At 46.3% G+C, this 70840-nt stretch overlaps 1 protein-coding gene across 1 annotated transcript; it reads right to left on the bottom strand.

Moving 5' to 3' along the window:
* Positions 1-27150: 27150 nt before the first annotated feature.
* Positions 27151-59781, bottom strand: LOC135889206 (fasciculation and elongation protein zeta-1-like). The gene is made up of 8 exons (XM_065417041.1): positions 59641-59781; positions 57867-58035; positions 57600-57602; positions 48018-48289; positions 39006-39086; positions 29967-30040; positions 27689-27795; positions 27151-27227 (listed from the first exon to the last, which is right to left on the bottom strand). Exons 1-8 carry the CDS (start codon positions 59779-59781, stop codon positions 27151-27153), a joined length of 924 nt encoding a protein of 307 aa, XP_065273113.1.
* Between the last annotated feature and the right edge of the window lie 11059 nt (positions 59782-70840).

The raw sequence follows: 70840 nt of genomic DNA, 5'->3' as shown, positions 1-70840 counted from the left end.
CTGGGAAATTCGAGACGTGCGCCTGGAGCTAGAATTCAGGATGTGACGGAGTGTCTGCCGAGACTGATCAAGCCCTCACACTGCTACCTCTTTCTACTTCTCCATGTGGGCAACAATGATACTGCCAAGAATGAGCTTGAGTGGATCACTGCAGACTACGTGGCTCTGCAAAGAAGGATAAAGGAGATTGAGGTGCAAGTCGTGTTCTTGTCCATCCTCCCTGTTGAAGGAAGAGGTCCAGGTAGGGACCATCGAATTGTGGAAGTAAATGCATGGTTACGCAGGTGGTGTCGGAGAGAGGGCTTTGGATTCTTTGACCATGGGATGTTGTTCCAGGAAGAAGGATTGCTAGGAAGAGATGGGATCCACCTAACAAATAGAGGGAAGAGCATCTTTGCAGGCAGGCTTGCTAACCTAGTGAGGAGGGCTTTAAACTAGGTTTGCCGGGGGATGGAGACATAAGCCCTGAGGTAAGTGGGGAAGTGGGATACTGGGAGGAAACACAAGGAGGAGGGTGCAACAGGGGAGGCCTCCTGATTCATACTGAGAAAGTAGGGCAATTGGCTAGTTATCTTAGGTGCCTGTACACGAATGCAAGAAGCCTGGGAAACAAGCAGGAAAAATTGGAAGTCCTGGCACAGTCAAGGAACTATGATGTGATTGGAATAACGGAGACTTGGTGGGGTAACTCACATGACTGGGAAAAGAACAGGAGTACTTGTGGCACCTTAGAGACTAACAAATTTATTAGAGCATAAGCTTTCGTGGGTTACAACCCACTTCACTGTCATGGATGGGTATAAACTGTTCAGGAAGGACAGGTGGGGTAGAAAGGGTGGAGGAGTTGCACTGTATGTAAGAGCAGTATGATTGCTCAGAGCTCCAGTATGAAACTGGAGAAAAGCCTGTTGAGAATCTTTGGGTTAAGTTTAGAGGCAAGAGCAACAAGGGTGGTGTTGTGGTGGGCATCTGCGTTAGACCACCAGACCAGGAGGTGGAGGTAGACGAGGCTTTCTTTGGACAACAAACAGAAGTTTCCAGATCACAGGCCCTGGTTCTCTTGGGAGACTTCAATCTCCCTGACATCTGCTGGGAGAGCAATACAGCAGTGCACAGACAATCCAGGAAAGTTTTGGAGAGTGCAAGTGCTAGAGGAACCAACTAGGACCATGCTCCTCTTGACCTGCTGCTCACAAACAGGGAAGAATTGGTAGGGAAAGTAGAAGTGGGTGGCAACCTGGGCAGCAGTGACCATGAGATAGTCGAGTTCAGGATCCTGACAAAAGGAAGAAAGGAGAGCAGCAGAATATGGACCCTGGACTTCAGAAAAGCAGACTTTGACTCCCTCACGGAACTGATGGGCAGGATCGCCTGGGAGAACAACATGATGGGGAAAGGAGTCCAGGAGAGCTGGCTGTATTTTTAAAAGCCTTATTGAGGATGCAGGATGGTCAGATACATGCTTTTTGCTAACCTGGTGAAAAATCCACAGATTTGGCCAAATTAAAAACCCAGAATGTCATCATTTGCATATGCTCAGTAGCACTTGTACAGACTTGAAGCTAAAACTTGAAAAATTCATCTACTCTGAGCATGGTGCCCAGCTTCACAGAGCCTGCCTACCACAAAGGCTCCATCTGCACTTCAGATTGGTTCCCAGACATGATGATCCTCCAGTGTCACTCTGAAGCAGACAGGACACACAAAAATGTTCTTCCTCTACTCTCCATTGCCCCAGGTTTCGTTCTGAAGGTTTAGAGTTCAAACCCTGCTGACATGTGCAATGGCTGTTGCTGTTGCATATGACAGAATTGGTTTAAAAAAAATGTTATTTAGGTTGTGAAGTCAAGCACTTAAGCGTTAGAAAATGCTATATCAAAGAGTCTCCATGCAACTTTAATTTGTCTCCCACGTGCATATGCATTATGATACAGTCATTAATTACAAAGTCACATGTTACTTTTTTCCACAGGATCCCTACCTCATTAATTTCAGAAGATGGACTGCAGCTCTGAGATACTGTTATGAGAACTACAGAGAAGCCCATGAAGAAATAAATAATGGTTATATAAGAACAATAATTCACACACCATCCACTGAAAGTTGCAGGGTTCTGTGGAACAAATAGTTTGTGATCATGTAATTACAGGCTTTATCATTACACTTATGCTCAAGGGGCTGAATTAAGGTTGCACAAGCCTTAATTCTGGCATTTCGTAACTTCAGAGTGCTTGATTTTTAAACTTGATTTCTAGGGATCCCTTGCTCTTAAAATAATACTTACCTCTGTGGCTCTGGGCATTGCTAATGGGCTACAGAGCCTCCCACCTGTTAATCACCACTTTGATTTAGACAAGCTCGGCAAGGACTAAATGTTGTTGCTACCTAATGGATGTTTGATGAACTTATGGGAGGGGAGTCTGATGGGTCTCAGCTCCAGTTCCTTCATCACAAACTCACCACCACTTTGCACTAATTGACAGACTCAGCAGAGGCTAAGAGTTGCATGAGCCAATGAGAGAGACCTACAGTACTCATATTTTGAAAAGGAAGCACCTCACTATTGATCAGGAGTGCTTTATCATGGCCAGTCAGGAAGGGATTCCCTAAGTAGCTGCTAAACCAGAGGAGCAGTTTAGGATGAGCACCTGGTATGTGGTTTAGGGTGAAAGCAGGGCAGATTATGGTACAACAAGCTGATACCTGGCTTCTGGGCATGGTATGATAACAGAATCTAAACTTTCCTTTTTCAAAAAAATTATGTTTCTAATTTTCATGGTTGTGCAGGAGGGGCCTAGGAGGGCCACACCGAGATGTGCCTTGGGTACACACTGGCTACCTGGCCCTGAGGTTGAGTTCCTGTGCATGTTTTCTATAAAGATGTGTACATCCCTAGTGTTTCAGTTAACTGCTTTTAATTTAAATTAACACAAATAAATATGTAAAGTAATACAACAAATTTAAAAAATCCCCAATCCCATTTTCCTATCTGGTTTAATCAGAATATAAAGTTACTTGGTAGCAACTAGATTGCTCTGAATAGATTGCCCTTGCTAACCCACAATGTAGGAGTCGTGTACTGTGCTTGCCAGCCACAATGTAAATGGAAAGCTATAAAGCACACTAACATTCTCTAACACTTGGAACTGAGGGTATAAAATCTTCACCTCTGACCTCAGTTCCGCTTTGTCTCAGCATAAGCTAATTTAAATATTTTGAAGAAGAGGGGCGAATGAAAAGGGCAGTGTGGAAATGCAGCGCCAATATTATGACAGAATATGCCCCCGAGTTCACATTCTATACTCTAATAATTTTTGTACAAGGTATATCTTGCGAGATATTTAAAACTCATAATTTGCTAATCAATAATATCAGGGCAAAATGCACACAGCAGCATTATCTGTGACGTTATAAACATAAAATGAGATCATGACTAAAGTAGGTTTTCCAGAGAAGCTGGGGAGTGGCTAAACCAGTTCCTCAGAGATAAAGTGCAAGATGATGCCTCAGCCAGATGTAAACAAGGCTGAGTGGCCATTCTGTGACAGGAAAGGGGGCGGGACAAAAAAAATCTACATTTAGCAAAGAAACACCATGGAGTTTCATTCCACACAGACTGCCTGTTGCCTTGCTTCCAGCTGGAAATGCTTCTCAAACTGGGGAAGAGGACTGTAAAAAGAAGCAGCACTCCTCTCCTTGCCTCTCTCATTCACTGCACCCGAAGAGACAAAGGAATCAGATGTTGGCCTCTTGGGGAGGGGTCCTGACCTAAAGAGTTTGGTCCATAAGACTGCCAAAAGCATGTGGTGAGAAAACTTTGCTTTGAATCCAAGATAGTTTGTTAAGTTAGGCACTAGTAAGCATTTTATTTTTATTGTTCTTGTAACCACTTCTGCCATTAAACCTCATTACTTGTATTCACTTAAAATCTTTCATTGTTAATAAATTTGTTTTACTGTTTTTTCTAATCCGATGTGTTCAAGTTGAAGTGTCAGGATAACTCCACTTGGGGTAACAAGTTGTGTACATATTATTCCCTTAAAGGAATAAGAGACTCAATATATTTATATAGTCCAGGAGAGGGCTGGGCAGTGCAGGTTGTCATTTCTGGGGGGAAATTTGGGACTGGGAGTGTGTAGGGCTCACCCCGTGGTAGTCTTTAAGGCTGGAGAGAACCAAGGTGTGGCTGGCTGGCTGCAGCACACAGACATGGCTGGGATGACTTACATGCTGGAGGCTGTTTTGAGCAGTCTAGGCTGGAGGCTACAGCAGCAAGGCAGTGTAAAGGGCACCACAGGTTACAGGGCAGGGCTGACACAGCTACTCATTGGTCTGGCTTCCATCCTGGTATGTCACACATGTATACAGAGAAATCCTGTCACTTGTAAGTAAACTTCCTTTCTCCTCTGTGACGTTTACTCTGCAGGTCGCACTGCAGGGACTAGCAAGCAGTGGCAAACCTCGCAGGAGGACTGGAAAGATCTAATTGAACAAAGACTGAAACACTATTTCCCCCAAATTGAGCACGTCGTCAGACATTCTGAATAAAATGTGAATATATCTCTGAAGAGAATGCTGATGTTCTCCAATCATACCTTCCTAAGCAAAATCAGGAACATAATGACAACCAAGCTGCAAGAACATGTACCATTGACATTAGGTTTCAGAGTAGCATCTGTGTTAGTCTGTATCCGCAAAAAGAACAGGAGTACTCGTGGAACCTTAGAGACTAACAAATTTATTAGCAGAATTAAAAGCTGACTATGGCACAGACAGAGTATGGATGGTACTGACAAACTACCTCTTATGACCATGGACAGAAACCAAATCTCAGTAGTAACACTGCACAACCTCTCTGCCACCTTTCACAGGATTGGGCACAATATGCTGGCAACTTGCATACAAGAGCTGGCTGGAGTGGACAGTGCAGCACTATGATGGTTTTATTCATTCCAGGATTCAGGAAGGGTCAGGGGCCAGCTGCTTCTTAGGCCTCAAAGCCCTCCTATAGAGAAAAATTCTGCCTTCCTTCTTCCTTAGTATTTATGGCAGATCTTCAGAAGAGCCTCTCCCCCTTTGTCAGCAATACAGGTTTCATAGCCAGTATGTGCTCTGTTGCCTACAATAGCCCGACGACCCAGATTCACAACTTCTTCTGAACCCAGAAGTGATTAAATAACGTTGATGGGAAGTAATGTACTGAGAACCTAGCCAAGACATGGATTACACCATCCATCAAAGGCAGCTATTCTCAGTTTGTCAAGATAGTACAAAGTCTTGGAGTTCATTCAATACGCTTAGATAGAAACAGTGGCAAGAAATACATTCTTCCATCTCTAGCATGTCAGGACATTATTCCACTTATCTCAGAGAAGGTACTATTCCCAGTGATCCATGAGTTCCTCACCTCCAGGCTGGACTATTGTAACTCACATTATCTGGGGCAGAAGGTGGAGACAACACACAAACTTCAGATTGAGCAGAGTGCAGCAGCTGCCTCATTAGCAGGAAAACCCACCAAGAACACACCACACTGTGTTTCCTAAGTGCCAATTCAAGGAACTGGTTTTAATCTTTAAGATGCTCAAAGCATTGAGGGCTGGCTATAACATCCACTCCATTGAGATAGTTATGCACCTTAGAGATAATGCAGCTAACTGCACCAGGATGAAGCTCATGAGAACTGGAGATCAGGGGTTCATGACTGTTGAGCAACCAGCTAAAAGAGTTAAGAACTGAGTTGCTGGGTTTCAAGACTCACCTCCATGCAATAACCATAGATGAGGAATTAAAATCAACAAAGGTTCAGAGAAAGAGAGAGCAAGACAGAGACAGAGAGAGGAGATGACAGACGTAGGAGAGTTGAAGAGCAGAGTCTACTGTGGGCAACTATGTTAGGGGTGCGCTAATGAAATGTGCTGATGATACAAAGCTGGGAGCATTGTCAATACTGAGGAGGGCTGGAATGTCATACAGAAAGGTCTGGATGATCTTGAAGATGGGAGTGACAAAAATGGGATGAAAGTCAGTTGTTCAAATTGCAAGGCCAGGCACTTAGGGTCTAATAAGAAGAATTTCTGCTACAAGCTGGAGGCTCATCAGTTAGAAATGACAGAGGAGGAAAGATACCTGGATGTGTTGGTCAATCACAAGATGATAATGTGCCCACCAGTTTGATGCACCTACAAAAAAGGCAAATGCGATCCTAGAATGCATCAGGTGAGGCATTTCCAGCAGAGATAAAGATGCACTAACGCCATTGTGCAAGGCACTGCTAAAACTTCATTTGGGCATACTGTGTGCAATTCTGGTCACCTATGTTCAAGAAAGATTAATTCAAACAGGAACCAGAACAGAGCAGAACTACTGGGATTATCAGCGAAGACCTATCTTATGAGAGGAGACTGAAAGAGCTAGCAAAAGGAAGGTTGAGAGGGGATATGATTGCTGTCTATAAGAGGGGTAAATACCAGGGAGGGTGAAGAGCTATTTAAGCTAAAGGACAAAGCTGGCACAAGAATAAATGGGTATAAACTGGACACAAACAAATTCAGGCTGGAAATTAGATAAAGGTTTCTAACCATCTGAGGGGTGAGGTTCTGTAACAACCTCCCAACAGGAGCTGAGGGGGGCAAAAAAAATTAGTTTTAAAAGAAAGCTGGACAAATTTATGAATGTGATTGTATGATGGGGTTGCTTGGGATGGTGGTGGGGATGGCCTCACCTCTGCATGATGTCTTACATTCCTAAAGATCATGCTTCAGGGTTTCATCTGCCCACCAGCAAGAGTCAGGAAAGGATTTCTCCCCCCCCCCCAATGTATTCTGGGACGGTTTTTTATCTCCTTCTTCTGAAGCATCAGGAATGGCCAGGGATAGAGATGTCATATTGGGCAGCGTAGGGCAGGGTTCTGAGGTGGCCCTGTGCTTTATCTCTCTCAAGTGCTTGGCTGGTTGGCTCTTGCTCACATGCTCAGAGTCCAACTTACTGCCATATGTGAGTTGGGAATAAATCTCCCCCCAGGACAGATTGGCAGTAACCATGGGACTTTTTTCACTCTCCTCGGCAGTGTGTGGAAGTGGGTCACTTGCCAGGATTCAAAGAATCATAGAAGACTACCGTTGGAAGAGACCGCAGGAGGTCATCTAGTCTAACCCCCTGCTTAAAGCAGGACCAACACCAACTAAATCATCCCAGACAGGGCTTTGTCAAGCCGGGACTTAAAAACCTCTAAGGATGGAGATTCCACCACTTCCCTAGGTAACCCATTCCAGTGCTTCACCACCCTCCTAGTGAAAGAGTTTTTCCTAATATCCAACCTAGACCTCCCCCACTGCAACTTGAGACCATTGCTCCTTATTCTGTCAGCTGCCACCACTGAGAACAGCCTAGCTCCATCCTCTTTGGAACCCCCCTTCAGGTAGTTGAAGGCTGCTATCAAATCCCCCCGTCTCTCCTCTTCTGCAGACTAAATAAGGCCAGTTCCCTCAGCCTCTCCTCATAAGTCATGTGCCCCAGCCCCCTAATCATCTTTGTTGCCCTCTGCTGGACTCTCTCCAATTTCTCCACATCCTTTCTGTAGTGGGGGGCCCAAAACTAGACACAATACTCCAGATGTGGCCTCACCAGTGCCAAATAGAGGGGAATAATCACTTCCCTCGATCTGTTGACAACGCTCCTACTAATGCAGCTCAATATGCCATTAGCCTTCTTGGCAACAAGGGCACACTGACACATATCCAGCTTCTCATCCACTGTAATCCCCAGGTCCTTTTCTGCAGAACTACCGCTTAGCCAGTCGGTCCCCAGCCTGTAGCAATGCATGAGATTCTTCCATCCTAAATGCAGGACTCTGCATTTGTCCTTGTTGAACCTCATCAGATTTCTTTTGGCCCAAACCTCCAATTTGTCTAGGTCACTCTGGACCCTATCCCTACCCTCCAGCATATCTACCTCTCCCCCAAGTTTAGTGTCATCTGCAAATTTGCTGAGGGTGCAATCCATCCCATCATCCAGATCATGAAAGAAGATGCTGAACAAATCTGACCCCAGGACCGACCGCTGAGGCACTCCACTTCCTACTGGCTGCCAACTAGACATCAAGCCATTGATCACTACCTGTTGAGCCCAAGTATCTAGCTAGCTTTCTAGCCATCTTATAGTCCATTTATCCAATCCATACTCCTTTAAGTTGCTGGCAAGAATACTGTGGGAGACCATATCAAAAGCTTTGCTAAAGTCAAGGTATATCACGTCCACCGCTTTCCCCATAACCACAGAGCCAGTTATCTCGTCATAGAAGGCAATCAGGTTAATCAGGCATGACTTGCCCTGGGTGAATACATGTTGGCTGCTCCTTATCTGGGTGTATCTCATTTAATCATTTTGCCACCATTGCAGGGACTTCAAGCATTGGTGCACCTCAGTCCCTCCTATTCTCTGCTTGTGACACATAATAGTCTAAGCTTTTGTGGGCTTAGACACTTTGAGCTCATTTTCATTGCAAATCCCATACCTGCCACTAGGTCACAAGTGAAAGCCATTGCCATCACTACTAAACTTTTGTGGACATCAAAACAGTCAGTGGACAAACAGTGGCAACACATATCTGTGGCTAGCAGAGGCACAAATGAAAGGTTCTGGGGGTCATGTGCACCTCAGATTTCTCAGGACGCCTCTGGCACAGATGCCTGGCATCTCAGGCAGCTCTGCCCCTGGCAGTGGCACTCTCAATGTGTCTGTGCAGTGCTGGGAGGGAGGACGCAGCAGGGTGGCTGACTGCCAGCTGAGTTTCTCCCCCACTACATGGGGCTACTTCACCTTCCCTGTTGCTGGAGTCCCACACATTGCCTCTGCCTTCACCCCCTGACTCACCTCGGTGGAGGGTCTGCAAAGCAGGCAGCAATGCTGGGACTCCAGCTGCAGGGAAGGCGAGGCAGACCCCCTGTGGTGGGGAAGGAACTCAGCCGGCAGCCAGCCACCCTGTTGCGTCCTCCCTCCCCAGGCTGCAGGGACACAAGGAGAGTGCCACTGCCAGGGAGAGTGCTGCCTCCTCGCTGCTGGGTGCCCGTGCCAGAGGTGTCCCGAGAAATCTGTGGGAGCACATGACCCCGCACCCCCCCATGTCATCTCTGCATACAGTATTACAGACAAGTCCACCATCAACTTCAGCAAGTGATGTGCTCCAGCATCCCAATGTTTTAGACCATTCACAAATAAAAAGATTGATGTAGCCATTGCAGCCACAAAATGGTTGGGGGGGTGGGGAGAAAAGTAGCAGGAAAAGATGGTATCTATCCCGAGTTCCTATATAACCTGGGTCCACTGGCATCGAAATGGATGATGCAGCTTTTCACCAATATCCTGGAGACCAGTGCAATTCCCCATGTGTGGAGAGAAACCAGAGTCACTGCGTTCCTAAAGCCTGGAAAACCTGCAGATCAGCCTTCTAGTTATACCCAATCTCCTGGTTGAGCACTGCCTACAAGGTGATGGCGCGTATGATTCTGAACTGAATTGGGCCCACTGTGAATGCCAGCCTACCCAAGGAGCAATCGGGTTTTTAACCCCACAGAAGTTGCTGCAACCAGGTCCTGGCCGTCACTAAAAACACTGACCAATGAAAACTCAAGACACCGGTTCTGCTTTCATCAATCTGTCAGCGGCATATGACACAGTCTGGAACAATGGTCTGCTACTGAAACTGGCCAAACTGACTCCCTGTGTGTAAATTCTCAGGCTGCTGAACACCATGCTTAGCAGCCGAAGAATGCGCATATACCTTGGAGGTCAAACCAGCAAGCCGTACACAATTAATGGGCTAACACAAGGCTCTCTACATGGTCTGACATGCTTCAATGTCTACATGAGAAGTATGCCTGAAACAATAGTGCAGAAATTTGCATACGATGATGATTTGGCACTCACAATTCAGGCCTGTAGCTTTAAAGAATTTGAAGTGACCCTTACATCTGACCTTAAGATCATGGAGGAATACTTCCAAAAATGGCAGCTGAGACCAAATCTGAGCAAAGGTAGTCTCTACTTTCCACCTTGGCAACAGAATCACACAGAACACTAACTGTCCAGTTTTGTGGTGAAACTGCATTATGAACCAAAGCCAACATACCTGAGTGTCATTCTTGACCATGCACAGACCTTTCATAACCACCTCAAGAAAGCAGCCTCTAAAGCACATACTCACATCAACATTATTCAAAAGCTAGTGGGAACAAACTGAGGATCAACTGTCTCAGTGCTACGAACTTCAGCCTTGGCCCTGGTATACTCAATTGCAAAGTACTGTTCACCAGTGTGGACAAGAAGCTGCCATACCCAGCTTGTGGACAGGCATCTGAATCAGACCATGCAAATCATCATGGGAACTTCAAAATAAACATCTCTACTTTGGCTTTTTGTATTAATGAACATCAAATCTCCAGCTATCTGTCGAGAGACAGCCACAGCACGAGAACTTAAATGTGCCAAAGACTATGCAGAACTTTCCATCTGGCAGGTTATGGATAACATACCCCAACAACACCCGAAATCACAAAAACCACTATGGGCGACATGTGACCTCCTCATGTCTCTGGAGCCGGTTGGAGAAGGGTAAAGTGTCTGGACCTCATCTACCATCCCAAACAAACACACTGTTACTGACCCAACAAGCTGCTCTCATGGTTTTGACCTTCCATGCAGACTTTGGACCACATCAAACTGCATCCAAACAAACCACAGAAGATGCCTCTACTTGATGCACAAGTGAAAAATCAAAGACTCCCTTTTGAGTGACTGTGCTGAGACCATCCAAACCATCGAACACAGCATAATGCAATGCCCCAAATATGTGAATTGGATGATCTCCAAAATGTCACAGAGGAGGCCTTGAAATGGCTTATGGACCTACAATTGCATCTATAGAATGTTACTCTACAGATGCCATATGCATAAGAGAGATTTTGGTGGTTGGGTTTAGTGTGCAGGTGTTGGGTGCCATTGGTGGTCTGTGATATACCAGAGGTCAAACTACATGATCTGGTGGTCCTATCAGGCCTTAAACTCTATGACTTTTATTTAGAAATTTTGGTGCTCAGAGATTATTCTGATTATGCCCTAGAAAATGTAACTTAGAAAGATTATAGAAGGGTTGAATTTGCTTTGATGCCTTTGACATGAAAAAGCCCAGCATTTGCCTTTTTCTCTAAAGGCTACAAGCAATCTTGAGGATCTATGAATTTGCTTGGTGCCATCCAGCAATAGATAATTACAGCTTTTTTAACATCCAGACTGTGCCCTTCCCTGGAAGATCATGGGAAGATAGGGAGAAAAATTGGACTATAATGAATTGTTTAAATGGACACCTTTTGACAAACATTTTTGGATGTGGCTGTCACAATACCTTGTCCTTGTGAGAGACAAAGAGGGTCAGCCGGGAAGGCTTCAATCTTACAGACTGTCCTAGCTGAGGTTTTGGCTTCTAGGAAGAAAATAAGCTTCAGGGAAAGGCAATAGAAAGGGAGTCACCCAGTGATTTGGACTGAGCCTCCATTAGCTTAGTTAGGACAAGTTTAAATTGGTATTTTAGTCACCAAATTGACTGTCCTGGATTATTTCACAATGCCCATGCAGATAATAAGCTCATAGATGCCATAACAAATACATAGCTCCTGAGAGCTGGCCACCCTGTGGATCTGGACTTTGTGTTAGAATTGCAGGTGAAGGCTGATCTCTTGCCAGGGACTGACCATAAACTCCTCCATGTTTAAAATTTTATTGCTACACAGTTTCATAGGTGAAACTGAGAAAATACAGGGGTCCCCCCCCCCCGCCCCAAGATAGTCAGATACAACAGGAAGACCATATTTAAGCAGGTGGGAAGAAAACAAAAGAGAGAAGATCGGGGGGGGGGGGGGGAGAAGGGAAGGAACCTAAATAAATAAATAAACTTTGCCAACTTCCTATTAATTTTCTGTTAAATGAATTTTCTACTTTATGTGCTTCTTTTTTTTTAAATAAAAATAATATGCAAAACACCATGGGTTAGATTCACAAAGGAATTTAGGCATGGCAACATTCTGTGTTTACATGCCTAACTTTTAGGAGCCTAGAAAATCACTGGGATTCACCAAGCCTGAGTTAGGTGCTCAGGGTTCCTATACAATGAATGGAGGGAGATAGGCTCCTCTAAATGGGATTCACACAAAAAACCAGCACACTAGCAGCTCTCTGCCTTAGCTAGCCAATGGTAGATGGCAAGGTGAGGGGTGTGTGCTAAGCCCCACTCCCCTCTCAGGGAGTTTAGAGCTTCCCCCGATTGGGAATCTCAGGGTATGTCTACACTACGAAATTAGGTCGAATTAATAGAAGCCGGTTTTATAGAAATCGGTTGTATGCAGCCGATTGTGTGTGTCCCCACATAAAATGCTCTAAGTGCTCTAGTCGGCGGACCGCGTCCACAGTACCGAGGCTAGCATCGACTTCTGGAGCATTGCACTATGGGTAGCTATCCCACAGTTCCCGCAGTCTCCGCCGCCCATTGGAATTCTGGGTTGAGATCCCAATGCCCGAATGATGCAAAACAGTGTCGCGGGGGGTTCTGGGTACATGTCGTCAGGCCCCTCCCCCTCCGTCAGAGCAACGGCAGACAATAGATTCACGCCTTTTTACCTGGGTTACCTGTGCAGACAACATACCACGGCAAGCATGGAGCCCGCTCAGCTCAGCTCACCGTCACCATATGTCATCTGGGTGCCGGCAGACGTGGGACTGCATTGCTACACAGCAGCAGCAGCTAACTGCCTTTTGGTGGTAGACGGTGCAGCATGACTGGTAGCCTTCATCGGCGATCTGGGTGCTGGCAGCCGTGGGGCTGGAAGCTGTAGGGCTGCATTGCACCAGCCCTTGCCTTTTGCCTTTTGGCAGTAGATAGTTTATTACGACTGGTAACCGTCGTCATCGTACTGCAGTGGCTGTCGATCATGGGCACCTGGGCAGACATGTTCAGTCCAGCAGTGGCTGGAACTCCGTATGTCCCCCAGTCCCCCAACCCCCCAGTCATATTCTGCTGCCTTCACAATGATGATGATGGCTATCAGTCGTAGTATGCCATTTTCTGCCAAGCGCCCTGTTGGATCATCGCACATTAGCAGAGTCTTCCCTGAGCAGCAGATCGTGCAATAGGCCTGAAGGCTACTGCCAAGCGCCCAGTATTTGCTGCCAAGCACCCAGAAGATGCCGAGGGCTATCAGTCATGCTGCACCGTCGTCTTAAGATGTAAAAAATAGATTTGTTCTGTATTCATTTGCTTCCCCCCTCCCTCCGTCAAATAAACGGCCTGCTAAACCCAGGCTTTTGAGTTCAATCTTTGGGGGGGGGGGGCATTCTGTGTGACAGTTGTTTGTGTTTCTCCCTGATGCACAGCCACCTTTGTGGATTTTAATTCCCTGTACCTGTACGCCATGTTGTCACTCGCCCCTCCCTCCCTCCCTCCCCTGGTCCGTCAGATACTAGTTTCGCGCCTTTTTTCAGACCAGACGCCATAGCTAGCACTGGGATCATGGAGCCCGCTCAGATCACCGCGGCAATTATGAGCACCACGCGCATTGTCCTGGAGTATATGCAGAGCCAGGACATGCCAAAGCAAAACCAGGACCAGCCGAGGAGGCGATTGCAGCGCGGCGATGAGAGTGATGATGAAATTGACATGGACATAGACCTCTCACAAGGCACAGGCCCCAGCAATGTGGAAATCATGGTGTTATTGGGGCAGGTTCATGCCGTGGAACGCCGATTCTGGGCCCGGAAAACAAGCACAGACTGGTGGGACCGCATCATGCTGTAGGTGTGGGATGATTCCCAGTGGCTGCGAAACTTTCGCATGCGTAAGGGCACTTTCATGGAACTTTGTGACTTGCTTTCCCCTGCCCTGAAGCGCCAGAATACCAGGACGAGAGCAGCCCTCACAGTTGAGAAGCAAGTGGCGATAGCCCTGTGGAAGCTTGCAACGCCAGACAGCTACCGGTCAGTCGGGAATCAATTTGGAGTGGGCAAATCTACTGTGGGGGCTGCTGTGATCCAAGTTGCCAGGGCAATGAAAGACCTGGTGATATCAAGGGTAGTGACTCTGGGAAACGTGCAGGCCATAGTGGATGGCTTTGCTGCAATGGGATTCCCAAACTGTGGTGGGGCCATAGACGGAACCCATATCCCTATCTTGGCACCGGAGCACCAAGCCACCGAGTACATAAACCGCAAGGGGTACTTTTCAATGCTGCTGCAAGCCCTGGTGGATCACAAGGGACGTTTCACCAACATCAACGTGGGCTGGCCGGGAAGGGTACATGATGCTCGCGTCTTCAGGTACTCTGCTCTGTTTCGAAAGCTGGAGGAAGGGACTTTCTTCCCGGACCAGAAAATAACCGTTGGGGATGTTGAAATGCCTATCGTGATCCTTGGGGACCCAGCCTACCCATTAATGCCATGGCTCATGAAGCCGTACACAGGCAGCCTGGACAGTAGTCAGGACCTGTTCAACTACAGGCTGAGCAAGTGCCAAATGGTGGTGGAATGTGTATTTGGGCGTTTAAAAGCGCGCTGGCGCAGCTTACTGACTCGCTCAGACCTTAGCGAAAAGAATATCCCCATTGTTATTGCTGCTTGCTGTGCGCTCCACAATATCTGTGAGAGTAAGGGGGAGACATTTATGGCGGGGTGGGAGGTTGAGGCAAATCGCCTGGCCGCTGATTACGCGCAGCCAGACACCAGGGCAGTTAGAGGAGCACAGCATGGCGCGGTGCGCATCAGAGAAGCTTTGAAAACGAGTTTTGTGACTGGCCAGGCTACAGTGTGAAACTTCTGTTTGTTTCTCCTTGATGAACCCTCCGCCCCTCCCCCCCCCACCCGGTTAACTCTACTTCCCTGTAAACCAACCACCCCACCTTCCCCTTCCCTCCCCCCTTCGAGCACCACTTGCAGAGGCAATAAAGTCATTGTTACTTCACATTCATGCATTCTTTATTAATTCATCACACAACTAGGGGGATAATTGCAAAGGTAGCCCGGGATGGGTGGGGGAGGAGGGAAGGAAAAGGACAGACTGCAGTTTAAAACTTTAACTCTTATTGAAGGCCAGCCTTCTGATGCTAGGGCAATCATCTGGGGTGGAGTGACTGGGTGGCCGGAGGCCCCCCCACCGTGTTCTTGGGCGTCTGGGTGAGGAGGCTATGGAACTTGGGGAGGAGGGCTGTTGGTTACACAGGGGTTGTAGCGGCGGTCTCTGCTCCTGCTGCCTTTCCTGCAGCTCAACCATACGCTGGAGCATATCAGTTTGATGCTCCAGCAGCCGGAGCATTGACTCTTGCCTTCTGTCTGCAAGCTGACGCCACCTATCATCTTCAGCCCGCAACTTGCTCTGTTCATCCCGCGATTCAGCACGCCACCTCTCCTCTCGTTCATATTGGGCTTTTCTATAATCAGTCATTGACTGCCTCCACGCATTCTGCTGTGCTCTGTCAGCGTGGGAGGACATCTGTAGTTCTGTAAACATGTCATCACGTGTCCTTCGCTTTCTCTTTCTAATCTTCACTAGCCTCTGTGAAGGAGAAACATTTGCAGCTGGTGGAGGAGAAGGGAGAGGTGGTTAAAAAAAGACACATTTTAGAGAACTATGGGTACACTCTTTCACGTTAAATTTTGCTGTTCACATTACACAGCACATGTGCTTTCGTTACAAGGTCGCATTTTTCCTCTTATATTGAGGGCCTGCCGGTTTGGTGTGAGAGATCACTCACGCAGTGCCAGGCCACAGATTTCAGCTTGCAGGCAGCCATGGTAAGACACAGTCCTTTGGCTTTTTTAACCTTCTTAACATGTGGGAATGGTTTCAAACAGTAGTGCTCTCATTTCCCATACCAAGCACCCGTTGGGTTGGCCATTTAAAATGGGTTTGCAATGTAAAAGGAGGGGCTGCGGTTTCAGGGTTAACATGCAGCACAAACCCAACTAATTCCCCTCCCCCACACCCAATTCTCTGGGATGATCACTTCACCCCTCCCCCCACCGCGTGGCTAACAGCGGGGAATATTTCTGTTCAGCAGAGCAGGAACGGGCACCTCTGAATGTCCCCTTAATAAAATTGCCCCATTTCAACCAGGTGAACGTGAATGATATCACTCTCCTGAGGATAACAAAGAGCGATCAGGAATGGATGTTGTCTGCATGCCAGCAAACACTGGGACCATACGCTGCCATGCTTTGTTATGCAATGATTCCAGACTACGTGCTACTGGCCTGGCGTGGTAAAGTGTCCTACCATGGCGGACGGGATAAGGCAGCCCTCCCCAGAAACCTTTTGCAAAGGCTTTGGGAGTACATGAAGGAGAGCTTTCTGGAGATGTCCCTGGAGGATTTCCGCTCCATCCCCATATACGTTAACAGACTTTTCCAGTAGCTGTACTGGCCGCGATTGCCAGGGCAAATTAATCATTAATCATTAAACACGCTTGCTTTTAAACCATGTGTAATATTTACAAAGGTACACTCACCAGAGGTCCCCTGTGTGCCCTCAGGGTCTTCAGTGAGTTCGGGGGTTACTGGTTCCAGGTCCAGGGTGACAAACATATCCTGGCTGTTGGGGAAACCGGTTTCTCCGCTTCCTTGCGGCTGTGAGCTATCTACATTTCCTCCATCCTCCTCTTCCGAACCCTCTTCCCTGTGTGTTTCTCCAGTGAGGGAGTCATAGCACACGGTTGGGGTAGTGGTGGCTGCACCCCCTAGAATGGCATGCAGCTCCGCGTAGAAGCGGCATGTTTGCAGCTCAGCCCCGGACCTTCCGTTTGCTTCTCTGGCTTTGTGGTAGGCTTGCCTTAGCTCCTTAATTTTCACGCGGCACTGCTGTGCGTCCCTGTTATGGCCTCTTTCCTTCATGGCCTTGGAGACCTTTTCTAATATTTTGCCATTTCGTTTACTGCTTCGGAGTTCGGCCAGCACTGATTCATCTCCCCATATGGTGAGCAGATCCCGTACCTCCCATTCTGTCTATGCTGGAGCTCTTTTGCGATCCTGGGACTCCATCACGGTTACCTGTGCTGATGAGCTCTGCGTGGTCACCTGTGCTCTCCACGCTGAGCAAACAGGAAATGAAATTCAAATGTTCGCGGGGCTTTTCCTGTCTACCTGGCCAGTGCATCTGAGTTGAGAGTGCTGTCCAGAGCGGTCACAATGAAGCACTGTGGGATAGCTCCCGGAGGCCAATAACATCGAATTCCATCCACACTACCCCAATTCCGACCCCCTAAGGCCGATTTTATCGCTAATCCCCTCGTCGGAGGTGGAGTAAAGAAACCGGTTTAAAGGGCCCTTTAAGTCTAAAGAAAGGGCTTCGTCGTGTGAACGTGTCCAGGCTTAATTCGATTTAACGTGGCTAAAGTCGACCTAAATTTGTAGTGTAGACCAGGCCTCAGCTACAAAACCTCTCTGGAACTAGGCACCTATGCCAGTTTTTGCAAGAAGCAGGGGTAGGGAAGGATGATGGTGACAACACCCTTCCTCATATTGTTTAGCCCCAGTGGACCCTGAGATGTGGGAGACTTCTGATTCAAGCCACCCTGACCTCCACACTCAAAGTGGAAAAGGGATCTGAACAGGGCTCTACTACTTCGGGACATGCCCTAACCACTGAGCTGTAGGATATTTTCTTTGTGGTCTTCTGTTGAATCACAGAAATGTTGGGCTGAAAGCGACCTTGAGAAGTTGTCTAGTCCAGCCCTCTTTGCTAAGGCAGGACCAAGTAAACCTACATTATCCCTGAGAGGTGTTTCTCCAACCTCTTCTTAAAAACCTCCAGTGATGGGGATTCCATAACTTCTCTGGGAAGCCTATTCCAGAGCTTAACTATCCTTATAGTTAGAAATAGCGTTATAGTTTTCTTAATATCTAATCCAAATCTCCCTTGTTGCAGATTAAGCTGATTACTTCTTGTTTTAGTTTCAGTGAACACGGAGAACAATTGATCACTGTTCTCTTTATAACAGCCCTTAACATGTTTGAAGGCTGTTATCAGTTTCCTCCTCAGTCTTCTTTTCTCAAGACTAAACATATCCAATGTTTTAAATCTTTCCTCATAGATCAGGTTTTTATCCTTTTTTTAGCTCTCCTCTGGACTTTCTCCCCATCTCAAAAAACATACATTAGAATTGAATAAAGTGCAGAGAAGGACAACAAAAATGATAAGGGGTATGGAACAGCTTCCATATGAGGAGAGATTAAAAAGACTGGGACTTTTCAGCTTGGAAAATAAATGACTGAGGGGGGATATGATAGAGGTCTATAAAGTCATGAATAGTGTGGAGAAAGAGAATAAGGAAGTGTTATTTATCCCTTCACATAACATATGACAAATGATTAAAGATCTAGAAAACATGACCTATGAGGGAAGAATGAAAAAATTGGGTTTGTTTAGTCTGGAGAAGAGAAGAATGAGAGGGGACATGATAACCGTTTTCAAGTATATAAAAGGTTGCTGCAAGGAAGAGGGAGAAAAAAAAAGTGTTCTACTTAACTTCTGAGGATAGGACAAGAAGCAATGGGCTTAAACTGCAGCACGGGCACTTTAGGTTGGACATTAGGAAAAACTTTCTGTCAGGGTGGTTAAGCACTGGAATAAATTGCCTAGGAAGGTTGTGGAAACTCCATAATTGGAGATTTTTAAGAGCAGGTTAGACAAACACCTGTCAGTGATGGTTTAGATAATACTTAGTCCTACCATGAGTGCCGGGGACTGAACTAGATGACCTTCAAGGACCCTTCCAGTCCGACAATTCTATGATTCTATGAACCAGGTGCCACCCAATAAAATTAATACTTGGCAGGTTTAAAACTAACATAAAGAAGACTCCTTCACACAACACTCAGACAACCTATGGAACTCATTCCTGGGGGATGCTGTAAAAGCCAAAAGCATAAATGGGTTAAAAAAATTAGGTAAGTTCATGAAGAATAGGTTCATCAGTGGCTATTAGCCAAGATGGTCAGGGACATAACCCCATGCTCTGAGTGTCCATAAACGTCTGTGTAAAGGTGTGAGACTCACCCCTGCGGTACCTCCTGCTGGTCATCTCAGGGAATTAGCTCTTTTCCAGCCTGGGTGCCCTCTGCAGGCCGGTGTCCCGCTTGTAGCTAGCCCTGTGTCCCTCCTGGACCCCAGTGCCCCTTTACCCTGGAGCTGCCCCCTGGCAATACCCCACCAGTCCCTATGGGTCTCCCCCCTGGGAAACCCCCAACCCTCTAATCCCCACCTTGCCTCAGTCTGGGCTACTGCCAGTCATCATCTAGCCCCCTGGGGCAGACTGCAGTGTAAAAGCCACTCATCATAGGCAAGGGGGTTCAGACCTGCTGCCTTCCTCTGCCACCCAGTACCTCTATGGGCCTTGGACCAAGCCCAGCAGCCTGAGGAGTTGCCAGCCTGGATCTCCCCTGCTCCTCTGGCCCTTCCCCAGCCCTGCTCCATTTCCAGTACCCTTTCTGCAGGCAGCTAGGCTCTGCTCTCTCCCAGCCTGGAGAGAGACTTCTCTTTTTGGGCCTCTGGCTCATAGCCTTTTTATACAGGGCAGCTGCAGCCTGATTGGGACGTGGCCCAGCTGCGGCCACTTCCCCAATCAGCCCAGCTTAGCTGCTCTCAACCACAACCTTCTCCCAGGGCTGACTTTAACCCCTTTTCCACTGGAGTGGGGGAGCTGCCCCACTACACTCTGACTGCTAGAAGCTGGGACTAGATGACAGGCGATGGATCACTCGATAAATTGCCATTCTGTTCACTCCCTCTGAAACATCTGGCCCTGCTCCCTGTTGGAAGACGGGATACTGAGCTACATGGACCATTGGTCTGACCCAGTATGTCCATTTTTATGTTCTTACTCCAGAATGATATTGGACATTTCACAAGTTCATCAGCTTGCTGTCTAATACTCTATTTGTGATCTACTATAACCCTCAGATCCTTTTCAGCAATACTACCCACCTAGCCAGTTATTCTCCATTTTGTATATATGCATTTGATTTTTCCTTCTTAGATGTAATACTTTTAACTTATCTTTACTGAATTTCATCTTGTTGATTTCAGGACAATTCTCCAATTTGTCAAGGTTATTTTGAATTCTAATCCTGTCTTTTAAAGTGTTTGAAACCCCTCCCAGCTTTGTGTTATCCACAAATTTTATAAGCGTTCTCTCCACTCTGTTATCCAAGTCATTAATGAAAATATTGAATAGTACCAGATCCAGGACTGACACACTAGATACCTTTTCCCAGTTTGAAAGTGAACCTTTGATAACTACTCTTTGAGTAATGTCTTTCAACAAGCTAACCACTCACTTTCTAGTAATTTCATCTAGATCGCATTTCCCTAGTTTTCTTGTGGGAACGTCATCTCAGACTATATCAAAAGCCTTACTAAAATCAAGATATATCATGTCTATTTCTTCCCCACCCCCATCTACTGGTCAGTAACCCTGTCAAAGAAGGAAATTAGGTTGTTTTGGAATTATTTATTTTTTGACAAATCTATGCTGGCTATTCCTTACACCCCTATTATCCTCTGGGTCAGTGGTTTTCAAACTGAGGCACACGAGCTCTCGTCAGGGGCGTACATGAGAAAAATCCTGTAATGGAGGACAATGCATTTTATTTAATAAGATTTAAAATGTAATCATAGATATATTATGACCCTATCTCAGATTGGGTATTATTATTAAGAAAGAGGTTCACAGCCTAAAAAGTTTGAAAACCCCAGCTCGAGGCGCTTACAAACTGATTGTTTAATACTTTGTCGCAGTATCTTTTCAGGTATCGAAATTAGGCAGACCCATTTATAATTTCCTTAGTCCTCTTTGCTCCCTTTGTTTGTCCTTCTCCAGTCCTCTGGGCCCCATTCACCATGAGTTCTCGAAGATAATCACTAATTGTTCCGATATTGCTTCAGCAAGTCTCTTAAGCATTCTAGGATGAATTTCATCAGGCCCTGTCGACTTGAATACATCTAACTTATCTAAATATTCTTTAACCTGTTCTTTCCCTATTCTGGCATGTGTTCCTTCCCTCTTGTTGTTAATATTAATTGTGTCAAGTATCTGGTCGCAATTAATCTTTTTGTCCATGTTTCCACTTTTTCCTAGGATTCCTTTTTAATTTTCAAGTTATTATTGAGCCATATTGCTTCTTACTGTTCTTTCCGTCTGTCCTTCACCTTGGGATAATTTGCTGTTGTGCCTTTAATATTCCCACATCCAAGGTGAATACCCTAACCACTGGGTATGATGAGGGAGCTCTCTCTCTCTCTCTCTCTCTCTCTCTCTCTCTCTCTCTCTCTCTCTCTCTCTCTCTCTCTCACACACACACACACACACACACACACACAGTCTCTGTCTCACACACACATACACACTCTCTGTGGATCACACACACATACACACCTACACACACACTCACACTGTCTCACACACACACAAACACACACACTGTCTTGTCTCTCATGCACACACACAAATATACACTCTCTGTGTCTTACACATACACACACACACTGTCTCTCACACATACACTGTCTCTGTGTCTCACACACTGCCTTTGCCTCATGCACACTGTCTGTGTCTCACATACATACACTCTGTCTCACACACAGTCTCTGTCTCTCTCTCACACACACACACCACACACTCTCTCTCTCACACACACACTGTCTCTCACACACTGTCTCTGTGTGTCTCTCTCTCTCTCACACACACACACTGTCTCTGCCTCTCTCTCAGACACACATACACACTGTCTCACACACACACAATCTCTCTCTCTCTCTCACACACACACACTGTCTCTGTCTCCCACACACATACATATTCGGTGTCTCGCACACAAAATATAAACACTCTCTGTGTCTCTCTCACACAGTGTCTCTGTGTCTCTCTCACATATACACACACTGTCTCCGTCTCACACATGCACACACTATCTGTGTCTCACAAATATACACACACTCTGTCTCTCTCACACACAGTCTCTGTGTGTATCTCACACACACATACACACTGTCTCTGTGTCTCTCTCTCACACACAGTCTCTATGTGTCTCACTCACACACACTGTCTCTGTCTTACACACACTGTGCCTCACACACACATACAGTCTCTCTCTCTCACACATACACACACACTGTCTGTGTCTCACATATACACAAACACTGTCTCTCTCACACACAGACTCTGTGTGTCTCTCACACACATACACACACTGTCTCTGTGTCTCACACACATGAACACTGTCTGTCTCTCTCATGCACAGATACAGTTTCTGTGTGTGTGTCTCTCTCTCTCTCTTACACACACACACACACACACACACACAGTCTCTGTCACACACACAGTCTCACTAGGGTGACTGGATGTCCTGATTTTATGGGGACAGTCCCGATTTTGGGGACTTTTTCTTATATAGGCACCTATTACCCCTCATCCCTGTCCCGATTTTTTACACTTCCTATCTGGTCACCCTAAGTCTCACACATACACACACAGTCTCACTCTCGCATGCACACAAACACACTGTCTCTGTCTCACATACACAATGTCTCCGTCTGCCTCTCATTCACACACAGTCTCTGCGTCTCTCTCTCTCACACACACACAGTCTCTGTGTCTCTCACACACACAGTCTCTGTGTCTCTCTCATGCACACACATACACACACTGTCTCTGTCTCACACACATACACACACATACATAGTCTGTGTCTCTTCTCACACACACTGTCTCACACACATACACACTATCTGTGTGTGTCTGTCTCTCACACACACCTACTGTCTCTGTCTCTCTCTCACACACTAACTCTGTCTCTGACACACACACACACACACACACACACACTCTTTCACACTCACCTCCCAAAACATACTTGTGTTGTTGTACTTCCTGCAATGCACATATATTCTCTGTAATTTTATTCTTTCAAAGTGCTGTTTGGTCTATGCATTTCATAATTTTATTTCTCTCTTATGCTTAAATTTAATTCTTTGAATAGTGAGTTCTAAAATGGCTAACCTGTCCAAGCTGGAGTAATTATCCCCATGGTAACTTAAAAAAAATATATTATATGTAGGTTTTTTGTTTCTACTGGTGGCACACATCCACACATTACCTCCTTATTGGTGCACATAACAAAATTCATTCCGCACATGGATGAAAACAATTAGAGGGAACATTGCTGGTGACTGGCATGGAGCTGGAGTGTGTTTGCTTAGAGAAAGCTAGGGGACTTTTACTGCAAAAATGTAGGCACCAAGTATGTTTAGGCACTGACAGGGTCCAGCTACAGCTGAGCAGGGCTTTGTGAATCCCAGTGGAGCCTGATCCTGGGATCTAGGCACCTAAAGTAGCAGTTAGGTTCCTAAGTCTCTTTGGGAATGTAGCCCCATATGTGCACAAACTTCTATGCTTTATCACATAGTAGTTGTGCAGGTTTGTACAGTGTTGTAAAGTTCTAGGCCTGTTAACCTCATTACACCATGGAGGGAATGTCCTCCATTTAAAGGTCAAGGTATATAGTTCCCTTAGGGGTTATGTACCTATCTGAATGGTCTACCCTTAGAGGCTAATAGAACCAGTTTGGTTTTGTATGGCTGGGAGGAAAAATACTGTCCTATCAACAATCCTCCAGCTATGTCCTTCATACAGGGACTAAATGTTCTCTTTCTAGCTTTGTCACCACTGGTCATGATGGTATACAGTTAGGGTGACCAGATGTCCCGATTTTATCGGGACTGTCCCGATATTTACTTATTTGTCCCGATATTTTGCCCTCCAATGCACAGGCGGAGGGGGCTCGCGTCCCCCCACCCCAACTCCGCCCCGGCCCCTCCCCGACTCCCCCCTCCCCAAATCCCTGCCCTTGCCCCACCCCCAGCCCTGCCCCCTCACTGCCCCATTGGATCCCTCCCCAAATCCCCATCCTCACCCCACCTCTTCCCCAAGCATGCCGCATTCCTCCTTCTCCCCCCCCCAGGCTTGCGCAATCAGCTGTATGGCAGTGCAAGTGCTGGAGGGAGGGGGAAGAAGCAGGACGCAGCAGGAGGTGGAGCAGAGGTGAGCTGGTGCGGGGGGCCGGGGCGTGCTCAGTCCCCACCAATTTTTCCTATGCTCTGGCGGCTCTTGGTTTTTTTGTTTTTGTTTTGCTTTTGTTTTTGTTTTTTCCTCCGCCGCCGGCTCTTGGGTTTTTTTTTTTTTTTTTTTGCGCCGCCGGCACCCCCACCCCCCACGTCCCGATATTTCACGTCTCTCATCTATATACAGGTCTCTCTCTCCCTCCCTACCTTCCTCCTTCTGATATTTATATATATCAGAGATGATTAATTGTAACAGATGAAGCAGGAAGGAAGATGGCTAGACCACATGTGGCAGAAGTCTCATTCTGACCTTATTCAATTGTAACATATTATATATGTAATATTCCTCAGGATTTATTTTACTGTTAGACATAAAGGAAGAGGAAGAACACATAGCACAGAAGTACAACCTCTATCTTTTTCCAGGGTCTTAAAAAACAAGCACTAATCTAACTACCAAGAAGGAAATAAAACTAAGAATATAATGTATTGTTATTTGCTTTTTCTAACAGTTAGCACTAATCCTACATTGATGCAGGGCACAAGGGGGTGGTTCCTGCCCACAGTGGTTGACAGCAAGAGAGGAACTGAGAGATGATTAAGGGGCAGTGTCTTTCATACCTTTGGTTTTTTATTTGTTTTGGATTATAGGGGCTGTGTGCTCTCCCTAGCAGTTTTTACTGCTATGAATGGGTCTGTGGCTTGCAAAGCATGGCACGTATCTCCTGCAGTGGGGATCTCCAGAGGCAATTTCATGAAAGAATTTTGTGCAAGATAACTACAACAGCTGAACCAATTTTGTTCAAACTTGGCTTGTTTTGTAAATCTCGGTGAGTTCTGAGGAAAAAGCAAAATTGTCCGTTTCCTGGTAGTTTTGAATGTACTGGCATTGAAAGTCTGCATGCACTGCAGTGTTTGTTGTTAAGTTCTTATTTCTCTCACTTTTGAGTGATGAGTGTATATGTGCATAGTTAAAGAGTGGATTGGGTGTGTTTGAGCAAAAGCAGTTTTAACTGTTGAGGTAATGTGAAGCACTTTAGTTGGATCTAATTGTTAGAGGGCTTTTAAAGTCCAACAATCTCACAAAAACATTTAGACCAACATTTTCAAGAGCAGCCAGTAAACTCTGAGTTCCTCAATTTAAATTAAAGGACTGCACAATTTATCCTAATAATCCTGGAATTTTTTATGAACTAAAGAACTTTACAAGTTGTCATTGTTTATGTATTTATTTATTATATTGGAGCACATAGAAGCTGCAACCAAGATCAGAGCCTCATTGTATTAGACAGTGTACAAACAGGGGCCCTTATCTTACAAAGACTTAATACATGCACCTATCTTACAGTGTGTAAAGTGAAGCATATAAGTAAAGATTTGCAGGATCAGGGCCATAGAGTAAGAGACAGTCCCTCCCCCCAAAGAACTCACAATCTAAATAGACAGGGCATACATGGAGTGGGACAAAGAATATAATATGCAAGCAAAGTGAATGGAGGCATAGTTTACAAATGTCATGTTAGTTCCGCAATTATTTCTTTTTATTAATTTTTGGATGTTTTTTCCCCTATCTATATTCAATGAAGGCAGGAAGAGGTTAACTAAAAGGAAAAATAAGGGAAGGGAGAGGAGAGGGGGACATGGAGGATAGCTTGAGTGAGACGGTAGTGAAGAGACTTGAGGGAGATGGAGAGGGATTCCAGAGGGTAGAGCCAGAGCCAATCATTAGAAGAAAGAACATGTCTAATGTAGAAAGCATATTCTCATGACATCATCAATGTCCCATGGTGCCTGCTGCTGAAACTGCTTTTGTAGCTGCTTCAGCTGGCTTGAGTCGCTGTGCCCTGGAGTTTCTCTTTTCCCTGAGCCTACATGAGTAGGGGCCGGATAGGGCCTAGTGTCCCTAGAAGGGTGTTTCCCTTGCATAGTTCTCAGTTCGGCCTCGTCACCTTGCCACATCCACACACTCTGATGCTGCTGAAAATGCTACTGGTAGCTTAGCGGTTTACACTCTTGAATCATTGAGAACTGTCTGGCATTGTTGCTGAAGAGAGGATGGTTATCAGACTGCCACTCCCATCAACCACCTATGAGAACTAGTTTCTAAATGGATACTCAGAAAAAAGGAAGAAAGGGATAAAGTGCAGAGAACCAGAGTTCACTTATTTGATCCTGCTTTCTTTCTATATCCTCTCTCTTTTTCTGATTTTTTCCCATTCTGGAGATCTACCTGGCAGCAGCATCCATACCATCCAAGGATGCTTGAAGAGTGGTTCTGGCCAATAATTGGCCCACTGAGATGATGGACTGCAATTGCTCCCTATGTAATGTATGCATATATAATTTATATTTGGCCAGGCCTGATAGTTCACGATCCTGAATTGCAGGGTTGCTGAAGAGTAGAACTTCCATCCAAAGTGATCCTGTCTCTTTTGGTCTCTGTCATATGGGGTAGACTTGGAAAAGTGTAGTCTATCCTGCTCATTTACTGCATCCACCACCAGGGAGTTAGGAGGAGGGTGTGAGAACAAAGAATCCGAATCCTTAGGGGGAACATAATACTTCTTAGCCACCCATTTACACATTGGTGGAATGGCAGCAGGTATTTGCTTCGCAGTCTTAGCTTGATCCAGGAGTTTCTCACTAATGGGTAACACTGCCCTAGAGGTTGTTACTGACTGCAGGATATCCAACAGTTTGTGCTGTGAGTGAATCCTGAACCTCCTTGAGTGGAATCTGAAGAGTGTCAGCTACCCTATAGAGGTGTTGAAATTTCCAAAAATCATTGGTCATGGAAGGTGGTGAAGGCATAACTGCCTCCTCTGGAGATGAGGATGAAACAGGTGTTTGAGAGGTGACCTCTTTATCTGCCCTGGCCTCCTGCTCCTCAAATGTTTTCCTCAATGGGAAGGCTGTTTGTGGAGGAGAGGACCATATGACTCTGGCCTCCCTATGTGATGGTTGTAATGGACTGGGACATAGGCAGTCTGGCCTACTGGTCATGACTGGGCTGAAGTCTGCTCATCGGGGGTGGTTGTCACTGTGCAGGAGCTGGAGGGATCGCAAGATCCAGGTTCTGTAAGCAAGAGTGAGGGTCAGGCTGGGGTTGAAGACCAGAGATCAGAGGCAGTACCAGGTTAGAACTAAGAGTCAGGAATCAGGGTCAGAGTCAGGCTGGAGTTGAAGATTGAAGATCAAGAGATCACACAGGGTCTGACGTTGCAGCAGGCCGAAGTCTGTGTGATTGCCCAGATGACTTCCTGGGACAACTCCTGGCGTTAAATAGAGAGCTTGGAAATCAGAGGGCTGCAGGATACCATCACTCTGGGTCTCTTGGGCAGCATTTCCTGCCACACCTATCACAGTGCTCCCTGTCTGTGCCTCTGCATGGCCTCCTGGTGTCAGTGTGGGACTACCAGTCATCCCAGGCTCTGCAGATCTTGGTTCTAGTCCTGGGGTTCTTACACTGGTCCCAGTATGTCCATTGCGGGGGACCCACATAGGAGGGGGAGTTGCAGGCAGGGTTGGTTCCATTACCCTTGATGACAAGTGTGATCTTCCCTGTGACTGAACAGATATGTTGGAGAACTCTGAACAGAAATATAAGAGACCAACTGGAAGTCTCCTTCATCCTCCTCAATATCATCCAATGGAGGAGCACCCACAGAAAAGGATGGAGAGTCCTGTTCTACCTGACGATGGGGACCCATGGTACTGACAGACACATGGTACCCACAAGAAGTGAGGATTCCAGTTTTGTCCATTACAGACAGGTCCATAGATTATTAGAACTATTGGACTAGAGTGGAGCACCCATAGGGCAGTACTCAAAGAAGAACACACATTTCCGTTTTCAGTCTCTTTTTACAAGTAAAGGAATGAAGGAGAGCAGCTTGAAAAAATCATATGAAAAAATTTACTTTTCAGAGAAAAATTGAAGCAAAACATTTTTGTCTGAAAACTTGTAGTTTGAAACCGAAAATTTAAATTTGGAAATGCCATCATGGTGTCTCTTGGAGTCTTAATTTTGGGTCCCTCATTCCCTTCTATGGGCCAGGCTACATGATTCACCACAATTTCCCTAGAATTAAGTTTCTAAACTCAAAATATGCTGTGTTCTAAGTGTACTAGAAATAAAATATGGACAATCTACAAAATGGTTGCTATGGGCAATATATATCACATAGAGTTTGATGCCAAATTGTTTACAAATGACGGGTTGATTTTGAGTGTCTGAACTTGGGCAACCAAATTTGGGATACCCCAAATCAGTGGCTGCTTTGACAAATTGGGCCTGAATGATTTGTGGGTTCTCAAATTGACATACTGTGTGATCTTGGACAAGTCATGTCATGTCCCTATGACCATCTGTAAAACATGGGTGGTAATACTTCCCAATCCGTAGATGCTGGAACTTAGGGTGCTGTTAGAGGTGCTGGCTATAAGTGGTTTCCATTATATACAGGGTTTACAGTTTGGTTCAATGGCTCTCAGCACCCTCACTATAAAAATTGTTCCAGCACCTCTGTTGCAAGCCAGAGGTTTCAATCAGTAATGTTTGTAAAGCCCTTGGAAGGGAAGGCAAAGTACAGTATACTACATTATAGAGTGGTCAGATTCACTTTTGTTTTCTGTAACTTTCATTTCCTGTTTTCACTTCATGTGTTAAAGTTTCATCTTTCAGTGATTCTTGTTAATCTTTCTGTCCACTTGGCATCCTATGGCGGAGGGAGGGCACACGTGACAGATATTAATCATGTCGCTAATGCGCTGCTGGAAAGCGCTCAGGGACCATAGTGATGTGGGCGGGACGAGAATCTCTAGTGAACAGAATAGAAAGCCCTTAATTTTTCAGGGGACTGTGAATGTAGGGTTGGTTGTTCTTCAAAGAACACTGAGAGATGTCTTCTATCTCAATAAAAATAATTTCTTAAATATAACGTATGTTTTCAGCACAACCTGATGCAATTTTACACACTAATTAATTATGCAAAAAGGATTTTATCCTTGGTAACCTTTCTGGAAAGTTTTTTGGTACTAGAGACAAGCAGTTTTTGACACTGCTCACAAACTGTCACTTATACAGAAACTGTATAAAACAGCCATTCATAGCACTTCTTTCAGAAGAACAGGAGCCAGTGTTTGCTTCATTTAATACAATACACAGTTGCCATGGAGACACAGAAGGAACCGAAGGAGTTTCCCAGAATGTACCAGGCTTGTCACAACATATCAGCCTTTTATTTTCTGTTCTAAGTTAGAGCTAGGGGCTAAATTCATTAACTAATAGATGTTGGATGTTTATGAAATAGCTTTTAACCTACAAAATGTTCTTGCACATGCTGATTTTCCAGTATAGAAAGCTGGAAGTTAATTGCTAGCAAAAAGAAAAGTCTAATAGTTTGAAATCAGATAAATAAGGAAGAAGAATGTTATTTGTTTGTAGGAATTTGAAAAACACCCGCTCCTTGTGCTATCCTGAAAGAACACAGCCTTTCTTGCCTTTTCTTATTTTGGCTAATGTCTCATTCAGCTCTGCTCTGAACATATAACCCTGCAAATGAAACCCAGTGCATATGATTGTCATGAAATGTATACATTTCTTCAAAGAGAGCCTCAGTCCCACATCTGCTGGGATTTGGGATTTCTAGGTCAGAACCAAGCTCAGTAGAGTCAAAATGATAGAGGGTCTAATATCCTGCTGAATTTCACAAGTCCTTCTACACCCAAATGGCCCTATCACTGACAAACCCTAAAATGATACCCTAAAACGGCATTCTGATATAATATGTATGGCAAACCCAGGAACTTACTGTTTGTCAGCATCTGCAGATCTTCCACAGAGGGAGGCGACCCTTTCTTCTCATATGGAATAACCGTGTTCAAATACTAGAAAGGAATGACATGTACCATTATTCTCTCACCATTGCAGGGCAAGCTAATGTGATGGAAGCATGAAACCAAATTGCTTACAGAATCGTGTGAGATATGAAAGAAACGAAATCAAACAAAAAACTCTACTAAGTAAAGAGGCTAGTGCTCTAGAAAATAATCTTCAATTCAATAATATTATATATTGGTATGACAAACTATGCAATTGGTAATGTTTGTAAAGCCCTTGGAATTCCTTTGATGGGAAGACAAAGTACGGTATACTGCATTATAGAGTGGTCAGATTCACTTTTGTTTTCTGTAACTTTCATTTCCTGTTTTCACTTCATGTGTTAAAGTTTCATCTTTCAGTGATTCTTGTTAATCTTTCTGACCACTTGGCATTCTATGGGGGAGGGAGGGCACACGTGACAGACCGCCTATGCCCCAGTCCATTACAACCAGCATCAATTCATCAGACCACTGGTACAATCAGATTCTGCAGTTTTCCGGCTCAATTTTTAATGGAAAGTCTTTATTTACTTTTGAACATCTAAAGAAACATTTTTCTTGGGGCTTTTCTACACAGGGACATCCAGGAAAATTAATCCAAATTAACTAAAGGTGTGAATTTGAAGTGGATTAGTTAAACATCCTTAAATCCCATATAGATACTATTATTCAGAATTAAAGTGGCTTCAGTTTGGATTAAGTTTCCTGGATGTCCCCATGTAGACAAACTGTTACTCGCATTTATGTTTTGGTGTTGCAGGAGATGGTGTCTCTTAGTTGATTGCACATTTCTTACTGTCTCCGTTTTGTTACTGTAATTTTTTACTGTTATTTTCCACCTCAGGTTTATGGTCACTGATTCGGTAGTTGTTCTGTTTTTATTTTGCACTCATACTGGTGGCTTAGGTTTGAGAGCATCATTGAATTTGGGGTAGGGTTAGTTTGTTCTACAGGTCAGACAGAGTTGTGGGCACATGGAAGTGATCTTACATACAAATGGATTATTTATTTCTTTGAATTTAGTTTTTAATCCTCTAGTGTGGGGCCTGTCACATTTTTTCATGGTGTGAGCTATTTCTTGACAGAAATTGAAAACTCCTCTCACATTCACAAATGCAGAGACCCACCCCATTATGTAACATCTCTGTGAAGGCTACAGTAACTATTTATATGGAAAAGTCATATGAAGAAGGTATGTAGTGCATGTTTAGCTCTCTTCTAATGCAATCTTGCAGAGGGAAACAAGCCAAAAAGCCAGCACTATGTGCCTGATCCTGCACCCAATGAAGTCAATAGATAATCTTCTCCTGACTGTGGTAGAGCAAAATCAAACCCTATGTGACTATCCACCTCCCTCCAGACCACCGCTGGTCCACAGAGCAAAGCTTATGAACTATAGCTTTCTTGGGTTTGGGTGAATAGAGCATTTGTTGTTGTGGTTGTTTTATCTCTCTATTACTCTGGGTGTGTAGAGGGCTCTTTGTACAGGACTGTTACTGTTAGGGCTTATCCAAAGCTCACTGAAGCCAGAGGGAATCTTTCCTTCAACTTAGGCCTGGTCCACACTTAAAAGTTAGGTTGACATAGTTACAGTGCTCAGAGATGTGAAAAAATCACCCCCGCAAGAACTGTAGCTATACCAGTCTAACTCCCAATGTAGACACTGCTATACTGATGAAAGAAAACCCCCTTTTGTCTCTGTAGGAAGCATCTATATTACAGATCCACTGCTAAAGTGCCCACAATGTAGACATAGCTTAGTGTGCTTTGGATCAGACCCATGATGCAGTTGCATCTAAGGGCATGCAATGTAGAGTTTTACTGAAACCTGAGGGACAATCTTTTCAGCCTCAGTTGGATACTTCCAAAAAAATTAGGATCAGCTTACTACAGCAATAAACCACACCATGGTATGCAGTAAATAGTAGGCTACTTGTGTACTAATTATAGGCATTTTGGCTTTGTGCCTAGAATCACCAAAAACCTACTAATGCACATTCTCTATAATTACAATAGCTTCTTAAACTACAGTTAAAATACTTTTAAAAATTGAGTCAGAGTCATGGGAAGATTTCTATTTTCCATCACTAGTTAAAATAGGCCACAGCATAAAGAAAATGTTTAAAAAGTGGGGAAAGGAGTAGGAACAACATTTCTCTACAATTTTGACCAAATTCCCTACAAAAAACCCCCACCACCATTAAGAGAATTTCACAGTGGCACAATTAAGGATTTAAGAATCAAGCAGCATCAAATTAAGGTTACATACATAAGCTTAACTCTGCCCCCTTGTGCATATGTACTACAATACAGCCTGTAATTGCAGGATTATATATTATATTGCAAGTAGCACAATATAATATATTTTTCTATAACCTTACATATATAGATGTTGATTTAGACTTTTAATATACATTTTTCTTATCTCTAGGGTATTTATTCTAAAAATTTTGATAGTGGACCATGTTTTGTACATTTCCTCAAGTACAGCCTTTCTTAGCTTGAATTCAGGAGATAAGGCAACTAATTATGCAGCTAACTTTGTTGCATATTTACATGAGTTATATATGCTAGCACATTTTCACTATCACTTTATGTTGTGGATTCTACAAATGCTATCCATGCATACCTAGTTATAGAAAAAATCCAGAAAAGTAGCTAGCAAAACGATAGTTAAGATTACACGTGTTCCCATTCTACCCCTTGTTTTTCAGTTGCTCATAACTTTTCAAACTTTTTGGGCTGAAGTTTTCCAGTCCTGAAGCATGATTCTTCATTGACCTTGTGTGCACATGGGCAAGGCAACTGCATAATGGGTATAAATATTTTAGTTCTCATCCACTTAGCACTCATTTTGCCTAGCGGAATTGGGCCACTTTTCTTTGCTCAAAGGTGAATATACAGGGAAAGTTTGATGGACGATGGACTTCCATTTTGGGAAATGAAAGATTAGAAAAAATATTTTCTCATTATATAATTTTTTGCCACATTTTTGACAGCTTTTGCACCAAAAAGATGGGATACCGACAATGTCTAGGTAAATGGCAGGTGACCAGCTTGGCTTAACAGTGAAATCCTTGCTGATCTAAAACACACAAAAAAAGCTTACAAGAAGTGGAAGACTGGACAAATGACCAGGGAGAAGTATAAAAATATTGCTCAGGCAAGCAGGAGTGAAATCAGGAAGGCCAAATCACACTTGGAGTTGCAGCTAGCAAGAGATGTTAAGAGTAACAAGAAGGGTTTCTTCAGGTATGTTAGCAACAAGAAGAAGGTCAAGGAAAGTGTGGGCCCCTTACTGAATGAGGGAGGCAACCTAGTGACAGACAATATGGAAAAAGCTAATGTACTCAATGCTTTTTTTGCCTCTGTCTTCACAAACAAGGTCAGCTCCCAGACTGCTGCACTGGGCAGCACAGCATGGGGAGGAGGTGAGCAGCCCTCAGAGGTGAAAGAACAGGTTAAGGACTATTTAGAACAGCTGGACATGCACAAGTCCATTGGGCCGGATGCAATGCATCCAAGGAAGCTGAGGGAGTTGGCTGATGTGATTGCAGAGCCATTGGCCATTATCTTTGAAAACTCATGGCAATCAGGGGATGTCCCAGATGATTGGGAAAAGCCAAATATAGTGCCCACCTTTAAAAAAGGGAAGAAGGAGGATCCGGGGAACTATAGGCCTGTCAGCCTCACCTCAGTCCCTGGAAAAATCATGGAGCAGGTCCTCAAGGAATCAGTTCTGAAGCACTTAGAGGAGAGGAAAGTGATCAGGAACAGTCAGCATGGATTCACCAAGGGCAGTCATGCCTGACTAACCTAATTGCCTTCTATGACGAGATAACTGGCTCTGTGGATGAGGGGAAAGCAGTAGACGTGTTATTCCTTGACTTTAGCAAAGCTTTTGATACTGTCTCCCACAGTATTTTTGCTGGCAAGTTAAAGAAGTATGGGCTGGATGAATGGACTATAAGGTGGATAGAAAGCTGGCTAGATCGTTGGGCTCAACGGGTAGTGATCAATGGCTCCATGTCTAGTTGGCAGCTGGTATCAAACAGAGTGCCCCAAGGGTTGGTCCTGGGGCCGGTTTTGTTCAATATCTTCATTAATGATTTGGAGGATGGCGTGGACTGCACCCTCAGCAAGTTTGCAGATGACACTAAACTGGGAGGAGTGGTAGATATGCTGGAGGGTAGGGATAGGATACAGAGGGACGTAGATAAATTAGAGGATTGGGCCAAAAGAAATCTGACGAGGTTCAACAAGGAGAAGTGCAGAGTTCTGCACTTAGGATGGAAGAATCCCATGCACTGCTACAGACTAGGGACTGAATGGCTAGGCAGCAGTTCTGCAGAAAAGGACCTAGGGGTTACAGTGAACGAGAAACTGGATAGGAGTCTACAGTGTGCCCTTGTTGCCAAGAAGGCTAACGGCATTTTGGGCTATATAAGTAGGTGCATTGCCAGCAGATCGAGGGACGTGATCATTCCCCTCTATTCGACATTGGTGAGGCTAGTTTTGGGCCCCACACTACAAGAAGGATATGGAAAAACTGGAAAGAGTCCAGCAGAGGGCAACAAAAATTATTAGGGGGCTGGAGTACATGATTTATGAGGAGAGGCTGAAGGAACTGGGATTGTTTAGTCTGCAGAAGAGAAGAATGAAGGGGGATTTGATAGCTGCTTTCAACTACCTGAAAGGGGGTTCCAAAGAGGATGGCTCTAGACTGTTCTCAGTGGTAGCAGATGACAGAACAAGGAGTAATGGTCTCAAGTTGCAGTGGGGGAGGTTTAGGTTGGATATTAGGAAAAACTTTTTCACAAGGAGGGTGGTGAAGCACTGGAATGGGTTACCTAGGGAGGTGGTGGAATCTCCTTCCTTAGAGGTTTTTAAGGTCAGGCTTGACAAAGCCCTGGCTGGGATGATTTAGTTGGGGATTGGTCCTGCTTTGAGCAGGGGGTTGGATTAGATGACCTCCTGAGGTCCCTTTCAACCATGATATTCTATGATTCTATGATTCTAAATTGTCTGAACAAAATAGGGTGTAAAATGGGACTTATATGGCGCGTAGATCTTGTGTTGACCCTTTGCACAGGGGTGAATTTCACCCTGAATGAGGGGTTCTGGGAAATAGTAACCTGTCAAGAAAGTCTATATCACAATGCAGAGTTAGCAGTCTTGATGTTCTTTAATATGGTTTTGCAGGGAATATAAAATAGTGTATTATTTGAGAAACAGTGTGTGATAATCTAACTAGTTATGGCTGTGAACATATTATGTATCATAAGGCATATGCATAAGACCAGGTTATGGTTGTGTGTATAGTCTTAACTTTTGCATTTCCTGACTTTTGAGTGATTAACCAGCTTAGAAAAATCTTGTAACACAGAATTTTTTCTATCAGATTTCATTTTGTATTCTGCAAAGAAAAAAAAGGATAGAAAAGAAAAACAAAGGAGGGGGAGGGGAAAAGAAAGGCCAAGGTGCCCCACTCAAAAATGTCAAAACTCCTCTGGGATGCCAAAAATTGAAAATAATGTATGTCAAATTCGTAATTTGAACTCCACTGGAACACCCTTTCTTACACACTCTAGGACCCCACTGGAATGCCCTGTCCCACACACTCTAGGACCCCACTGGAATGCCCTGTCCCACACACTCTATGAACCCACTCATGCTAGGGACCTACTGTAACACCCTATCCCATACATGCTATTGTCCCATTAGATACCCTTTGTCACACATGCTAGGACAGTAGGACTCAATAGAACACCCCACTACACACACACTTGAATCCCAATAGAAAGCTCTGTCCCACTAACACTAAGGGGACAGGCTGCAATGCCCTGTCCCACGCATGCTAGGACCCCACTGGAATGTCTTATCCCATACACACTAATGTCCCACTGGGATGCCCTGTCACACATCCATTTCCACTGGACTGTTATGTGGCACGTTAGACGCCACTGCAAGGCCCAGACCCCCACACACTAGGAACCCATTGGAATGCCTGTCCCACACAGGCTTCAGGTTCCACTAAACCCCCCCAGGCCCACATGCACTAGGCCCCCACTGGGAATGCCCTGTTGCACATAGGCTAGAACCCAACAGGAAGGTCCAGGCCCATACATGTGAAGGACACCATAGAATCATAGAAGATTAGGGATGGAAGAGACCTCAAGAGGTCATCTAGTCCAACCCCCTGCTCAAAGCAGGACCAACACCAACTAAATCATCCCAGACAGGGCTTTGTCAAGACAGGCCTTAAAAACACTAAGGATGGAGAGTCCACCACCTCCCTAGGTAACCCCCCATTCCAGTGCTTCACCACCCTCCTAGTGAAATAGTTTTTCCTAATATCCAACCTAGACCTCCCCCACTGCAACTTGAGACCATTGCTCTTTGTTCTGTCAGCTGCTGCCACTGAGAACAGCCGAGCTCCATCCTCTTTGGAACCCCCCTTCAGGTAGTTGAAGGCTGCTATCAAATCCCCCCTCACTCTTCTCTTCTGCAGACTAAATAAGCCCAGTTTCCTCAACCTCTCCTCATAAGTCATGTGCCCCAGCTCCCTAATCATTTTCGTTGCCCTCCGCTGGACTCTCTCCAATTTGTCCACATCCTTTTTGTAGTGGGGGGCCCAAAATTGGATGCAATACTCCAGGTGTGGCCTCACCAGTGCCGAACAGAGGGAAATAATCACTTCCCTCGGTCTGGTCGCAACGCTCCGACTAATACAGCCCAATATGCTGTTAGCCTTCTTAGCAACAAAGGCACACTGCTGACACATATCCAGCTCTCATCCAGTGTAATCCCCAGGTCCTTTTCTGCAGAACTGCCGCTTAGTCAGTCAGTCCACAGCCTGTAGCAGTGCATGGGATTCTTCCATCCTAAGTGCAGGACTCTGCACTTGTCCTTGTTGAACCTCATCAGATTTCTTTTGGCCCAATCCTCCAATTTGTCTAGGTCACTCTGGACCCTATCCCTACTCTCCAGCATATCTATCTCTCCTCCCAGCTTAGTGTCATCCGCGAACTTGCTGAGGGTGCAATCCATCCCATCATCCAGATCATTAATGAAGATGTTGAACAAAACATTTTGGGTTGTAGAATGGTATTGCATCACCTTCAGCTCAAGGACTGTAAAGTAATTTAGCAGCCGTAACAACAGCGAGCCAGGCTAATCAACAACTATGGTAAATTCACAATCTAACTCTTATTTTGTTGATTTACATCAAGAGAGGACTGGGATGGTCCAGACGCTCAGGCTTTACACTGTTTGAATTAATTTCATCCTACATAGCAGGCCCCTTTTGTTTAACAAATAGTTCCACATTATGGAATTTATTTTTAAGTAATTTTTCTTTTAACCATCTAGGGAATTAATTTAGAAAAACAATGGTAAAAACCCAGTCATTGTTACTGAGTGAAGTACTCACAAGTTAGGAAAGGCCATAATCTTAACCCTGCCCCCTAGTGTGCATGCATCTTTATGACACGGTCATTAATCACATGATCATGCACTATTATTTCTGCCTCACTCCTGCCTCTTTCCATATGCAGGGTGAATGGTGCACAGTGAATGAGCAGGACTCATGTGGAATCACACCTCATTTTGGGTCAAACTCTGGGAAAAACTGTCTCCTCCAATGTGAAAAGTGGCAGGAGGGAATGTTTTATGAAGAAACCTCCACAAGGATTCTTATTCAGAAAGTACCCCATAGCATGTCATTGGAGGGAATGGGATCTGGCACTCCAGGGTAGATGCCAATAAGCACACCCTGAAATGTGGTGGATACATTGGGTACCATATGGACCACAAGCTTGGCTAGGGCCATCTGCTGGAGTTCTTGTGTCCTTTCACTGGATCTAACCCTTGTGAAACCCTCCCCAGGCAGCACAGATCCATCCAACATATGCTATCAGAGATCTTCAACCCCTAACACCAGCCTGGAGGCTCCTGGGGCCCCACAAGAGAGCCACAGAAGACTTAAACCAGCCTAAAGGTGTACTAATTTTCTGGATAACTTCTCTGGAGGCTGGAAGGAGACATACTGTAATATCATAGCATAAGGAGCTCTTGAAGAGATCACAGAGGATTTAGGAAATAAGAACCACTATAGTTTTTGATGGTTTAGATTATTTCAGAACTAAAATGTGCTCATAATGGAGGACATAGTCTGAGTCAGTTCACTAAGCACTGGAGAGAGACAGGAAAGCAATGCAAATCTTCTAATGTTGAAATGAAGGGCTGAGCCAAGGAGCACAGCAAACAGGAGTGAGACCTCAGATGAGCAGTGTGCAGTTTCTTTATTCCAAATGTCTTTTCCTCACACTCTGATTTCTTTCAGAATTCCAGACAGAGCAGTTTGAATTACCCCATACAGATAATATTGGCCATGATGTAGCTCCATTTTTGGTTACTGAATCCTTCTTTAAAAAGGTCATTATTCATAAGCATTCACCAAATCCTGCGGATGAATTATTTTCAGACTATTGACTAATCACAAACTGTTCATTTCAACTATTTGCCCTTTGTTTTATGTGGTTGGTCATCTAAATCACACAGTATTGTTTCTGCTTCCTGTTTGGATGAGTGAAACTTTTTAAAAAGAAGAATGACTAGTGCCTAGTGAATAATGAATCACAAATTTTCTGACATGACTTTTCAGACGAGCAGTCCTTCATACTAAATTGTCTGAAAAATTTAGGATTTGCACACAATTTCTAAAATACCCAGCAGTGCCTGAATACTCATGAAAAATGGAAACCATGAGCCCAAAAGTCATCACAAACCAAACTCAGCACTTTTATTTGCAAAAATATTTGTAAATCAATTGGTTTAATATCAGCTGACTCTGTTCAAAACCTAGCTTTCTTCTTCAAATTAAATAGTAGAAATGTTTTTGTTTATCAGAAGAAATGACATGCATCCACTCCTGTGAGTATCTGATCTATGCAGAGGACTTTACACACACCTGTTTATCAGTTGCTGAGTTCCCAAATGTCTGCCGAATACCAGTCTGCAAGATATTAGAGATTCCTTCCATACTGAATCGCTGCATAGAAGAGAAAACATCTGATTTACGCAGTGCTAGAAGAGCAGGCAGAGGTACTGCCTAGTGTGGCATGCAGTGTTTACAACATTTTAACATTTTATCATTTCTAATGAATGCCCTCACTAAAAGATCAGTTTTTTTCTTCTCAGTAACAGAATGCTGTTCTTTGCAGCATAGTCTGAGAAGTGGCTAGGTTAGAACATTGTGGCTTTAGCACCATCCATCAACTCCTTGTGTCTCATCATCCAACTAATATGTCATTTTACCTTCCCTTCTTTTTATGTTTATCGGTTTTTCAATGTCCTTCCTAAGAAGATGTGATCCCCTGGGCCAGAGAGAGAAGGGGATAGAGGGTGAGAACAACTTTGTAGACACACACAGGCAACTGAACCTGCATCTCCCACATCCCGGCTGAGTGCTCCAGCCCCTGGGCTCTAAGTAGGGTGACCAGACATCCCGATTTTATCGGGACTGTCCCGATATTTGCTTGTTTGTCCCGCGTCCTGACCGGACAAACAAACAATTTTGCCCTCCGCTCTCACCCCCCCCACCCTGACTCCACCCCCTCCTTCCCCCATTGGATCCCTCCCCAAATCCCCGCCCCCAGCCCTGCCCCCTCACTGCCCCATTGGATCCCGAGCCGGGCCTGGGGAGGAGACACCCCTGTGCAGCAGCCTAGGCACACGGGCCATGGCCGGCCGGGGGCCGGGGCCGGGAGCGCTGCAGTGCAGCGCGGAGGCTGCTCCAGCCCTGCAGCCCACGGGGCAGCGCGGTGGGTCAGGGGGCAGCGCGGAGCGGGCAGGGCCCGGGTGGGCGGCGTGGCCCGGGGGCGTGGGCCGCACGCCGGAGACACGCGGCAGAGAGGGGCTGCGGGGGTGAGACTTGTCCCAGGTGGGGCAGCCAGCGGACAGGGGCGAGGAGCCGGCCGGGGTCCCCCGAACCGATAAACTTCCCCGCCGCTGCCGGGGAGCCCCGCACCTCTCCCGCTCGGCTGTGCTCCAGCAGCTTGCCCTGCCGGGAAGGAGCCGCTGGAGCGCAGCCGAGCGGGAGAGGCGCGGGGCTCCCCGCCGGTGGTGGGACGTGCCGCATGTGCCCGGGGCGGCCCGGGGGGCGGAAGGCTCCACGGGGAAGGCAGCGCGCATGGCCGGGATGCTGTGTGCGATCCGGTGGCGCGGCTGGGGCCTGCTAATGCCCCCGGCCCCTGCGAAACTGCTTTTTTTTGTTGTTGCTCCGCCGCCGTTTTTTGTTGTTGTTGTTGCTCCGCCCCCCCGCGTCCCGATATTTCATCCCTGTGATCTGGTCACCCTAGCTCTAAGTTATAAAGTGGGCAGCACCACCTCGTCCTCCACTTGCTAAAATGGCATAGGTACCTAACTCCAGGTGGTTTCATAGCTGAGAATCGCGAGCACAGATAGACACCTAGATTAGCCTCAACTTAGGTGCTTATCTCCATGAGCACACACTCCTCTGATCAGCATCTCCCATCGGCTAGCTTAGGTGGGAAGCCATCTAGGATGCTGACCTTTGTGAATTACTGCATAATCTCTTCCAATTCATTGTATAGTATAGAAGCCTAGGCTGACAACTCAGGCTTTGTGAATCACAGTGATTTTGGAGTCACCTAAAAGTTAGGTGCTGTGATGCTCAGCATTACAATGCCTAACTTCTTCTGTGATTCCAGCCCTGTTTGCTTTAGAGAAGAGATGAGTAAGAGGGGATACAATAAAGCTTTACAAATCTATGAATGGTCCAAGGAAGGCAGATTGGGCACTTCTATTTCCCATGATGCAAGAACAATGGGACACAAGAATGAATCTTAAAGGTGACAAATTTAAAACTTGTAAAAGGAAACACAATCCAAAGGTTGGAAGCTGAAGCTAGACAAATTCAAACTGGAAATAATGTGTACATTTTTAACAGTGAGGATTATTAACCACTGGAACAATTTACCAAGAGGCATACTAGATTTTCCACTATGAACAACTTTTAAATCAAATTTGGATGTTTTTCTAAAAGCTGCTCTAGGAATTATTTTGGGGAAGTTCTACGGCCTGTGTTATACTAGATGATAACTAGTCTGTCTGTGTTAGACTAGATAATCACAATGGTCCCTTCTGGCTTTGGAATCTATGAAATATATTTTTACACAATGCACAATTAACCTGTGGAATACATTGCCACAAGATATCACTGACATCAAAATACTAGCAGAGTTCAAAAAAGGACTGAGCATTGTCTGCACGACAAACTTTGGTTGATGCAAGTTATGTCAGTGTACAGCTGCCACAGTTAGCATATTGCTTGTGCTTGTACATACTTGGCTGCCTGCACTGGCACGTCACATGCTCTCTAGGAGTATTTATATCCATGCAAAGGGCAGTGCACCATGAGTAGGTACCCCAGTATGCCAGTGTGACCCTAACAGCATCCCAGTGCAAGAGGGCCGGGGTCACTGGTATCTGTTAGTGAGTTTCAGATCATCTGGCCTGTTCAGTGTACCCCAATTCACTAATGCCATAATCTGTCAAAAGATAGCATGTAAAATATCAATATAAAGCAATAACACACTGATTATTAATATTCTTGCATGGTGTATGTATGGTAAATGCCCAAATGGACCATACCAATATGAAGGAATGTGGAACTAAACTCTGTTTACCAGACAAGTCTGGGGAATTGGATAAACAAGTTTCTCTCAGAAAAAGGACAGACCAACGCCTCCAGCCAGGTGTCACAGAATCAATTGGCAATCACATGTCAAGTGGACATTGATTTGCACTTTAGCAAACACCGATGGGGGAAGAAGCCAGCATGGAATCTCCTTCATCAGCAGACTCCATGCCACCTTCTGCAAAGCTTGAATGATCTTTACTTTGGGGGTAACCTTCAGAAGAATCCATTTCAAAGGTTCACTGGATTATAAAAGACAGGTACAAAGAACCCCAAGTTATCATTCACCTAAGAAGACAAAGGGACAGAGAACTCAGGGGAGGGATAGCTCAGGGTTGTGAGTTCAATCCTTGAGGGGGCCACTTAGGGATCTAGGGCAAAATCAGTACTTGGTCCTGCTAGTGAAGGCAGGGGGCTGGACTCGATGACCTTTCAAGGTCCCTTCCAGTTCTAGGAGATAGGATATCTCCATTAATTTTAATTTTATTTTTTTATTTTTTGGACTTTTATAGAAAATCCTGACAAAGGGGGAGGAATATCCTTCCACCTTGCTGGGAAGTGGTTTGGGAAGAATCTTATCTTGAACCAGGACTGTAGCATTCTTAAATCTTAATATCTAGAAAGCGTTTTTCACTTTGATTTGCTTGTACCATTTATAAGTCTAGTCTTTATACTTGATCTCACGTGAAATCCTATTTCCTTTTGTTTTACTTTTAATCTAAATCAATCCAGTGCCATTTGAACTGAAGTGATTATTAACTCCAGTTAAAGTGGTAAGCTATGCAGTTTGTCTCTTTAGAGGAGCAAACGAACCATATTATCCCTCTGAATGGTCCAGCAAAGGGCTGGACATTGCAGATCACATGGTTTGGGGGGAAATCCAGAGTGAGTCATGTTGGGGTCATCTTGCCAGGTGAAACCAAGGCTGGTGGAGGCCAGAGTGTTGCTGTGGTGCAAGAAGCAGGCTACTGGAGTCAGAGTTGTTGGTCCAGAGAGGCTTATCACACACAGACACTCAGTGCATGTTTGTATGCTGCCTGGAAGCTACAGCAGCAGAGCATTTTACAAGGCACTGAGGATTATAAAGCAGGTGCTGACAACCAAGCTGGTCTGGATTGCACCCCACAATGTGACAGCCACATGCCACCATCCAGCACAATGCCTTCTGGGAAGTTTTTGCACTGTGTTGTGGGGTAAAATGAGTTACACAGGTAACTCTGGGAAATTGGGGTCAAGCTCCCATCATGCAACTTTTCCCATTGCATAATGCTATCTCTTTCCCATGATTTTTACACCTTTGTTAAGATCCCACAAGCCTGCATAGCACTGTTCAGTGTCCACCATCTTTGACAGAAGCATGGACCCGACACAGCTCTGAACTATTCTCATGAGTGTTGCAAATACAGGACACATGATTCTCCAGTATTATCAGGAAACACTACAACAGTGGAGGGCATGATGATTTCTTCAAGGACAGATTGCTAAAGGACACAGCGAAAAACAATTCAAGGTTCTTAGTGGCATTCACAGAGCAGCTTCACACAGTGGAGCAATACTTCTGGGCCTGAGAAACAAGCACTAACTGGTGGTATCACCTCATAATGCAGGTTTGGGATGATGAGCAGTCAGAACTTTCAGATGCAAAAAGCCACATTCCAGGATCTGTGCCTGAGCTCGCCGCAGCCCTCCAGCACATAGACACCAGAATGAGAACTGTGTTGACAGTTGAGAAGCAAGTGGTGATCACACTCTTGAACAGGGGTGGGCAAACTTTTTGGCCCGAGGGCTACATCGGGGTTGCAAAACTGTATGGAGGGCCAGGTAGGGAAGGCTGTGCCTCCCCAAACAGCCTGGACCCCGCCCCCTATCCACCCCCTCCCACTTCCCACCTCCTGACTGCCCCCCTCAGAACCCCCAACCCATCCAATACCCCCACTCCTTGTCCCCTGACCGCCCCCTCCAGGGACCCCCTGCCCCAACCGCCACCCGGGAACCCTCCCCCTTTCTAACGCCCCCTTCTCCCTGTCCCCTGACTGCCCCAACTCCTATCCACACCCCCACCCCCTGACAGGCCCCCCCGGAACTCCCACACCTATCCAAGTGCCCCCTTTTCCTCATCCCCTGACCACCACCCCCATAACCTCTGCCCCCTGCTCCCTGTCCCCTGACTTCCCCCGGGACCTCCTGCCCTTTATCCAACCCCCCCGCTCCCCACCCCTTTACCATGCCGCTCAGAGCAGGAGGAGCTCTCAGCCCCACCGCCTGGCTGGAGCCAGCCACACCGCCGTACAGAGCGCTGGCAGCATGGCAAGCTGAGGCTGCGCAGGAGAGGGGACATCAGGGGAGGGGCTGGGGGCTAGCCTCCCCGGCCGGGAACTCAAGGCCTGGGCAGGATGGTCCCACGGGCCAGATGTAGTCCACGGGCCGTAGTTTGCCCACCTCTGCTCTAGAAGCTTGCAATGCCGGATTGCTAACTGTCAGAGGGAAATCATTCTGGAGTTGGAAAATCCACAGTGGGGGGAGCTGTCATGCAGTTGGGTAGGGCCATTAATCATGTCCTGCTATGTAGGACTGCAACTCTCAGGCCATGTCTACACTGGCAATTGAATGCCAAAACGTTTGTCTTTTAGAGGTGTTAAACCCCCTGCCCCGAAAGACAAAAGTTTTGCTGTGGCAAGTGCCAGTGTGAACAGCGCGTTGTCGGCAGGAGCGCTCTCCTGCCGACAATGCGAATGCCACTCACTGGGGGGTAGAAGTTTTTTGTCGGCAGGAGAGCCGACAAACAGCAGCTACACTGCATGACTTTTAGCGGCACAGCTTTGGTGACACAGTCATGTCACTAAAAGCTGTGTAGTGTAGACATAGCCTCAGCAATGCGCAGAACATAGTGGACTGATTTGCAACAGTGCGGTTCCTGAACTGTGGTGGAGCAATAGACAGCACACATATCCCTGTTTTGGCACCAGACCACCTTCCTTATAGCATACATCAACAGAAAGGGCTACTTTTCTATGGTTATGCAAGACTTGGTGGATCTCCAGGGATGCTTCACCAATATTAGTGTGAGCTGGTCAGGGAAGGTGCATGATGCTGTCATCTTTAAGAACCCAGGACCATTCAGAAAGCTGCAAAAAGGGACATTCTTTCCCAACCACAAGTACTGGATGCTTTGAGTACTTCTATACATTCTGCAATAGGTGTGATGAACTTGTAAAGATGAATTTGTCTTCAAAAATAGAATTTTATTGACTGGTGAAAGCAGTGAAAAAATGTGCAGCTAAAACAGGACAACACAATACAAATTTCAAACATAAATTAACTGAACAGAACTTTAAATTTAAAAAGGCAGCAAAGATTTAGAAAGGCAGCTGCTAGGTGTCATTTCAGTGCACAAATGCAGTCCATTTTAGCTACACATACAGCAGCCATGCCTCTTGTAGGTCAATGCTGTATGTGAAGTTGCAGTTGTCCTTACTGTCTGCTAGCGTGGAGTGGTGGGGTATGTATGTGACCCATGGTGCCAAGTGGATTGTTGCGGGGTGTAGGAAGATGCCACTATGGACGTCTCCAGGGACTGCAAAGGGTGGCAAATCCATGATTGTTGGACCTTTAGGTCAACTAGAGTTTGCAGCATATGTGTTTGCTACCTGAGAAGCCCCATTATGTCCTGGTGCATCTCCCTCTCCTTTTCCTGATGAGATTCTTGGGTCTTTCTCCATTTCCCCATGTTCTTTCTATCCCTCTCCATGCCTTCTGCCATTGGCCAGCCAGGCCCTTTGTCTGCGTTCCAGTTCAGCACTGGCTTGTAGGATCTCCTCTTCTTTCTCCTTCACATCAGAGTCATGTGTTCCGTGAGTATGAAGAGGGTACCCCTCAAGACCTCAACAGCAGCAGCTATAGATAAAACAGACATGTATCATTGTATTTACAGTCACAACAACAATTGCCTTCCCTCATTCCCATAAGAAACGTTAATAAGATGTGCTTCTTGACACTTCAGCTGTGGAGCGCCTCTGCATAGCACAGCTCTCCATCCCAGCCATAGTGAGTATCATCTATGAGTGGTCACATGGGGGGGGGCATTAACATTTTCAGTTGCTGAAACAATTTGGTCTCTATTTTTATGGGTATAAATATAGGGCATTGGCACTGAAAATTGGCACTGTTTTCCACAAGCTGGGGTGATTTTTACTGAAATCACACTCCTGAGGGTAACAAAGGCACAGAGAACACAGCTGCTGTTGGCGTCCTGAAGCCACCTGGGCCAATATGCCACTAGTTTACTGCAATGGTGTCAGCTGAACTTATTGCAGAGTAGTGTGGGAAAATGTCCTACCATGAAGGAAGAAAGAAGGCAGCCCTCCCTAGAAACCTGTGGGAGAGGACTGCAGAGTATGTCCATGAAAGTGTCATCGAAATCTCTCAGGAAGACAGAAGGGACATTCCTATGTGCATCAATAAATTGCTTTGCACACCCCGCACTGGGAATGAGCAGATATCTACCTGTACTGCCACTTTTTCTCATATGTATAAGACAATGAAAAGTTGATACATATGTCTTTGGTAACTTAGGATGGCCCAGGCCCATCTTTACATTTAAACAGTGTAAGGGAAAATGCATGCACACACTTACCCGAGTTTCCTTCCCCCAGATCGGACTCATCCGTGCTTGGCTGGTGAGACCAGCTAGACTGCGGTGGAGTCTTAAACAGGTCCTGGATTGCAGCGTAGCTGGACCCTCCCACCATGTGTCCTTTCTCCTCCTCGTTGCTGTTCACAGCAGAGTTCTGTGTGTTGGGCTCCACCGAGGTATCTGCAGTGGGCTGCTGGGTGCTGGTGGGGTCTCTGGCAAGTATGGCATGCAGCTTGTCATAAAAGTGGCAGGTCTGTGGCTCAGCACCAAATTGAGTGTTGTGGTATGGCCCCCTCAATTCCTTAATTTCCACATGGCACGGCTGCTGATCTCTGTTACAGCCCTTTTGCCCACATCCCCTGTGCAAACTGTTCATAGATGTCCATGTTTCTACGACTACTCCTTAGCTGTGCTTCTTCTCCCCACAGGCCCAGTTGATTCAATACCTCCTGTCTACTGCAGGCAGGAGTACGTCTGGAGCGTGTAGCCGGAATGGTTGGTTGGGCAGCTGCACACAACAAGGGAGAGCTGCTAGGTGTGCTTGCCAAGCTGGGCAATCAGTCTTTCAGAAATACACAGGGTGTTTTTAAGGGCGGGAGGGGGCTTCCAGTCTCTGTGACCCCTGGGCCGTGGAGTTTACAATTGTGACCAGAGTGGTCAGTGTTGGGCATTGTGGGACAGCTGCTGGAGGTCTGTTACAGCTGACATAGGTCACACAGTGTCTAGACTCACACTGCATTGATCACAGTCCATCAACAATGACTCATTTCTGTTTGGGGGGGTGGTTTTCCTGGGTGCTTATGTCGGCGGGACACAAATTTGAGTGTAGACACATGCACAAACAAATCAACGAAAGGTGACTTATGTCAACTTAACTTTGTAGTGTAGACCAGGCCTGAGAAGCAGTGGTATTAATGCAAGTTTTTAGACATTTGGAAAACACTGGGTGTGAATTCTCATAGAATCATAGAATCACAGAATATCAGGGTTGGAAGGGACCTCAGGAGGTCATCTAGTCCAACCCCCTGCTCAAAGCAGGACCAATTCCCAACTAAATCATCCCAGCCAGGGCTTTGTCAAGCCGGGCCTTAAAAACCTCCAAGGAAGGAGACTCCACCACCTCCCTAGGTAACGCATTCCAGTGCTTCACCACCCTCCTAGTGAAATAGTGTTTCCTAATATCCAACCTAGACCTCCCCCACTGCAACTTGAGGCCATTGCTCCTTGTTCTGTCATGATTTCTTTGAGATCAGCATATTTTTTTAGCCGCAGTTATTCTGACTAAGTAGCTTTGGTTACCTGTAAATATAAATCAGTAGAGTCTCTGTGAAAGTGTGAAAAGTTCTCATGCATGGAAACCAGCAGTGTGGAAATGATTTTAATAGGGACTATTAAGGCTGAGTTGCTTGCTGTTCCAGACTCCATTCTTCTAGGGGGAAGGCTGCTTTTACTTTAAATTGATACATTTATCTAAATTAAATAATCTGAAGATTACTACCGATTATTATGAGCGCCCATTTCATACCTCTCTCTTTAAAGAGATAGCTTCCCCTGCTCTCCAGAATGGCTATGATCACCCCTATCTACTCTTTGCAATGTCTCACTGCATATGGGGATTTCTCACATACCTTGAGAGGCATTTGGGGGCCCCTTTCTATTCGGCTGCTCTGCAGACTCAGTCCTTTCTCTTTCCTCCTCCTTTTCATCAGCTCTCTGTGCTCTTTTTGCTTGTTCTGGACCTCAATCAGCACTGTGATGAAGGAGTTCTTCACCTCTTTCTCGAACTCCAGCTCATCTCGATGAGCCAGCTGCTGCACCAGCTCTTCTGAGTAGTCACGGATGGCACCCTCCACGTGATCCAGCAGCTCGGCCAACTCAGACACTGACATCTGTTCCAAACCTTCACAATCAGAAGAGGTACACATTCATTTAAAAATACTGGAGGCAAATGGGTAATATTGGGCAGAGATTTTGTGTCTTGTGAGTGGCATGTCAGAAAAGCTCAACCAGTGCCACAGAGACATGGCACTTTTAAGCCTGGCTGCTTAAATTATGATTCATGTTCATTGGTACAAAACTGCTAAATTAAGTACATCACTTTATACGACTATAAAACCTGCCAGTTTCCAGAAGAATGACTTCAGCCAAATTTCATTAGGCTGAGGTAGCACCAAACTAAGGAGGGTTGGTCCTGCTCAGACCTTCAATGAAAAGCCAGGGTACTGCAGGAAATGGAGTTGGTGGTGAAGTAGGAAACGTTTTGGGCGAGGTGCTTATTTGTCACATAAGTCCAACATTTAGGTGCCACTGAGATCCTCAAACCCCCACTCAGCTGCCTCCTAACTCTGTAGGCACCTAAAATCCGTAGGTCCATAAAACCCTACCCGGAAGCATGCACAGTCTAGGCACCTTCATACTTATCTCGTGCCTAAGCCCCAATGTTCCCGCACCTATCTAGGTGTTCCCGCACCTATCTTTCCTGAGGGGCCCAATTTGGTCGGAGTTCTCAGAGCCCACTTAATCACATAAAATGGCCACCAGAGGAGGAGGTGGCGCCATCCTTATGATCTTTAGATCAGTGATTACTGCATTCACCCAGGATTTGGGAGACTCATATTCAATTTCCCCTCTCTGCCACATGGGGGAAAGGTATTTGCACTTGGGTGTCCCCCATTCTTGGGAAAGTGCCCTAACTACTGGGCTACATGGAATTCTACAGGGGGGCACTCTCAGTCTCTCCTGAGGAAGCTGTTCCACTGGGTAAAAATAATTATACATTGGACACAGGGCCGTCTCTACCATTTTTGCCGCCCCAAGCAAAAAAAAAGCTGCCCGGACTGTGCCGCCCCCCGCCCCAAGAATGGACAGAATGCTTCCTTCGCTGGTGCCTGGAGCCGCCCCTGATTGGACAAGATCAACAGAGGGAGAATGACTCTACTGCCCAGTGATTAGGGAAATCATCTGGGAGATTCACGGTACAGTCGCCCTGCCTCAGTGCCTATGTAATTGTTTATATACAGGGTAAGAGCTCCAACAGAATACCCCACATCTGGTGGTTAGGGCATTCTTCCAGAAGGGGTAAAACCTACATTCATGTCCTTGCTCCACATCAGGCAGAAGGAGGAACTGAGCCTGGTTGGCAAACTAGGCACTAATTGCATTATTCTTTGTAAATAAGTGTGGTATTACCTCATCTGGATGCACAGGTAGCTCAGAAGGGGGGTTGTTAAAGAGCCCAGTAAAGGTAAATCAACAACAGAGCTTAGAGAATATTGTGGCTATTACTGGGAGATGATACTTCCAGGTGCCAGAAAAGTTACCAGGTTTTGGTTTGTCCAGGCTGAGACCCTAAAAGATCAAAAGCCCTGAATTGGTTTAAAAGGTGCCGCTGGCAGATAGGGAGGGGGCAAGTGGTCAGCTCAGCTCTGCTGGAGTTTGATAGAGAGACAGCAAGTCAGCCTGCTGGAAGCTGACACAGAGATTGACTGTGAGTCAGGGTCTGCAGCAAGCAAGCTGTAACTTGGTGCCCAATAAGAATAGGGGACAACGTCATATCTATGTAGGGGCTTGAGGGGCATGCCAAGCATAGGTAAGACAATATGTGTATAGGTCTCTTTGTTATTTTTAAATCAACTTCTCGAAGCTCCATGTAGCATTTGGGCAAAATAAGGCATCCTTTGTTCTGGAGACGCTGCTTCTGTGTCACTGAGCACAGACCCCCAGAGGAGAAGTCTGGCAGGGTCCATGCTCAGTCGGACTTGCTGGATAACACAGTTGGTGTCCTGGGAGGTGTAACCCAGAGACCCAGTCAGAGAGTGGCTGGATTGGAGGATCCTACTCCAGAGAGAAACAGAGGCCAGAGCCTGCCACTTAAAAGGGGAGTCCTTGGAGAAGTGGAAGAGGGTCTCAGAAAGGGCAGCCTATACTTGGGTCTCCCACATCTGGCTCAGTGCTCTGTCACTGGGTTAAAAGTCATAAGAGGGGCACCACTTCCTCGTCCTTGTGAGAAAGGGGTTAGAGACCTAACTCCAGGAGAGGGTTCACAGCTGTGAATCCTGAACGGAAAGAGTGCCTCCCTCTAACCTGGATTTAGGTGCCTAACTCCTTTGGGGTGGTGGGGCTTAGGCCAGACCCCTCTCCTCAGCATTTCCTATTGGCTAGTTTAGGGAACTCCTGGCTCAGATCCCATTCGTAGGCACCTATCTCTCCACATGCATTGTACAGGGAGCCTGGGCACCTAACTCGGGGCTGTGGACTCCATTGGGTGGCAAGTTTCAGAGTAGCAGCCGTGTTAGTCTGTATCCGCAAAAATAACAGGAGTACTTGTGGCACCTTAGAGACTAACAAATTTATTAGAGCATAAGCTTTCGTGGGCTTGGGTGGCAAGGCATCTAAAAGTTAGGCACTGCAATGATGAGTGTTGTGACACCAACGTCCTTTTGCCCCAGCAGTCAGTATTGAAGCAATATTCCCCCAAGGCAGTAGGGAGCTTTAGGCACTGGGGGAGCCAGCTTTCAGATAAGATGTAAAACCTGCTGTGCTGACCACTTGCAGTTATTAAAAATCCCATGGCACTTTTGCAAAGAATAGATGTGAAAACTGATGTCTTGGCCAAAACAATGCCTAAATACTACAGTTAATACCTGAGAATGGCTAGATAGAAATGCCAATTTGGGTAATTAATTTGGTTCTTTGACATCCCCCCTGTAATTTCCACTTGATATAAATTAATTCTAATTCCTGCTGAAAAATGTTGTGCAAAGTTGCTGCATGCTGTTAAAAAGATGTTTTTTCTGCATTTCAGAGACAACTGCATTTCAGTAGTGATGAAGTAACATATATATATATATATATATATATATATATATATATATATATATATATATATATATATATATATATATGTAAAAGTTTGTAAGGTGCTTTGGTAGCCTTCTGAATCAAAAGAACAGTGGGTAAATTTTTCAAAAGCACTTAGGGGCTAGATCTCGAAAAGGAGTTACGTGTTGCAAACACCTAACTCCTATGCAGGTCCCCCATATAATGCCTGGGAAGAGTTTGGCACCTAAGAATGAGATCCTCAGCCACCAGTAAGCTGAGCATACAGCCCGCTAAGCTAGCCAGCAGCAAAATGTGGAGCAAAGGGGTGGGGTTTAGAGCCCAGATTCACAGAGGTATTTAGGCACCTATCTCTGCTGAGGAGTCTCAGCTATAAACACTCTTCTAGAGTTAGGCACCTATGCCAAGGCAGCATTATGTCATTAGAAAGCACAGATACCCAGTAGTCAGAACACTCTCCTGGTGTTTGGGACACCCCAGTTCAAACACCTGCTTTGGAGCAGGGACTTGAGGCTAGACTTCTACCACCCAGCTGAGGGCCCTCACCACAGTGCCATTGTGAAAGGGAGCTGTTGGCCCCTTACTGAAACTCAGTGGGGGGTTTGGTTGACCCTCTCTCAGTTCTTTAAAAAAAAAAGGGAAGGGCCAATGAGAAATGAGACTGATAGTCCCCAGGGCCAATAGGGAGAGGCCAGTGTTCCAGGTCGGCCCAATTGACAGGGCAGGCTGGCCAATGAGGGAGTCAGGAGCCTCGGGGGCCCGTCCTCCATGTGAGCAGCAGCTGCCTATGCCAGAGTAGGGCAGAGCTAAGGGGAGAGTAGCAGCCCAAGCTGAGCTGGAAGCAGAGCAGCAGCAGCACAGAGCCAGAGGAGGGGAACCAGGAGCTGGAGCAATGGAGCAATGCAGACCAGCCACGCCAACAGTGAGCCAGGGCTGAGCTGCAGGACCAGAGCCTGGATAGTGATGCTGGCCATGCCTCAAGTAACACTACAGCAGAATGTGGTGAGCAACTAGGGAGAGCAAGGGGGGACCGTGGGCAGAGGGCCCAGTGCTGGGAGACGTCACCAGACAAGAGGACCTTGAAAGTTGGACTCGGAGGAGGGACATGACCCAGACAGGGGGCTGATACTGGGGAGAAGGGTCCTGCCCCCTAGACTCTAGGCTGAGGACATGTGGACACTACCAGGGCAGGTGTCCTACCCCTGGTATCACCACAGCACAGCCAGGGTGTGGAAGGGAAATCTGGGATGTGTGAGGAGCAGCCTGAATTTTTCTTACACCCCAGAGACAGCTGTTTGTGGTGTCCCCAGGCCCATACAGCAGGGTTACTTGTTTCCTTTAACCTTTCCCATTTTTTCCTTCTTTTTTACAGCTGTTGTTTAATAAATTGTATTTGGTCTGAACTATATATAATGATCAGTGGGTCAGGGAAGCATCTGGTGCAGAGAGAGTACACGGAGTAGGGACACCCTAGCCCCTGTCCTAAGTAGCCACAACAAGACTGGGGGTTAAGACCCCCAGGAATCCTGGGTCCAGCCTTGTTGGGATTACGAGGACTCTGCCACACACAAGAGTGGAAGAGGAGTCCTTGAGTTCAGGCAGGCCTCTAGGTAAAGGGAGTTGGAGCAAGGACTCAGATCCTTTTGCTAGCTGATTCCACCAGGGTAGTGCATAAGCCAGGAAAGTTCCCCACAATAGCGCGACCAACCCCCACTTACAATTGTATATGCTGGACTGAGTTCTCTCAATCTCTCCTGTTGAAGCAATAATTACATATTCATTGGGAGAGAGAAAGAAAGTGAGAGATTAATTTGATATTCTGGTGGTTAGGGCACTCATGGGAGATGTGGGAGAATCAGGTTCATGTCCTTGGTCAACTAAATGTTCAATTCTTTACACAAAGTGAAACAGCTCCAGCAGGAGAGATTGAGGCATTATACCTATAGAATATGCAGTAGCCTAGTGGTTAAGGTCCTTTAGTAGTGAAAGGGATCTAGGTTCAGTTTCTTGCTTTAGAACAGGGGGTTTGAATCTGACTCCTGCATAAGTACCCTACTTGTTGGGTATCACACAAACAGGGCCCCAAGTAATCCTGACCAGTTTACCTCAATCTCAGAGGTAGCTAGAAAGGTAACTGGAATTTATCTCACCATTCTGAGGAAAGACTTGTTTAATACAGAGCAATAATCACGTATATGGATGAGGTTCAAGTCTCCTGAGCCTGAGTATATTTCAATACATTTTTATTTTCAGTCAGTTTTTAATGGCCTGTAAGAATATCATTTAAATATGATCACATGCTGTGTAGGACAGGATGTAATATGCAGCAACACATAGCAGGAACACATCACACTGCTATGTGCATGGGCTTCATCTCAAACACCATGTCCAATTAAAGTTCTCAGTCCTGATTTTCAAAGCCCTGAATGGAATTGGCCCTACTTATCTGAAAGACACCCTCTCTCTCCTTGCATGATTGGAACCTTCCCTAAGAGCTACCTTGCAGTGCAATAATAAAACTGTGACCACTTGTGGAGGCTTGTGGCTGTGGCAGACAGAATTTTCACCACAGCTGGACCAAGGAACTCACTGCCAGCTAAAATAACAATGACCATGGACATTGATGACGTAAGAGCTAATTGCAAACCTCCCTCTTTGCCTAAGCTTTCTCACTCATCCCCTTCTATATTTAAAATGCAACCCCCCACACCTAACTCTTGGTCTCTCATCAGCCAGGAAGAAGGGCAATATCATGGTTGTAGTTAAATAAATTAATTAATGGAGATATCCTATCTCCTAGAACTGGAAGGGACCTTGAAAGGTCATTGAGCCCAGCCCCCCTGCCTTCACTAGCAGGACCAAGTACTGATTTCGCCCCAGATTCCTAAGTGGCCCCCTCAAGGATTGAACTCACAACCCTGGGTTTAGCAGGCCAATGCTCAAACCACTTTTCTACTCTTAAGAAGTGTTTAGTTACTATAGTGACTGTACTGAAAAACTGCCTAGACAGATGGTTTATGTTTGAAATAGAGGATGTAGTCCTGGTTGTGGCAAATACATTTTTCTAATGGCCGAAGTGCACTTTCTTTTTTAACTTTTCTCTTTCTCAAGAATTGATGAACTGGTGTTTACTCAACTTCATACAAAAAAAAATCACCCACCCTCATGCAGACAGAGGACATGAGCAATTCTAGCCCTAAAGCTGGAAGCCATAGAAATCAGGAGGTTAGAGGGGTGACACTTCAGGACCCTTAATTATAGGGGTTACAACAGCTCCAGCTATAACAAATATAAAGTTATAACAACATTGTGAAAGAGCCCAAGTCTCCCAATGGTAAATCTAATGGAACAATTACAATAATTAAACAATAAGGATTCAAAAGCAAATGCAGACCTAAAGCCAGGCACAATCAGTGATTTGGGATCTCAGCAAATGAACCACATAGTTGCTGCCTTGCATAGCCTGAGACTGGCTCTCTGCTTTCAATTCAATGTTATCTGAAGGGGTTGGCAGGGGACTACATTGGGGTGAGAAGGGGCTGCATCATACAGGGATTTAGGAAGAGCTAGCTAAATCAATTCTCAAGACTTATAGGCAAGTCAGATCTTATCCCTTTGTGGGAACCAACCTCAGCATCATAGAAGATTAGGGTTGGAAGAGACCTCAGGAGGTCTCTAGTCCAACTCCCTGCTCAAAGCAGGACCAACACCAACTAAATCATCCCAGCCAGGGCTTTTTCAAGCCGGCCCTTAAGCAATGAGACCATTGCTTCTTGTTCTGTCATCTGCCTCCACTGAGAACAGCCTAGCTCCATCCTCTTTGGAACCCCCCTTCAGGTAGTTGAAGGCTGCTATCAAATCCCCCCCTCACTCTTCTCTTCTGCAGACTAAACAAGCTCAGTTCCCACAGCCTCTCCTCCTAAGTCATGTGCCCCAGCCCCCTAATCATTTCTGGACTCTTTCCAATTTGTCCACATCCTTTCTGTAGTGGGAGGACCAAAACTGGACACAATACTCCAGATATGGCCTCACCAGTGCCGAATAGAGGGGAATAATCACTTCCCTCAATCTGCTGGCAATGCTCTTACTAATGCAGCCCAATATGCCGTTAGCCTTCTTGGCAACACTGTTGACTCATATCCAGCTTCTCGTCCACTGTAATCCCCAGGTCCTTTTCTGCAAAACTGTTGCTTAGCCAGTCAGTCCCTGGCCTGTAGCAATGCATGGGATTCTTCCATCCTAAGTGCAGGACTCTGCATTTGTCCTTGTTGACTCTCATCAGATTTCTTTTGGCCCAATCCTCTAATTTATCTAGGTCCCTCTGTATCCTATCCCTACCCTCCAGCGTATCTACCACTCCTCCCAGTTTAGTGTCATCTGCAAACTTGCTGAGGGTGCAGTCCACACCATCCTCCAAATCATTAATGAAGATATTGAACAAAACCGGCCCCAGGACCGACCCCTGGGGCACTCCGTTTGATACAGGCTGCCAACTAGATATGGAGCCATTGATCACTACCTGTTGAGCCCAATGATTTAGCCAGCTTTCTGTCCACCTTATAGTCCATTAATCCAATCCATACTTCTTTCACTTGCTGTGAAGAATACTGTGGGAGACCGTATCAAAAGCTCTGCTAAAGTCAAGATATATCACATCCACCGCTTTCCCCATATCCACAGAGCCAGTTATCTCATCATAGAAGGCAATCAGGTTGGTCAGGCATAACTTGCCCTTGGTGAATCCATGTTGACTGTTCCTGATCACCTTCCTCTCCTCCAAGTGCTTCAAAATGGAGGACCTGCTCGATGATTTTGCCAGGGACTGAAATAAGGTCTGTAGTTCCCCGGGTTCTCTTTCTTCCCTTTTTAAAATATGGGCACTATAGTTGCCTTTTTCCAATCATCTGGGACCTCCCACAAATGCCACAAATTTTCAAAGATAATGGTCAATGGCTCTGCAATCACATCAACCAACTCCCTCAGCACCCTTGGATGCATTACATCTGGACCCATGGACTTGTGCACATCCAGCTTTTCTAAATAGTCCTTAACCTGTTCTTTCACCACTGAGGGCTGCTTGCCTCCTTCCCATACTGTACTGCCCAATGCAACAGTCTGGGAGCTGACCTTGTCTGTGAAGACCGAAGCAAAAAAAGCATTGAGTACTTCAGCTTTTTCCACATCGTCTGTCTCTAGGTTGCCTCCCCCATTCAGTATGGGTCCTACACTTTCCCTGACCTTCTTGTTGCTAACATACCTGTAGAAAACCTTCTTGTTACCCTTCACATCCCTTGCTAGCTGCAACTCCAGTTGTGCTTTGGACTTCCTGATTATACCTCTGTATGCTCAAGCAATATTTTTATACACCTCCCTAGTCATCTGTCCGAGTTTCCACTTCTTTTAAGCTTCCTTTTTGTGTTTAAGCTTACCAAAATTTCTCTGTTAAGCCAAGATCGTCGCCTGCCATATTTGCTATTCTTTCTGCACATCAGGATGGTTTGTTCCTGCACCTTCAATAAGGCTTCTTTAAAATACAGCCAGCTCTCCTGGACTCCTTTCCCTCTCATATTAGCCTCCCAAGGGATCCTGCCCATCAGTTCCCTGAGGGAGTCAAAGTCTGCTTTTCTGAAGTCCAGGGTCCGTATTCTGCTGCTCTCCTTTCTTCCTTTTGTCAGGATCCTGAAGTTGACCATCTCATGGTCACTGCTGCCCAGGATGCCACCCACTTCTACTTCCCCTACCAATTCTTCCCTGGTTGTGAGCAGCAGGTCAAGAGGAGCACGGCCCGTATTGGTTCCTCCAGCACTTGCACCAGGAAATTGTCCCCTACACTTTCCAAAAACTTCCTGGATTGTCTGTGCACGGCTGTATTGCTCTCCCAGCGGATATCAGGGTGATTGAAGTCTCCCATGAGAACCAGGGCCTGTGATCTAGTAACTTCGGTTGATTGCCTGAAGAAAGCCTCGGCCACCTCATCCCCCTGGTCTGGTGGTCAACAGCAGACTCCCAACATGACATCACCCTTGTTGCTCACACTTCTACATTTAATCCAGTGACTCTCAGGTTTTTCTGCAGTTTCATACTGGAGCTCTGAGCAGTCATACTGCTCTCTTACATTCAGTGCAACTCCCCCACCTTTTCTGCCCTGCCTGTCCTTCCTGAACAGTTTATATCCATCCATGACAGTGCTCCAGTCATGTGAGTTACCCCACCAAGTCTCTGTTATTCCAATCACATCATAATTCATAATGCCAGGACTTCCAGTTCTCCCTGCTTGTTTCTCAGGCTTCTTGCATTTGTGTATAGGCACTTAAGATAACTCGCTGATCGTCCTGCTTTCTCAGTATGAGGCAGGAGTCCTCCTCTCTTGCGCTCTCCTGCTCGTGCTTCCTCCTGGTATCCCAGTAACCAAACTCTATCTTAGCAGATCTATCTAGCACACTTGACAATAGAATTATAGGGAGAGGTCCATGCAATATGGATGAAAGAGACATTTATTCAAACAAGTCTTAAAATACATGGTATTATAACAACACCAACTGCGAGAACTGAATAGTATCCTAGTGAAAACATGAACAACCTCAACTTTCCTAAGCCCCGAACTGAAGTCTCCCTCTGCCCTTCCCACATGTCCTCACCTTCATAGGACCAATTGTTGTTAAAGGTTTGTGTCAAAATCTGCATCTCCTGCAACAGGACTGAATCAGCCTGAGAGGAAGTTTCTCCTCCATCATCTTCCTCCAAGATCTCCTCTTCCTCTTCAGGATCTGGGGAATTCTGCATCATCTCCTCAATTTCTTCAATTACCTGATAAGATAATATGAATGTCAGTCACTGAATTGTATTCTAATGACCAATAACTGGATTCAGCACTAACAGATCATTGCTGACATTATGTAAATACCACGCTTTCAGAACAATAGCTGGAAAGCTTCTGCATATAGTACTATAAAGGGTATTAACTGTATTTTAAACTTCAGATAATACTGTGTACGCAATTATCAGCAATATTTGTGAACACATAAGTATGGTATGCAAACGGACCAGGGTATCCTTCGGAATATGGAAATGCAGCCCAAGAGAAGCCAATAATAAGAAACATAAACTAAAACTGTCAAACTTTCAGAAGTGCTCAGCACCCAGCAGTCCCATGGGAGTCACTGGAATTTAGGAGAGCTGCCCTCCTCTCATTCAGATTTGCAGAAACTGCAAGCCTGGGCTAGTATTTGACCTTGTCTCCAAAAGCCCTGCTTGTCCAAATTACCCCTTAACTATGTGGTGTTTTATTTTATTAATTAATGGTGGCTGAATGCACGCAACATGGCTGCAATTAGCTCAGTTAAATTTTGGGGTAACACTCTCCTCAATTCCAGGGTAACAGGGAGAGGAAGGGAAACTTCTTCCCACAGTCTCTGATGGGCTGTAAAAATGTAAAAGACCCTGAGCCAGGTTGGAGAGGGAATTCTGCTCACCTTGGCTCAGTGTGTGGGGAACAAAAGGCCACCCCAGTGAGTAGGGGATCGATACTCCTCCACCTCACCCCAGAGAAGCTGAGGTTAAACCACTGGAGTCCCCAAGGCCCAAGCTCTGAGGACGTGGGGCAGAAAATGGAATTTGACTATGGGGTTTAAGGAATTTCTCCTGCTGTGAACCCTCTGCTGTTAAAATAGGGCATGGCTGAGAGCCACTTCAGAGGGAGGCAAGGTGCTCTACATGATTTCTCTCTTTGGTCCAAAGAATTGCTCGTGTATTATTTCCAGGGAGGCTGGGGAACCCTGGAGGGACAAAGGAACATCATACGTATGCCCTAGAAACCAGGTGGGAGGTAAATCAGGTCTCAAGTTCACACCCAAGTGATTTTGGGTAATAAGGGTAAGCAGCGGCATGTGACAGCTCTGTCTGATAGATTCTAAAGAGAAAAATGATACTGGATAGTTGTCAAATGAGAGGATGTATGCTGGCTTGCTAGCAGAATGTTTATTACCTGAATAGTTGAAATGTGAAAGTACGAAAGGTCCTGGCAGAAATGCCATCCAGGAAATAAACCAATGGGTTCCTCTAGGCTGCTGGTCAAAAGCCCTAGTTACACTCACTTCTTTACATGGAGATGTCACAGATAAGGTAATTTCCTTCCTATCCTTGAGAGTCCTGACTGAATTAAGTTTAAGTATCTTCGGGCTCCATTGTTTTAAATTAATAGTTTATGTCTAGGGCTCCGTGTCTGTCATGGAGGTCACAGAAGTCACAGATTCCGTGACTTTCTGCAACCTCTGTGACTTCTGCAGGGGCCAGTGTGGCTGACCCAGGGCCGCCCAAGCAGCTGGCTCCGGGACCAGCTGCTCAGGTGGCCCCCAGAACAGCCACACCAGCTGCTGCTGGAGCGGCCCCAAGGACAGCCACACCAGCTGCTACTCTGGCAACCCAGGCAGCGGTCCCCGGGGGGCTGGCCAGAACAGCCATGGCCTTGGGCAGCTGGCCCTGGGTGGCCGCTGGAGGCAGCCGAGGTCCACGGCCCCGGGCAGCAGTCACCAGGTGGCTGCCCAGAGCAGCCATGGTCCCTAGCTGGCCAGAGCAACTGCGGTCCAGGGCCCTGGGCAGTGGTCCCCCGCTAGCCAGCCGAATAAACTGTGGTCTGCAGCCCCAGGCAGCAGTCCCTGGCCAACTGGCTGGATCAGCCACGGTCCCTCCCAGCGCCCCTGCAAGATTTAATCACAGGTATTTTTAGTATAAGTCATGGACAGGCCACAGGCGGTGAATTTTTATTGCCCATGACCTGTCCATGACTTTTACTAAAAATACCTGTGACTAAATCCTAGCCTTATTTATGTATGATTGTGTTCTACTCCATGGGGGAGAGCTACCAGACCTCCTCCTGGAACTACCAACAGTGGGTGGTGATTAAGGCAAATCAGCCAGTTTGTAACCTCCCCCCTCCCCCCGAGGTACCTCATCATGGGGAGGGTCACATTTACAACCTGGACTCTGCAGAGATGAACAGACAAAGAAAGGACATTTGGATAAATAGCCTGAGTTTAAACTGGCTCTGGGCCTTCTTTCTGATCCAGAAAATGGACTGGACCATTCGTCCAAGAGGGGACTCCAATCCCTGCAGAAGGGTTGGAAGGATTTGGCCTACTAAGGCCCCATAAGAATGATGGGTGACTTCTGGTAAGCTGTTAGCATGCATTTAGAAACTTTCATTGTTTTCATTATGTTTTCTCTGTAATCCTTTCACCTTAAGAATAAATGTGCTTGCTTACAAAGAGCTGTGTGGTAATTTATAACTATGGGCCATTACACTGTTCATAGCCTATTTAGGCAGTCTGGCTGCTGGGAATATCACAGTGTAGGCAGGTAACTGTGCAGCCTGGAAAACTCCTGGGCATGACCAAGAGTGACATGGGTCTCTGCCCAAGAGAGGTGACAGCCGCAGAACGAGGAACCTAGAGTAGGTGCCCTCGAGGGACCATAGAGGGAAATACAGATGCAGTAACTCTGAACTGTGACACCAAAGTCTCTAATGACTTCTTTCTAGTCAAAGCCCAGAATCAGCTCTCCATCCTCATTCTCCTTGACCTGTCAACCATCTGCGACACAGTTGAACATACTCTTTTTCTTGAAATCTTGTCCTCCATTAGCTTCCATGGCTGTTCTCTCCTGGTTCTCCTCCTACCTCTATACTTGCTCTTTCTGTGTGTCCTTTGCAGATTCCTCCTCATCTGCCCTCCAACTTTCTGAGGGAGTTGCAAATGGCTCTGTCCTTGGTCACCTTCTCTTCTCCCTCTACACCTTATCTCTGGGTAATCCACAAATACAAATTCAACTATCACCTCTATGCTGACAACTCACAGATCTACCTCTCTACTCCACACCTGTCTCCTATCCAAGTTAAAATCTCAGTGTGTCTCTGTGATATCTCCTTATGGATCTCTACATACCAGGTCAAACTAAACATGGCTAAAACAGAACTCTTACTCTACCCCCCAGCCCCAGCCTGCTACCTAGCTCATAGAGCTGGAAGGGACCCTGAAAGGTCATCAAGTCCAGCCCCCTGCCTTCACTAGCAGGACCAAGTACTGATTTTTGCCTCAGATCCTTAAGTGGCCCCCTGAAGGATTGAACTCACAACCCTGGGTTTAGCAAGCCAATGCTCAAACCACTGAGCTATCCCTTCCCCGCTCCTTTCTCAGTCACTGTGAATAACACCACCATCCTGCCTTCACTCAGCCCTGTAACCTGTGTGTCACCTTCCACTTGGACCTCACATTCAGGTTATGTCTAAGTCTTGCTGATTCTCTCTAGAAAACATCGCTAAAGTACAGCCTTTCCTATCCATTCACAGAACTAAAACTTTCATCCAGGTTCTCAACATCTTGAGTCTCAGTTAGTGCAACATCTTTCTCTCTGGCCTTGACAAATGTAATCAGGGATGGCCTTAGGTGTTTTGTCACCAAGGGTGGCAATCATTTTTGGTTCTTTCCCCTGAGCAGACTGGTAGAGCAAAAAGCAAACAAACCAGCGGACCAGACCAGCTGAGTTATGTGGTGCCCTGCAACCCAGGTGCTGATTTGGTGTCTCTGCAAGTTGGTGCCCAAGGCAGCTGCCCTGATTACCAGCCCCAAGGCCAGCCATTTAACAGTGAGAGTAATTAACTTAACAGTGAAAGTAATTAACCATTGGAACAACTTAGTGTCATGCTGGATTTTCTATCACTGACCATTTTAAAGTTAAGATTGGATCTTTTTCTAAAACTATGTTCTGGGAATTATTTTGGGCAACTTCTCTGGCCTGTGTTATCCAGGAGGTCTGATGAGATGATCACAATGATCCCTTCTGGCCTTGGAATCTGTGAGTGCAATCTTTTCCCACTCACCTCCACCAAGAATGCTGCGGCAAAAATCATTTTCCTAGCCTTTTGCTTTGACAATGTTAACCCTATCTTTGAATCCCTCCACTGGCTCCCCCTTCTGTCTCCTTTGCATCAAACATGAGCAGCTCCTTTTCACTTTCAAGGCCCTTTCTGGCCTATCCCGACTCACCTATCATCTCTTATTTACTATCAAGCTGTCAATGCTCCCCTTTGATCAGCCCACAGTGCAACCTCCAGCCTCCATTGCTCACTTGTTACCTTGTAAAACAAATACTTCTGTGCTTCCCCCCTTCTGCCCCACGTGCCTGGGAGGCACTCCCCATAAATACCCCCAGTTACCTCATTTTCCTTCTTCAAAACCCTCCTCAAAACTCTCCTTTGCCATGATGCCAACAAAAACTCGACAACAGTTAGGCTGCAGGTGTGCTGAGATCACTGCCCATCATGCTGAGTAATGCTGTTCCCTTGTAGCCCCTCATTAGTCTGTATCCATCTGTTGTCTCTTGTCTTATATTCAGATTGTAAGCCCTTATTTAAGTGGAACCATTACTGGGAAAGAAAGAGAATGAATGGGACTGACCCTATAGTCCAGTGGTTAGGGCCTACACCTGGAAGATGGGAGACCCCAGGTCCTGCCCTCCTGCTCTAGTCACTCTTTCATTATTTATCCACAATGGAACAGCTTTGACAGGAGAGACTGAGGGAGCCCCACATCAGAATATCCCATTGCTCAATGGTTAGAGCACTCTTCTGAAGGTGGGTAACCCTTGTTCAAGTTCCTTCTTCTCCTCCAAGAGAGGGGGGAATTGAATCTGGGTCTCTCACATCCCATGTGAGTGCTCTAGCAGCTGGGTTAAAAGTTATAAGGTGGGAAACACCACCTGCTCTGGCTGGATTTGGAATGTGACCTGTTCTGGTAGGCACCCTCTGAGCATACCTACTGGATCGGGCTTAGGTAGGAGACAGGCAGCTAGACATCTAGAGGGAGGCAGCATGTATGCCCAGAGGCAGAAATATAGGCACCTAGGGTACTCTTATTCTGAAAAACTAGGCACCAAATGAGTTAGGTGCCTATAGGGTTCAGCAGAAGTTCTGTGGATCACAGTGAAGCCAAAACTGGGTCTTAGGCACCTAAGTCTGGGCTTAGGCACCTAAGTACTATTGTGGATTCCACCTTGATTCTTATAACATTTTTTGTGCATAACTGGAGCTCAGACTGTCACTTGACTGCCTCCCAAACCGAAATCTTCTGCTCAAGATTTATCTCAGCTAGTGCATGACATCCATTACTCCTTTGGAGAAGGAATATTTCAAAATGTATCAATAGGTAAGTCTGGAACTCCAACTTGTCTTTAGCTAAACTGATGCTTCAAAACCAGCAAAATGCTCATGAGCAACAAGACTAAGGCTGTATTGAAGGCCAGAGGTTTTGTAGGCCACTGGTTGTCACAGTAACAGCATAGCTCAAGGTCAAATGCTTTGGCCACTGAACCTGACCTACACCCATGCACTGTGAATCTGAGGCTAGGTCTACACTAAGGGGGGGGTCGATTTAAGATACGCAAATTCAGCTACGCGAATAGCATAGCTGAATTTGGCGTATCCTATTCGACTTACCCCGCTGTGAGGACGGCGGCAAATCGACCGCCGTGGCTCCCCCGTTGACGGCACTTACTCCTCCTGACGAGGTGGGAGTAAGCGCGTCGATTCGGGGATCGATTTATCCGTCTAGATGAGACGCGATAAATCAATCCCCGAGAGATCGATTTCTACCCCCCCGATACGGGCGGGTAGTGTAGACGAGCCCTGAGCCCAACCCAGCTTTGAGAAAATGTGTGTTGTGCAAGTCCTTGTTCTCTGTCTATATTCTGCCAGGGCATCTTTTGGAAATGTTGCCCTGAGACCAAAATTTTTGATTTAAAGTAGTATGTAAAATCCACATGCAGATTCAGATTCTACGTTAGAAGTATTGTCAAGGAAACTAGCACTAATTAAACAGATGGAAGAAGAGAGTCTCTAATAAGCAGTTAGGGTAATGTAATCATGAGTTTTATACACTCCTTTACTGAACAATGGGACCGAGTGTGATCAAGGGAAAGAAAGTCTCTGATCATTTAGTGAAGAGACTCTTGATACACAGAACTCTGTAACATGAGCTGCTCACAACATTTTAAGATTCTTATTACTTTTTTGGTGCAAAGCTAGGAAATACAGGGGGTCAGAACAGTGGGGCAGAATGTGTGTGTTGGGGGTGGAGCAGAGAAGGGTATGTGTGGGATGGGGGCTCTGACCCTTTGCCCCTTAGAACTGTGCTCTGGTACACATACTGAGGGGCCAGTATATCCCTAGACAACAACTCTTACTAGCGTAAGGAATCATCCAAACACTGTTTTAGAAAATCCAGTCTGATGGCTAGAGATTTGATGATGAACTGAGATTCCAAAAATGTAGTTTTTCTATGAACCCTTGACCAATAAGAGACTGTCATCAAAGGAACTTTTTCTCTCTGGGAGCTCAGAAGCACTGACAGAACAGAACCACAATAGGCGAAAGTTGAGCACCTTCCCCTCCAGTGACATACTTGGAAGGGAAGGGGTGCCATCTGTGCCCTGTCATACTCCTCCCTCCCTCAACAATACTCCCCATCCCTCAACAATTCTTCATCACGGCCAAGGGCGGGGGATCAGGGGATCATTGCTCCATAATCATGGGAAGAAATGCAGAACTGCCCACCTTCCCCATGCTGTCTCTGCCAATGGGGAAGGGACACCTGGCTCACTTCCCGGTTGCTGCTTCACCCCCACAGTGCAACACTAATTGTGCCCTTTTAGGTATGTTCCAACATACCAATAGCACGTGTACAAGCACTCTACCCTTACAGATGCTACATAACACTCTAGGAACACAGCACATAGGACCAATTCTAACACCTTCTCTTTGTGAAAGCAAAACTCCTGTTTAGGACATTCAAGTGTAGTGCAAAGGACCTACTTACAGCTGGCCTATACCCAGACACTGAGCGTACTCCACACAAAGTACTACAGAATTGAAAAATGTTACAAGCACTCTTTTCCTGAGGATTCCTTCTGAGACATTGTCTTAATTTACCCCTCACTAAGCTCCAGAGACCAATGTCATGTATACCACCAGACTACTGATAAGCCCCACGATAAGAAAACACCTGTTCACCACTGTTGACACAATTTACAGAACTCTGCATTGAAATGAGGTATATTTGATCACGCAAGGAAGGTACACACACACCTCTACTCATATCACCATTACAGCTCTTCCAACATGCTCCAACTAATCCCTCCACTATTCAATACAGCTATACCTAACACAGTTATATAGCTGGCATGCATGCAGATAAATGCGACAATTCAAATCTGTGGAACACAACACAACACAGACAATGGCACATTCTCTTAGGCCTGGTCTACACTAGGAGGTTATGTCGAATTTAGCGCCGTTACATCGAATTAACTCTGCACCCGTCCACACCATGAAGCTATTTAGTTTGACATAGAGGTCTCTTAAATTCGACTTCTGTACTCCTCCCCAACGAGGGGAGTAGCGCTAAATTCGACATGGCCATGTCGAATTAGGCTAGGTGTGGATGGAAATCGACGGTAATAGCTCTGGGAGCTATCCCACAGTGCACCACTCTGTTGACGCTCTGGACAGCAGTCCGAGCTCGGTTGCTCTGACCAGCCACACAGGAAAAGCCCCGGGAAAATTTGAATTCCTTTTCCTGTCTGGGCAGTTTGAATCTCATTTCCTGTTTGGGCATCGTGGCGAGCTCAGCAGCACTGGCAACGATGCAGAGCTCTCCAGCAGAGATGGCCATGCAATCTCAGAATAGAAAGAGGGCCCCAGCATGGACTGATAGGGAAGTCTTGGATCTGATCGCTGTGTGGGGCGATGAGTCCGTGCTTTCCGAGCTGCGATCGAAAAGACGGAATGCAAAGATCTACGAGAAGATCTCTAAAGCCATGGCAGAGAGAGGATACAGCCGGGATGCAATGCAGTGCCGCGTGAAAATCAAGGAGCTGAGACAAGGCTACCAGAAGACCAAAGAGGCAAACGGACGCTCCGGATCCCAGCCCCAGACATCCCGTTTCTACGAGGCACTGCATTCCATCCTAGGTGTGGCAACCACCACTACCCCACCACTGACCGTGGACTCTGAGGATGGGATATTGTCGATGGCCGCTTCCTCGGACATGTTAGCGGACGGGGAAGATGGGGAAGGAGATGAGGAGGACGAGGCAGTCGACAGCGCTTACATCGCTGATTTCCCCGACAGCCAGGATCTCTTCATCACCCTTACAGAGATCCCCTACCAACCGTCCCCAGGCGTTAACCCGGACACAGAATCAGGGGAAGGATCAGTCAGTAAGTGTTTTAAACATGTAAACATTTATTTTTAACAGAACAGGAATATTAACAATATTAACAATGGGTTTTGCATGATTACTTTGCCCTAGGCGCTTAACGTTTCAGTCCTTGGCAGTGCAACTACTGAAAAAAAATCTAACGATGTCCAGTTTAGCATGATTGTTCTGCCCAAGCCGCTCTACTGTTTAGTCCCTGCCAGTGCAGCTACAGTAAAATCCGGTCTATATGTCCGGGGATAGAGCTGAAATCCTCCAGGGACATCTCCACGAAGCTCTCCTGGAGGTAATTGGAAAGCCTTTGCATCAGGTTCCTGGGGAGAGCGGCCTTATTGGGTCCTCCGTAGTAGGAAACATTTCCGCGCCAGGAGACAAGCAAGTACTCCGGGATCATTGCCCTGCAGAGCATGGCGGCATACGGCCCTGGTCTTTGCAGGCTTTCCCGAAGCATCCTTTCTTTCTCCGTCTCTGAAATCCTCATCAGAGTGATGTCGCTCATGGTGACCTGCTTTGAATTAGGTAGGGGAATGTTAGTATTGGGACTGCTTGCCTGTTCCTTTACAGAACTGTAACCGGCGGTTTACAGCCACGCGGTGGAGGCGGGAGAGGGGCAGCATACAGGGATCTTTCCCTGGGACAGCCGCGAGGGGATGGGACAGGGGCAGAGTTCATGCTTGCCGGATTGCTGGCAGCAGGGACTGGCATTGCTTTCAACGTGAAAGGAGGCCAGTGCTATTATTAAAGTTTTAAGCAGCCACAAGTCTACGGCTTACCATGTCGGCCTGCTACACAAATTCCGGTGTCCTGCCCCGCTTCTCTGATCTGCACTGCAAGACCCCAGGCACTGAATGCGAAGGCCGAAAATTCGACCTTGTCCTGAGTGCGCATGTGATAGGTGCTGTGCATGGTCTTGTTCACAGAGAAAGACTATGTTCTTTGTTCACAACTAAATTTATCTTTCTGAGGAATTCACTCCCTTTTTCCCATCCCACAGCTGCGACTGTCTCCCGACCTAGCCTGGCATCACACTCCCAGAGGCTAGCGCAGATTAGGCGTAGGAAGAAGAGGACACGGGAGGACATGTTCTCGGAACTTATGGGCTGCTCCCGAGCCCAGGCAGCCCAGCAGACCCAGTGGAGGGAGAACTTGTCCCAAAAGCACCGATCACACATGGAACGGGAGGAGAGGTGGCGGCAGGAAGACCAGCAAGCGACTCAAACGCTGCTTGGACTAATGAGGGAGCAAACGGACACGCTCCGGCGCCTTGTGGATGTTCTGCAGGACCGGAGGCAGGAGGACAGAGCCCCGCTGCAGTCTATCTGTAACCGCCCTCCCCCGCCACCAAGTCCCATACCCCCTTCACCCAAAGTCTAAAGAAGGAGGGGCAGCAGAGTCCGTGAAAACTCTCACTCCACCCCTGCAGACTGCTCAAGTACCAGAAGGCTCTCATTCCCCCAAATTTGATAAGTCCTTTCCTTCCCGCCTCACCCAAGCCCCCGTCCAAGTTTCACCCCCCAGTTTCATGTGTAGTTGCTAATAAAAAATACGTTTCTGTTAATTACTGTTTCCATCATGTTCTTTTAGAGGAGAGTCTGTCTGAAGGGGGGGAAGGGGGTTGGTAATTGGACAGGACAGTCACCTTTACCAGGGTACAGAGGCGGGGGCAGGTTCAGCAGCAGGGCACACACACATTGCAGTCACTAGTTACCCTGGTCAGTCTGGGAGGTGGTTTTCATGTTCTGTGGGGGGGGGGGGGCTCTGTGACTTTGTGGCGGGGGAGGGCAGTTAGAGATCTTATGCAGCGGTCCTTATCCTGGATCACAGAGCCACACAGCAGGGGATCTGTAACCGTCCTCCCCCTGCCACAAAGTCACATAGCCCCCACACACAGAGTCCCGAACAGGAGGGGTGGCAGGCTCCGTTGAAACAACCAGTCCACCAGTGCGGAGCCTGTCATTCCTGGAGTTTAGAAGCGTCCTTTGCATCACTACACTACACCCGCTCCCCACCACAGTCTGCGTCCCAGGTTCAACACTTTACCGAGAAAACAGTAATAAAGAAAACGGTGTTCATTAATAAAATTCAAGTGATTTTATTTTTAAACGTGTGTTGGAAGGGGGTGAACGGGGTGAACGGGGTATGTAACTGGAGAGGATAGAGAACATTTACTGGGTAAAGAAACGGGGGCAGGTTCAGCTTCTCTGTAAACAAACTTAAAAGTCACAGGTTACCCTGCTCACTCAGGAACCTAGCTTTCAAAGCCTCCCAGATGCACAGCGCGTCCCGCTGGGCTCTTCTAATCGCCCGGCTGTCTGGCTGGGTGTAATCAGCAGCCAGGCTATTTGCCTCAACCTCCCACCCCTCCATAAAGGTCTCCCCCTTGCTCTCACAGAGATTGTGGAGCACACAGCAAGCTGCAATAACAATGGGGATATTGGTTTCGCTGAGATCACAGCGAGTCAGTAAGGTTCTCCATCTCCCCTTGAGACGGCCAAAAGCACACTCCACCACCATTCTGCACTTGCTCAGCCGGTAGTTGAAGAGTTCTTTTTCAGTGTCCAGGGCGCCAGTATAGGGCTTCATGAGCCAGGGCATTAGCGGGTAGGCTGGGTCCCCGAGGATGACTATAGGCATCTCCACATCGCCAAGAGTTATTTTGTGGTCTGGGAAGTAAATACCTTCCTGCAGCCGTCTAAACAGACCAGAGTTCCTGAAAACACGAGCGTCATGAACCTTGCCCGGCCATCCAACGTTGATGTTTGTAAAACGTCCCCTATGGTCCACCAGTGCTTGCAGCACCATTGAAAAGTAGCCCTTTCGGTTGATGTACTGGCTGGCCTGGTGGTCCGGTCCCAGGATAGGGATGTGAGTTCCATCTATAGCCCCACCGCAGTTTGGGAATCCCATCGCGGCGAAGCCATCTATGATGACCTGCGCGTTTTCCAGGGTCACTACCTTCGAGAGCAGTACTTCAACGATTGCGTTGGCTACTTGCATGACAACAACCCCCATGGTAGATTTGCCCACACCAAAGTGGTTCGCGACTGACCGGTAGCTGTCTGGCGTTGCAAGCTTCCAGAGGGCTATGGCTACTCGCTTCTGGACTGTCAGGGCTGCTCGCATCCAGGTGTCCTTGCACTTCAGGGCAGGGGACAGCAACTCACAAAGTTCCATGAAAGTCCCCTTCCGCATGCGAAAGTTTCGCAGCCACTGTGATTCATCCCAGACCTGCAGCACTATGCGGTCCCACCAGTCCGTGCTTGTTTCCTGGGCCCAGAATCGCCGTTCCACAACATCAACATGACCCATTGCCACCATGATGTCCTCGGCGCGGGGTCCCATGCTTTGTGACAGGTCTGTGCCACTCTCAGACTTCAGGTCCTCACCGCGCTGCCGTAGCCTCCTCGCCCGATTTCTCAGCATCTGCCTCTGGGAAAGGTGGATGATAAGCTGCGAGGTGTTGACAACGGCCATAACTGCAGCGATGGTCGCAGCGGGCTCCATGCTCGCAGTGCTGTGGCGTCCGCGCTGTCACTGACCAGAAAAGTGCGCGAACTGATTTCCCACCGGCGCTTTCAGGGAGGGAGGGCGGGAGTGACGGTCGGATGACGACAGTTACCCAAAACCACCCTCGACACATTTTTTTACCCAGAAGGCATTGGCAGCTCGACCCAGAATTCCAATGGGCAGCGGGGACTGCGGGAACTGTGGGATAGCTGCCCACAGTGCACCCCTTCAAATGTCGACGCTTTCCCCGTTAGTGTGGACTCACAAAGTCGAATTACTGTCCTTAGTGTGGGCACACACGTTCGACTTTGTAATATCGATTCCACATATTCAATTTAAGTAAAATCGAACTACTCTCGTAGTGTAGACATACCCTAAGTCATTCTTTATGTCTACTTAGAAGGGCACCACCTTCCATGAACCATCTCCAGTGGCTATTACCAGCTCCAGAAGGGTGCAGTTAAGTTTTCATTGTACTGGTGGCATATGTCCTGGTTTCAGAAGTTTAACTTTGTGTTACAATAACTCTTCATTTCCTGTTTTACAGAGCTTTGAGTGTAGCTGAACTCAACATTCTGGAAAGGCATGAGACATCACTGGGCAACCTTAATGAAGTTTTTGGACAGTTACTACCAGACTAGAAGAATCTCTGGCCTGACCCAGAATGACACTTTCTATGTTCCTGAGTATCAGTCAAGGAATCACTTGTTAACAGAATACAGAACATATACACTATCCTATGCAATTAACAAATGAAACATTTCTATCTAGTCATTTACAACTATCATTTTTTTAAGATGCCTATCACCTTGCTATTTAATCACTGGCAAAGGAGCTG

The sequence above is a fragment of the Emys orbicularis genome, chromosome 15 (genome assembly GCF_028017835.1).
Source record: "Emys orbicularis isolate rEmyOrb1 chromosome 15, rEmyOrb1.hap1, whole genome shotgun sequence".
Classification (NCBI taxonomy): Eukaryota; Metazoa; Chordata; order Testudines; family Emydidae; genus Emys; species Emys orbicularis.
Note: the sequence above shows the minus strand (reverse complement) of the source record. Positions and strands in the feature narration are given on the sequence as shown.

Coding starts and splice junctions, on each gene's coding strand:
- LOC135889206 (XM_065417041.1), bottom strand. CDS start 59,781: ATGGCTGCTCTGGGCAGCCACCTGGTGACTGCTGCCCGGGGCCGTGGA. Junction 39,087..48,017: donor GCCCCCAAATGCCTCTCAAG/GTATGTGAGAAA, acceptor TCTTCTATGCAG/CGATTCAGTATGGAAGGAAT. Junction 27,796..29,966: donor GATCTGCAGATGCTGACAAA/CAGTAAGTTCCT, acceptor CCTCCATTGGAT/GATATTGAGGAGGATGAAGG.